This window comes from Spermophilus citellus, assembly GCF_964194105.1.
Source record: "Spermophilus citellus genome assembly, chromosome: 8".
Lineage (NCBI taxonomy): Eukaryota > Metazoa > Chordata > Mammalia > Rodentia > Sciuridae > Spermophilus > Spermophilus citellus.
In genome coordinates, this window is record NC_138189.1 from 54,620,600 (window position 1) to 54,692,688 (window position 72,089).

Genomic DNA, 72,089 nt, shown 5'->3' on the forward strand with positions numbered 1-72,089 from the left:
TATGTTTCTAGGTGTTCACTGTAAAACCCATGGTCTACGAAAAGTAGCTTTCTTCATGGATTATGACAAGCAATATTATAGTGATCCTCACTATCCTTTGAATTTTTCATATTATTATATATATATTGAAATATTATGAAAAAGGAAATTAGTTACTAATAATTTCCTTATTGTTCAAAATTTAAATTGATTTAATTATTTTTTAAAGGCTGGAGATATAGCTCAGTATCTCAACATTGCTTAATATGTAGGAGGACCTGGTACCATCCTAGATAACAAACACATATAAATATGAGTGTTTTTGTTCTGTTTTGTTTTCTATTCATACAACTAAGTGTATATATAAGGCACATATTTAGAGAACTCTAATCCTATTATATACACTTTTTCATCCTCCTAGAAAATAATAATCTTACTTACCATTTGCCCTCATTTTTCAAATATATTTTCATAATGGCTGACAGTGGAGTTGAGTATTCTTTGATAAAATGATTGTAATAACATGAAAGAAGTATAAGCTTTAACATCACTCTTCCATATTATGTATGTAATTAACTTTCAGTGTTTGTCTTATCAATAACTACTCTAAATATTATGTACACCTTAGTTATTTGTCTCTATATAATTTATCAACTTTATTGTAAAGTAAATGGCACAATGCACTTTTATTTTTTCTCCTTTACTACAATTTGTAAAATTTTGATTTTCTCATAACAGTTATATAATTTGAGGAGATTAGTGTGATAGTACAATACATATATATATATATATATATATATGTGTGTGTGTGTGTGTGTGTGTGTGTGTGTGTGTGTGTGTGAGATAGTACAATACATAGATATAATATGTAATGATAATGCCTGTGTCACCTCAGGCATTTATGAATTCTTCATATTGGGAACTTTCCAAAATCTTACATCTAGCTATTTTAAAATATACCATAAATAAGATAATGTGTATTTTTCAGATTTTTGATATATTTTCCAAATATCTGATCCCTGTAAATTATAGAAATTTCTGGGAATATAATAGCAAATGGTAAGGAAGCTCTTTGGAGCAATTAGAATTCACATAGATCTGACAGTCACCAATGTGGATGTGAAACTTGTTCCCAAAACTCTTCACTACCATAATAGACTTTCTTATTGGTCATGATTAGTCTGCTAATCATCCTTTTTCTTTTCTTCTTTTACCTGTTCTCTTAACTTTTCTATTGACACTGTCATTATCCCTTATATTGAATGGAGAAATCATTTAGCCAAGGGTTGGACTTTGCAGAATATTCATTTCTCTGCTTGTGGAATGGAGAATTAGTATATTTGGTTCTAAACTTTGAATAAAATCAGATTTTCTGTCTACTAAGAAGAAAGTAACCAAAAGCATCCTTTGAATGATCAAGTAATGATGTAGTAGAAAATGCTTGCTTTCAAATTATGTCATGAAGATATGATATTCATTAAATATACATTAATTCTTTGATTCTTTTAAAGAATATGCTTTTAGATCTGTTTATAATTATAAATCAGGACACCCTACTAATACAAGAGGTACAAATTAATAGGTACTCATTAAAAACACACAATTTGTATTCCTTGATACACGTGCAACATACATTTTTTACTGTTCTGTCAGGCAGCTGTGCTATGGAGACTCATGTCCTCTCTGGAAGTTTTCCTGAGAACACCAGTACCATTGGGTAGACAGGAAACACTTCCAGTTTTTCCTTCTTATAAGAATTTTCACAAAATTTCTCTTTCTTGCTCAGTCTAACTTTCAATGCAGAATGAAAGGGTGTTTGGGGCAGAGACTGTGCTACATTGTTTTTCTGCATATTTAGCACTTTCCTGTGGTACATGTTAGTCCCTTCTCAATATTCTTTCAGAGAATGACTGGTATTTTCTTATGTTTTATGTAAAGAAAATCTTCATTTAATTGACCCTAGCCTCAAAAGTCCCATCAAAAGTCCCTATTCTTCTATAACAAAAATGAAATTCACTTACTTGTTGTGGTATAGACATGCAAGAATTCCAATTTATAGGTATCTTTGCTCCATTTCAGGTAATTCTGTCACTGCTAGTGAGTCATTTTGAGCAAGAAAGAGAGAATCATACCTGATGAAGATGTAAGAAAGATAGAAACAACTAAATGGGAACAGGTTTACTTTGGGCAGAGGTTTGGCTGGTCTGCAGTGGAGTCCTCCAACAAAATGAACATATGGTAGGGTTGGGAAAGAAAACTCTGAATCCAATAGGTGTGAATGACCCGGATATCTGCTTTGGCCACTGTCTCTGATGATGTAGTGGAAAGGAAATGGAAGTTTAAAGCTGTAGTCCTACAACTATTGGAAGTTGTCATGTAAATACACATATGCCTGGTGTCTGAAAGGACTTTCAATAATGAAGGTGAAAATGTTTAAAAGTTCATGTAGTTTAATAAACCTACTATGTGTGCATGGAAAATATGTATATAAGTCTGTTTATTACATATATGTTGCTTATATTTACATATCTGTAAATTGTGTCATATAAAAATATATATGACACAATGTGAGCAAATGTGGGGAACAGACTATGTGTAATCATTTCTTTATTACAAATCTTAAATATCATCATAGTAATCCAGCTGGTATAGAGGTAACCATGTATTTGTTTATCCTCTAAATCTGGAATGATAATACACACAAATATAAACAAATATTTTGAGTTATATATTCATTCAATGTATGAGACTAATGGAAAGAACTTTCCAGCATTCTTCCACCTCTTTTGTACAATTCAGAGGAAGAACTCTGATCCTTGTTTCTGCAAGTGAACTGAAAGGAGTTTGAATATAATTTTTGCTCTTTATATCTTCTACTGCTTTGAGTTCATGTTAAGAGCTTGCAAATATTTATTATATAAAAATAATTTAAAGGAAGAGATGGAAGTAGTTAAGAATATATAATAGAAATCCTTTCACTCATTTTTTTTACTTTAAAATTTAAAACACAAGACTAATAATTTGCATTTCTATGCTTTAATATTATATGCCTTAAAGAGAATGAATTACACACCCTTAGTAAAGAAATATGGACATGCTAGAACCACAATTATAGGCCTCCTAATCTGGGACTAAAACATTTTCACCCAACTGAGAAGGAATCATTAGGCAAAATGACAAAATTGTTTCTAAATTAAGAATCTAATTGAACTAATGGGAAACAATTTTCTGGGTGCTACATAGACAGTTGTACTAGAGAAATATGTGCATAAGTCCTCAATCTTTGTGCTTATATTCATCAAGACATTTCCTGAAGTTTAAAATTAGTTTTCAAAAATAAAGAAAGTGAACATTGCAATAGTAAACTGTATTCAGTTGTCTAAGGAAGTCCTCAGAGTTCCGTGTGTTGGGTATATGCGTCCCTGATGTCTTGTACAAGTGATGGCCAAAGCTTTCTGACACTTCAATGTACATTTTTCTTCAGTACTTTGAATGTATTAAGTAATAGTTTTAAAAATAATTCTTCTCAGGAAACAGACATTTGGAAATGTTGGGAACACAAAGTGAAGAGAGTAATTCTCTAAAATGGGCTCACTGTGCTGACCCCCAACATGTTTTATTTTCTAAGAAGCAATTGACCTGCAGCCCTGCCTGGCCTAAGTGGACAGGATATGTCACATTCCTTAGCAAATTACCTGTTAACTGCAGGAAAATGCAGTCTCAAGATAATGTTAATGGGAGGAACCCAAGAGACACTTGTCTTAAGATCCTGAAACTCTGGAAGATAACAATAGTTCTTCCTAAATGTAAAATCTGTAAGAATGTGTGGTTAAGAATCCAATTAGAAGCTGGACACAATGCTGCACACCTATAATCCCAGGGATTATAATAATCCTCCTCTAATGGGAGCAACGGGAGGAGCCAGGCCTAGATAAAATTACTCTCTTTTTTTCTTCTTTCCAGTTTTAAAAAACATCTGGAAACAAAACAGACACCATTTAGTGATGATGAACATCCCAGTTGCCCCACAGGCCAGCAGGAACCCAATCACATCCAAAGAGTAGTACTGGAACCAGGAGAGGTCATGGGCAGCCACCCGGAGGTGTTTAGCTCCTTTGTGGCGCATGACAAACTCAATCCAGAAGACAGCTCGGTCCAGAGGCTTCACTGGCTGATCATGCTGAATTCTTGATAACTTCATAGCATTCTCTTTATATCTAAAGGTGAAACATACAAGGATCAACATTGAAATAAGTTAATCTGTCTATGCACATGAAGTCAATGAAAGTTTTTCACAAGTGCCATATGGATGATTTAAAATAATTATCAAAGACTTTCCCTGCATATGATTTGTTTTTTCTTTTATCACCATATAATGACTCATTTTAACTTATGTTCTGATGTATAAATATTTCAAAATGGAATTTCAAGAAAGTGAGTCAAATTCATTCCATCAGAGGAAATATTTATGAACCATTCTGAGTCCAATAAGTGAGAGAGAAAGCACATAATTTGTAAAAGATCAACTTGAAGCTTTTAAAGAGGAATCATATCATGGTGTGCAGTGCTTCCTAACTATTCTCTCTGTTTTTCCTCTTCTTTTTTACCCTCTACTGTATTTTCCACTCAGTAACCAGTTTGGGATTATTAAAATATACACATCTAATTATGAAGCTCTTCTCAAAATTTTCATGTGACTTTTCATCATAAGTAGAATAAAATTGAAGTCTATTCTTGTACTAGTAGATTCTGATGGGTTAGACACTGGCCATGATTTCTGATATCATTTTTTCTCACTCATTCTATCTAGGCATATGTGTCCTTTTAGTTTTATTTTTATTGACTTTTTTTAGTTATATGTAACATTAGAAATAGCCTGCATTTGCTTTAGTTACAGCAGTACAGACAAAACGGGTTCAGTAGTGTAACATTTCAGTGTAGCAGGGATCATCTGGTAAACAGGTTGTTTTTTGCTTAGCAGGAAAAGCAAGAAATATAATTTGCTCTAACTCAGCCTCTAGCACTCCTCTCTTCCCATACCCTCCCCTTGCTTCACTCTCTCTACTGATCTTTCTGAAATTTATTTATACTTTATTTAATTAGTGTTTTTTGTGTATACTTGATATTGGGATTCACTGTGATATATCCACAAATATACACATGAACTTTAGCCAGATTTTTTCCACTCTTCTTCCCTTTTCCTGTTCTTGCTTATTCCTCCTCAATATCCTTTGTTCACTCTATTGATCTTTCCTCTCTTTTGATAAAATTATCTCTTCTTTTTTCCCTTTCTCCCCAGATGCACCCCATTATTTTGGATTAACTTGCTCATATGAGAGAAAATTTTGACCTTTGGCTTTTTGAGCCAGGCTTGTTTCACTTGGCATGATAGTCTCCAGTTCTATGTATCTACTGGCAAGTACTATAATTTCATCTTTTAGGACCAATACTCCAATTATGTGTATACACTACAATTTCTTTATCCATTCATCTGTTGAAGGGCACCTACATTGGTTTCATAGCTTGGCTACAGTGAACTGTGCTACTATAAATATCAATGTAGTTGAATTCCTATAGTATACTAATTTTAGATCTTTTGAATATATACTGAGAAGTGGGATAAGTGATTCATATTGTGGGTCCATTCCTAGTTTTTAGTGTTTTAGGCACATGTGTGTTTTTCCTGTTCCCCAGTGTCAACAATGTGTTCTCCCTTGACACCTTCATACTTTATAATCTCATCTTGCTTTTCCTTGAGCATCCTTTCATACAATACCTCCAGTCTTGCTTCTTTCTCATGGCTAAGGTCTTGGCCATCATGTCACTCCTCAGAGGTACTTTTCTTGGCCATATTAGCATAGCAGCCCTAGGCATTTCTTCTATTATTTTATGTTGTTTTAAAAGTATTTCATAATAACATAAAATATATTACATTTTCTAAAATAAGCCCCCAAGAGTACAAGAAAACACAGCATATCCTAAGTGATCACCTGGAAGTATCACAATTAACTTGCAGGGATGGTGAAGTAAGGACACCTATCTACCCACTATTGGAACAAATTATAGGATTTGTATGTCATATGTAATGCCACTTAGAAGATCCTTAAGAATCAACTAGAAGACTTAAATCTGATAATGAAATACAAACTCAGAAAAGTAACAGTAGACAAATCACCACACAAAACACAATAGCTTTTTTAATATACAAATAAAAAACTCAGTGAGAAAGAAATCAGAAAAACATTTTTCAACAATACCTTCAAAGAAAAGTCAGTAGGAATAAATGTAATCAAGAAGTGTAAGTTTTGTACAATACAATTTATAGAATACTGAAGAAAGAAGATACTAGGAGATGGAAAGTCATGAATCAGCAGAAAGGATACTCTGGAAATAGCCATCTGGCTGAAACCAATCTACAGATTTAATAAAATCCCTGTCAAAATACCAATGGAATTCTTCACAGAACTAAAATAAAAATCATAAAATTTATATGGAAGCCCCAAAGACCCCATGTATCCAAAGCAATTCTGAACAAAAGGAGAAATGCTGTAATTATCACAATTCTGATTTTAAAATAGACTCTAGAGCCATAGTAACAAAAATAACATAGTGTGGGATAAAAAGAGTCACAGATCAATGAAATATAATAAAAGCCCAAGAAATAAACCCATACAGCTATAGCCATCTGATTCTTGAGAAAGGTGCCCAAAATATGCATTGGAGAAAAGAAAGTCTTTTCTAAAAATGGTGCTGATAAAACTGGAGAGCCATATGTAGAAGATTGCGGCTTAATCCTTAACTCTGACCCTGTACAAGAATGAACACAAAATGGATACATGATCTGAGTATAAGACCTGAAACTTTGAACCAACAAGAAGAAACACTTCAAGATATAGGCACAGGCAATGACTTCCTGAATAGGACTCCTATATTTCTGAAACTTATAGAAGTATCAAAAAATGTGACTCACCAAATTAAAATGCTTCTGCATAGTAAAGAAAACAACCACCACAGTGAAGAGGCAGCCTATAGAATAGGATAAAAACTTTGCCCTCTCCTCTTCTGACAGGATTAATATTCAAACTACATAAGGAATTCTAAAGGCTTAATACCAAAATATTCTCCAAATAAACCAATCAATAAATTGGCCAATGAACTGAACAGACATATTATGGTTTGAATATAAGATATCCCCCCCATAGCTCATATGATAGTGCAGAAATGTTCAGAGGTGAAATAATTAATTCATTTGAATGGAAGTGAATGCATTCCTGGTGGTAACTATTCCTAGGGTGTTTCTGGAAGAAGGAGATTACTGGGAGTGTAAATTTGGGCATTATATTTGTCCCTGGATCCTTCTCTCTCTCTCTCTCTCTCTCTCTCTCTCTCTCATTCCTGGTTCCCATGAGCTGAGTAGCTTTCCTCTGCCGTGATGTTCTGCTGTGACTTTCTACCTCATCTTAGGCCCAGAGCAATGGAATTGGCTGATTGGGAACTGAACCTCTAAAATTATGATCTAAAAAGAATTTTCCTTCTGTAATTTAAATTCTTCCTGTCAGGTATTTTGGCCACAGGGGGAAAAAATCTGACTATAACCAAATATATTTTAAAATGTTCAACATTTCAACATTTTAGCCAACAAGAAAATGCAATTAAAACTAGGCTGAGATTCCATCTCAGCCCAGTCAGAATGACTATCATCAGGAATCCAAATAAAATAATTGTTGGCAAAGATGCAGGGAAAAGGGAATACATACATACTGTTGGTGGAAATTGGAAGTAGTGCAGCTAACAGAAATTAGGGTGAAATTCCCGCAAAGAAATTAAACATAGAACTAACAAATAATGAAGATATACCACTGCTGGATATATACTAAAAGGAATTAAAGTTATTGTACTATAGAGATACCTGCATATTTCACTCTTTGTGGTACAATCTACAGTGGCCAAATTATAGAACCAGCCCAGGTTTCCATCAACAGATGAATGGATAAAGAAAATGTGATATCACACACACACACACACACACACACACACACACAGGAGAGAGAGAGAGAGAGAGAGAGAGAGAGAGAGAGAGAGAGAGAGAGAGAATTTTTGAACCATAAAGAAGGAAGTATGTCATTTGTAGGAAAATAGATGGAAGTATAGATTTCAGTAGTAAGTGAAGTAAGTAAAAAATCAGAAATACAAATATTTCATATTTCCCCACACATGTGGAATCTGGCAGGGTAGGTGATATAAAAGTAACAGGAAGACTATTACACAAGAGGAAAGGGATCAAGGGAGAAGGAGGAGAGATTGTTAGGGAAATGAAAAGTCTTTTAGGACATAATATAAAACTGATATATTCATATTTAAGTCTGATGTTTTAATCTGTATTTTCTTTTTCCCTTATATATTGTTTTATGTCTCTTTTCCCATTCTTTCTTAATTTCCCTCAGAGTATTTTTTTATTCATTGTGTTACTATTTTTTTCTTGGAAATGTAGTTTTGAACTTCTCCATTAAGTGACACCTTCCTTAAACAATAATACTATCATTAGGAGAAATGAGAGTTGAGTTGAAGACAGTCATTCTACCTTGAAACTATATACTCCATATAATTTCCTTTTGCAGCATGGAAAAGGTTAATTATTGAAGTTTTGTTTTATCAAATATCATGAAAAACATTTTATTGTGCTTCTAATAGTACCACAAAGTTAAAAAATCAACCATATGGAATGTAAGGAAAATATTTGCAAATCATATACATGATGAGACTTATATCCATAAAAGATGCAGAAATATTAAAATCAATAATTAAAATATAAATAACCTGATTAAAAATGAGCAAGAGGTTGGAACTAACATATCTCCCATGAAGATAAGTGAATGACCAAAAAGCACATAAAATGATGATCTTAGCTATCATGTAATGCAAGTCAAGAGCACAGTGAGCTACAATCCTTTTTACTAGGATAGTTATGATAAAAGAAACAGGTGATAATAAATGGTAAAAAATGATATGGGGAAATTAGAACTCTCTTATATTGCTTTTATGCTGCAAAAATTTTTGCAACTACTTTGGAAAATAGTTTGGCAGATCTTAATACATATAAATTATCATATGATCTAACAGTTCTATAACTAGAAATTACCAGAAGACATGAATACTTATGTTCATACAAATTATACACATTGTTCATAATAATCAAAATTGGAAACACAAACCTTTATTAACTGATGAATTGATAAATTACTTTGAATATTTCCAACCACACAATGTTATTCAACAATAAAAAACAATAAAGGCTGACCCTTGGCAAAGTATGATAAAACTAACAACACTAGTGAAAGAAACCATTGAAAAAGACCATAATTTTTATTATCTTTTTATGTGGAATATTTAGAATAGGATGATGTATAGTGACAAAAAATAAATGGAGTTTGCCTAGTCTAGGAGGCAATAAGAAATGACTTCAATGCATTGTCACATTTCTTTGTTGTGATAAAATTTCCAAAAATTATAGTATTTAACAGTTTTATAGCTATGGAAACATCAAATGTATTTGAATTTTAATTCACACTTTTTAATTCAGATATAAATGGTATATTGTGTGCTATACATCATTAAAATCTGTGAAATATTGATGAAATAATTTTTGAGTAAAATAAATTTATGGTTGCAGAAATTTTAAGTATGGATTTAAGATACTGTCATATCTCTTCTATAAGTTTATCATTCTTTTCTTGTTAAGATCCTGTAATATTTAAAAATTAAATCCTCATTGCAAATGCCTCAATATGGGAAACATTTTGTGTATGTGTAGAAATGGTGCAGTAATCATTTACCTATGTAATTTATAAGATCTATGCAACTTTGAAATACTTAAAATACTTACGACATTTGAAGTTGTATATAACTGTGAAATAGTAATGGTTAAACTGTTTGAAAATAGATTTAATATGGGTTGAATCTTTATTTTTTTTTCACAGTTATATGTTCTAAAATTTATTTTACTAATTAGACAGCAGCCTCCCTTCCAAAATATCACTCAGAACTGGGCATTTCCCAAGTCTTTTAAATACATCTCATTTGTAAAACCTCTGTTTCACATTTCTGAAATAAAGTTACTTGTCGTATGCTGATTGTTTTAATTAATTTCCAGTCTTCTAGTTCACCAGTTCTTGTAGACGTTGTGAACTGTAAGTCAGACATAAAAACCTCTTAACCTATTGAGGTAATATGCGCATTGGAACTGGCAGTTCAATGCTTCAATATCCTCATGGGTAAGCCAGTACTTCCCTAGATCTCCACTCTCTGAAATTCTATCACCTATCATTTTCGTATATATCAGAGCATCTGTGGAAAGGAGTTAGTTTCATCATCTGAACCATGAATCATAAAATAAAGATTAAGAGGAAAGGGCCATGGGTTATCAATCAAAACCATTCAAGTGTTACAATTGTAATAGAATAAATTTCATAGTTACTTAAAAGAGAAGAGTTGTTTTCTTTTACATGTGAAAAGACAAGGAGAATATGGATGAAATAAGATTTCAGTGGATATTTATGGTTCATAATTAAAAGGGACTAAGTCCTACTAAGACCCCTTATAACTTCTAAACCTGCAATGTGAGGACAACATACATCATTTTCAACAGGATGAAAAGTAAACAGTATGAGAGGGGAAGAGGGGGGCATGGGGTTATTCACATGGTGGAATGTGATGATAATTATTAACCAAAGTACAGGGATGAAGACATGAATTGGTAGGAATACACTATGTATACAACCAGAGATATAAAAAGTTGTGCTCTGTATGTGTAATAAGAATTGTAATGAATTCCACTGTCATATATAAAAAATTAATTAATTGAAAAAATTACCCTCCTCAAAATGGGCTAAAATTTATACTCATTGATGAAAAGACAATCCTTCTATGAATACTACCCAATGTCAAAGTTGTTGTACTCACATAGGGTCATTAATGACCATCCTCAAGGCCTTGAGAAGATCTGCACTTGTCAGTGTTCTGTATTCCAACCTAATAGCTGCTCCCTTGGCCTTCACATGAGCAATGTTGTCAGCTTGATCCGCAAACAAAGGAATGCCCACCATGGGGATCCCATGGTAAATCCCCTCATAGACACCATTGGCTCCACCATGAGTTATAAAAGCTTTGGTTTTTGGATGACCTAGAATTGATTTAATGTCAGAAAAATTATTAATTTAAATCTTAGAAAGAACATGAGAAGTGTGTATTATAAGACATTAAAGGGATTAGTGTGTATTTTATATGACAAATTATTATAAACATGACCCTGCATTAATTATTTTTTTCATATCTCAGAGTCCACTAGAGTCCACTAGATTGCTAACCGAAAACTACATGAAAGGGAGAGTACATGACTTGAGACTTGAATATTGAATACAACATTAATAGGTATAAAAAATAGAATATTTTTTTAAAGTAACATCATTTTTTTTAAATTTTATTTTTTTATTGGTTGTTCACAACATTACAAAGCTCTTGACATATCATATTTCATACATTAGATTGAAGTGGGTTATGAACTCCCAATTTTACCCCAAATGCAGATTGCAGAATCACGTCGGTTACACATCCACCATTTTACATAATGCCCTATTAGTAATTGTTGTATTCTGCTACCTTTCCTATCCCCTACTATCCCCCCTCCCCTACCCTCCCATCTTCTCTCTCTACCCCATCTACTGTAATTCATTTCTCTCCTTGTTTATTTTCCCATTCCCCTCACAACTTCTTATATGTAATTTTGTATAGCAATGAGGGTCTCCCTTCATTTCCATGCAATTTCCCTTTTCTCTCCCTTTCCCTCCCATCTCATGTCTCTGTGTAATATTAATCTTTTCTTCCTGCTCTTCCTCCCTGCTCTGTTCATAGTTGCTCTCATTATATCAAAGAAGACATTTGGTATTTGACCCTGCTATTGCCCTTCTGGGACTAGTCCCTGAAGACCTTAAAAGAGCATGCTACAAGGATACTACCATATCGATGTTCATAGCAGCACAATTCACAATAGCTAGACTGTGGAACCAACCCAGATGCCCTTCAATAGATGAATGGATAAAAAAAATGTGGCATCTATACACAATGGAGTACTATGCAGCAATAAAAATGACAAAATCATAGAATTTGCAGGGAAATGGATGGCACTAGAGCAGATTATGCTTAGTGAAGCTAGCCAATCCATAAAAAATAGAATATTTTTAGTAAAAGAATCAATATGCACTTATGAAAAATAAGGTCATGAAGGACATGTTAGCATATTATCTCATTAAAAAACTGAAGTCGCTAAGTTTGCTATGTAGCTTGTCCAAAGCAGAGGGGAATAGGATGGTGATGGTACTGAATTCAGAGAAAAGAGAGCCTACACTTCATTACAAAATATGCTTGCACTTCATAATGAAGATTGTGCATTAATTTCTAGAGAAAATAAAGTGTCACTGTCCATAAAAAAATCCTGGCTGCCATTTTGAAAGAAATTTGAAATACACCTGCAGGAGAGGAAAGAATAAGTGAAAGACATACAAAAACACAGAGAGACAATCCAGGAACTGAGTGACAAACAGAGGTAATTGCACCAGAAATAAAGATAACTTGGATTCTGTGTATAATGATGGTGTATATTAAAATTGCAGATTTTTGCTTTGTTTTTTCAAATCATCCCTGGGCCTGAAAATAATTAAAAAGAAGTTGAACATTGTGTTTGATTTTTTTAAGTAACAAGTATTGAATAAAATGTTTCCTGTCCAATTTTTAGCATCCAGATTGATGGCACTCATGCTTTTAGGACTTATCTCAGAGTCTTACCAAGAAGGTCATTCTGGGGTATCCAGTTGTATATTAGAGTGTTGGGTCCTAATTTATCTGGCTTCTTGCCTTGATATCTCCAGATGACCTGTTTGGTAAAGAATATTCCTTATTCTATGATTTAAAGTTTAATGTTATAGCATGTTTGCATTCTAAAACTTTAAGAGATCATCTAGTTCAACATTTAACACATAAGGAAATAAGTACAATTTTAAGTAATAAGAATTATGAAAATACAAACTAAAACTTCATAATTACTTTGTTTTATGCAATTTTATCCTAGATTTCATTTTCCAAATTAATATCATTATGTTTATTTCCTGTGAGTGACACAGATTAGACAGGACATGTGTTGTTTAAGATGCTTATTTCAGTTGTCATTGATTTTTATACATAAAAGCAAGTCAATGCAGTCAGCTACTGTTAGAAATAAATGAATGCTAACTAAGAATTACATATAACTTGTATTTGACTTCAATTTATTAAACCATACCTATAAGAAACCTTTTACTTGTACTTATGGACATTGACCCACACTTCTATCAATATTGGTGAATTTGGGAATTCTTAAGTTTTAAATGGAAGAACCCATTTGCAACTTAAAAATAATTACATGGATATTGAAATAAAGTTCAAAATTGTGAGGTTGCTAAATATTTTAAAAACTGTGTGTTATCATTTCATGATGCAGTACAAATCTTGCTAGTAGTCTTATATATATCCAAGATATTTTTATGTCTAGGAGATGACTCTGGAAATTAAAAGCAATCTTCATGAACTGGAGTATAATTTCTAAGTGCTTATCCTCTATATGCAATGGGAGCAGCAAAGTAAATTTAGGTCTACAGAAGGAAAAATAATTGGGCAATTAGGAGAAGCCTATATCAGATAGGAAACTACGAAGCAGATGGAAAACACTCAAAGACCACAAGAGCAGTTATGTTAGAAATTTTGGTATTAAAGCATTTTGTGGAGGTGGGAACTTTTGAATTTCACCACATGCCAGGCTTGCTTCTGCTTGATTCTTCCTTATACTCTCTTCTTCCTTCTTAAAAGGTGTTAGTCTGATGTTTTAGAAGCAAAGTCCTTAGGGGTACATTTCATAATGCACAGGGTCCATTTCAAAGGCAGAACTAATCTCTCCACTTTCTCTAATTGTCAGACATTGTCAGGATCCCGTCCACTAGTGCAAACTGTTTTTACTTTTTCTACAAATACATGTGACTGAGTGGGAATTTGGCCCCATGGTTTGGGTAGCCTTTCTCCTCAAAACTCCAGGAACAGTTTCTTAAATAAATTTATACTTTTTTTAATGGGGAGGGGATATATTTTGGGCTTACCATTTCAGAAGTTCAGTACATATTGGCAGACTCCATTGTTCTGGGCCAAAGATAAAGTAGAATATCATGGCAAGAATACCATTCTTAAATGAGGGTAAGCAAGGAATAAGGGATTGCCTGGGATATCTAAAATCATGATAAAATTCAGCCTTCTTTAATAAACACTTAGCTTAGCATTATTGTGGTGGTTATGAGTTAACTTTTTATAGCTTTCTGATAATATTAGCCATGTATATAGTGCCCTTGGGGATCTTGAAAGGAAAAGGAAAAAAGTACCCAGAGAGAATGTGGTATCTGTGTAAATAAATGCCTGTGATACTCTTACAATTAAATTTCACAATGGACCTGTGAAATATATTCTTTATGATCACAATGTTAATATTAACATGAATTAAACACTCTCTACTGTTTAGAATTACCACACATATTTTTGTTTAAAACATGATATTTGAGATCAATTAGAGATATCACTATAGGTTATGCTTCATAAAGGATGCTTCATTAAGCAAACCCTTTATAAAGTTTAAGAGACTTTTTACATATTTGGCCACTAAGAGGGCACTTTTGCTTACCTTTTGTGGAATCTGTGCAAGGGCAAATGCAATTATATTGGCTTTCTCTTCTGGCATGTTAGAAACCATCGACCCCAGAGAAAATACCACAATACCATTTTCTCCAGAACTCTGTACAAATTCTTCCATTTCCTGTGAATAAAACATTTGCTCCATCAAAAAAGATGAAGAGGGAGGGGATACAAGATGTCAGATTAGAGGAAGGCTGCCTTCCTAGTTGCTCCAAGGATCCAAATACAAGCACTGAGAATACTGCTTCTTAGTGAGGTGGGTGAAAGAAGGATTTCACTAAAATTCAATACTGGACAGTGCGAGTGTCTCAGAAACTCAGAAGTTTGGGTTCATTAAACGAAGAAGACTACATTGATACCAAAAGTGTGGAAGCAGCTACAAGCAGTAGTAATGGTGCTGTCTACCACAGAGAAAGGAAAAATGCAGGGAGAAACACAGTGGACATATTTGGTATGAAAAAAACCTGAGATCAGAGAAGCAACATGAACTTAGCTGATCCAGAGGCTCCACTGAGCACTTGTGATTGAAAAGTGCTCTTTATTTACTGCCTGGGGAGAGATGAGGTGGATTCATCTTGAGGTGGCCTTGCTCCAGTGTCTGTTACCAGAAAGAAGAGATCTGAGCAAACACTGTTAGAATGCTTATTGTGTGGCCTAGAGTGTACCTAGCTAAATGGTAGTGAAACAGGCATAGATAAGATTTTACCCCAGGGGATTCAAGTCAGAAAAGCAAAGGGGGAGCACAACTTGCTTTTCCTTTGAGCTGGTGGCTCTTGTGACCAGCTGAAGTGGGTGAGAATCTGAACAAGGAACTTGTCGAAATGTTCAGGGACTGAGCCTAGGAAAGATGTGCAGGTGAACACAGAATGTCTGGAAGATCAGCCCCCCTGTGAAATGAGTATAATTCTCAGGAGGCTTCTGAGATTCAGACTCCCTACAGAGACAAGCAACTGCCAGGGCCTTAGTGTGTGTCCATCCAATTTCTTCAGAGTATGTACCAAACAAAACCCCTGAGGTCTGATTAGACCTAAGTTTCCTCCATCAGAACTCATAGAACACTGCACCAATCCCCCCTCAGATCTGTGCATAGATTTGGTCTGTGCACAGAAATCTCCAACTGACACTTATTCCCATTCCAACAGATGTCATACTGGTAAGCAGGGAAGCTGAGAATTATTTCAAACACCTTCAGACTTAGGCTATTCCCAGTGGTACCTTGGAGAGAAACACAAAAAGAGGAAGGTGATAACAAAATCCAATCTTTGCTTTTACTCTCAGTACATAGATAAAAAAGAAATGGAATGATAAATAGTTTAGTATAGTCAGTAACCATCCATTGTGAAAATTTTGGCCACCTCAGTGGAAATGATTCCTTCATTTATCATTAAGAATACTTTTACCTTTTCTTATTCTTTCTGTGTGTTTGTGTATTCTTCCATTACTAATTGGTTTATGGACATATATACATTTTTTTTCAGCATTATTTAAATGTAGCTATTTTTCCTTCATTGTCTTTTGAGAGTTAGGGATTTTTGATCTCTCTCTCTTTATATATATATTTGTGGGGTTTTTTTGTAGTTTTTAATTGTTTGTTTCTGTATCTCTCTTTTATTCTCCTGGTTATAGCAAAAATCTATCCTCTATTTTTCTCTCCATTTACTCATTTCTCTTATTTTCTCCTCCATCCTTATAACTCTCACCTGCTCTCTCTTGTGCATTCTCTCTCTTCACTGTTGAAAATTTCAAACTTTTTTCCCTATCTTCCTCTCACATTATTTCCTCTTACTGACTCTAATTTGCCATCTTTAAACTAATTGGTTTATATAACTCTGGATCCCACGGTTAATGTTGTTGCAATTATTACTTCTGTGGATGACATAGTTGACAGCTGTTTCTTGTCTTAATGTCAGATTTAGTTTATATTTTTGCACTGATTCATTGTTGGCAATTGCTGACCCACTTTTTCTGTTTTTTGTAGCAATTAACATTTTAGAAGTCATAATAGAATCCAGGTATTTATTTCAATGCTGTATATTATTTGTATCGAATGTTGTTATTGTTTATTTCCCCTTATTCTTTGAGTAGCTGGATATCTACAGTGACACTGCAGGTTTACAGGGTAGAGAAGTGCATTGCTGAAATAAATCCAACCAAAATACAGTTCATCTTGCTCCACATGAAAATTAACTATAGTTTAATACAGAGAATAATAGAGTTAAAAACTCAAACTAATGATCAGACCTCAAATAGAAACAGCTGGGGGTGGGTTCATGGTTTCCACTTATGGAAATCCACTGCACAGGAAAAATAGAGAGAATTAATTCAAAGGTTGTGAACACCATACTTATAAAGGAGTCTTAATCCAGATCAGTCCACAACACTTTGGAATTTTTTTTTTTAAATCAGGCAAATATTATGCCTTAAAATTGGAAAAGGCCTGGGGTGTGACTCAGTTGTAGAGTGCTTGCCTAGCACACATGAGGCACTAGGTTTGATCCCTAGTACCACATAGAAAAACTAAATAAAATAAAAGTATTGTGTACATCTGTAACTAATTTTTTTAAAAAAATATGGAAGACAAATCCCTTCTAACATATGCATAAAATCCAACACAAGACTATAAGAATTATGTAAAAATAAGGTAACATGAAATCACTTAAAAGTTCCTAATTTAGCAACAACTGATGCCAAAGATATTGAAACTTTTAAAACATCAGGTATACAATTAAAAATGTAAATTATTATAAACTATAATCAATGAAATTATCATATTTTAAAATGATCAATGAATTATAAAAATGATCAATGAATTCCAAGAGAACACAGAAAAACAATTGAATGAATTAAAAAAAATCATCACAGAATATAAATGAAAAATTCAACAAGATAGAAATATTGAAAAAGAACCAAACATAAATCTTGAAAGTCAAAGATAAAATAAATCAAATAAAAGGTCAGTTGAAAATCTTTATACTTCAGTAGACAATAGTGAAAACAGAACAGCAGATATAAAAGAAAAAGTGGCCAGCTTTGAATATTCAGACAGTTCTAAAGTAAAGAAAATAAGCAACCATGATGATAATAATTATTTAATGAAAGAGTCCATATAGAAGAAATAAAAAACAAACCCTGAAGTTCACAAATGAACGAATCTGATGGAAAGAGTAGCTAAGCAAATCAGAAATAGGACCACATTAAAGATAAATGAATCAAAATGACAGGAATTAATAAACATCTCTTTGTAATGACATGGAATATAAATCATCTCAATTCTTAAATTAAAATATATAGTCTGGAAGAATGAATTATAAAACCAAACCCAATGATATATTGTTCATAAACCACACACCTTACAGGTAAAGACAGCCATAGGCTGAAAGTAACAAGATAAAAATTGATACATAATGCAAATGGAATCAGAAAATAAGCAGGATTATCTACTCTTATCTGACAAACAGACTTCAAGCCAAAATTAATCAGAAGAGACAAAGCTGGTCACTTCATACTGGTAAAGTAAATAATCCAACAAGAAGATATAACAATTATAAATATTTAAGTCATAAACATGGATCCAACTAATTACATAAGAGACACTAGTCAAATTGAAGCCTCGGTTAGACCTGAATAAAATAATTCTTGGTAATTTCAACACAATTCTCTCATCTTTTGATAGGTCATCCAGACATAGAACCAATAAGACATCTTTGGACCTGAAAAATATTATAAGTCAAATGAACTTATGGATATCTATAGAACATTTCATTCAACAGCATCTGAATATACTTTATTCTCAGAAGCTCAAGAAAAACTCTTCCAAAACAGACAATATTTTAGACAACAAAGCAACTCTCATCAAATACAAAACAAGTGGTATTACTTATTATATTCTACCAGATCATAATTGGATGAAATTAAAAATCAACATGACAGAACCATACAAAAACTATATGAACATATGGAGATTGGACAATCTCTATTGTATAAAAATGGATTATAGAAGAAATTAAGGGAGAAATTGAAAAATTCTCAAACTCAACTGAGAATAGTAATGTAACCTCTGGCACAGAATGAAGGAATTTCTAAAAGAAAAGTTTATAGCTATGAGTTCCTGTATAATAAGATCATGAAGATCCCACATAAAACCTATTTTTTTCATTTCAAGGCCCTTGAAAATGAAGAACATATCAATTCCAAAACCAGTAAAATAGCAACAAGGAAAGATAAATAAATAAGAGAGAGAAAACAGGAAAGAAAGAAGTCAAATTATTAATTTGTAGATGATATGATCCTATATCTAGAAGAGCCAAATGACTCCAACAAAAGACTGATATTACTAATAAATGAATTTGACAAAGTAGCTGAGTACAAAACCAACATACAAAAAAATCAATAGCTTTCTTATATAACAACAATGAATCTGCAGAGAAAAAAAATCAAGAGAATTATTTCATTCACAATAGCCTCAAAACAAAATAACAACAACAACAACAACAAAAACAAATACCTAGGAATAAAACTAACAAAAGTGTTAAAAGACCTCAAAAAATTGAAGATTGAAATTAAAGAAGACATAAAATAACATGAAAAGACCTCCCATGTTCATGGATAGGTAGAATTGATATTATTAAAATCACCAACTATACAAAGCAATATACATTATATATATATATATATATATATATATATATATATATATATTTATATGTAATCATCATGAAATATCAATGACCTTCTTCACAGAATTAGAAAAGATAATCCTAATATTCATCTGGAAGAATAAAAGACCCATAATAGTCAAAGCAATTATAACCCTAAAAGCAATGCTGGAGGCATCACAATGTCTGATGTCAAATTATACTACAGAGCTATAGTAACAAAAACTACGTGGTACTCACATGAATAAGACATATTGACCAGTAATATAGAATAGAAAACACAGAGAAAACCACACACATGCCAAAAACTTACGTTGGAGAAAAGATTGCCTTTTAAATAAATGATGCTGGGAATATTGCAGAAAAATGAAACTATACTCTTTTCTCTTACCCTGCACAAAAAATCAACTCAAAATCGATCAAAAATCTAGAAATTAGAACCAATACTATACAACTTCTAGGAGAAAATGTAGGGTCAATACTCCAGCACATAAGCACAGGCAATGGCTTTCTCAAATAGAATACCTAAAGGTCAGGAAATAATTCCAAGAGTAGATAAATTGGAAGGCATCAAATTAAAAAGCTTCTGAACAGCAAAGGAAACAATTAGAATTGTGAAGAGATAACTTATAAAATGGAAGAAAATCTTTGCATAACACCTTCTGACAAATGATTAATATTTAGAATATATAAAGAAAACTTTACACCAAAAGAAAAATCAAACAACCCAAATAACCAAAGAGAAAATGAACTAAAAAGATGCTTCTCAGAAGAATAAATATAAATAGGCAACAAAAATATAGAAACAAAAAATGATCAACATCATTAGAAACAAGGGAAATGAAAACTACACTGAGATTTTATCTTTCACCAGTCAGAATACTAGTCATTGAGAATAAAAAGAAAAATAAATGCTGGAGGGGATATGCAGAAAAAATTTTTACACTATTGGAGGAATTGTAAATGAGTACAACCACTATGGAAATCAGTATGGATAGTTTTCAAAGAGTAAGCATGTAAATATCATATCACCCAGCATACCATTTCTCAGTATTTACCCTAAAGAATTGAAGTCATCTTATAACAGTGATACATGCATACTCATTGTATAGCAAAACAACTCATAATACACATGGAAAAAGCCTAGGTATCTGCCAATATATGACTGAATAAAGAAAATGTAATATATATACACAATGGAGTTTTATTCAGCCAAAATAACAAATAAAATTATGTCATTTTACATAAAAAATATGAATGGAATTAGAGTCTTTTACATGAAATAAGTCAAACTCAGAAAGTCATGGGTTGTATATTTTCTCTCATATTTGCAAGCTAGAGAGGAAAAATGGAAAAAATGAGGGTTGATCGCATGGAAATCAAAGGGAGATCAGTGGAGAAAGGGACCAATGGGAGGGAGGTGGGAAGGGAAGCGAAATTCCTGGGATTTTATTGGCCAAATTATTATGTTATATTGTGTACATATATGATTCTGTAACATCAGATCTCATCATTATGTACACTCAAATGAACCAATAAAAATATAGGAAAAGCAGAGAAATTATTGGTATGTAAACTAAGAAGAGAAAAGCATGTCTTATGAGAATTTGGAAGTTATGGATATTTTTAAATTGACCCAGTCACTCACTTTTTTTGGAAAGAGATGTGTGTAATGACATAGAAGGCTCCATTAGGCTTACTTGTAGAAATAAGTGTGTGTGTGTGTGTAAGAAATGACATAGAGCCATTAAATAGTAATTCAAGAGATGATGTTAGAAATTATTATATGTAGACTCTTAATTTATAATTTTATTCATTACTAATGTTAATTTTTTTGTGTTAAAGGCTATAGCTAGCACTTGGTTATAATTCTTATTGTTATAGTACTTCACTTGATTTTATTCCAGGATTTTAATCTGGATGATTTTTTAGTTTGGAATTAATAGTACTTATTTCGGTCCTTGTGAGCCCAGAAGTAAAGTTACCTGTGCATAGGATTTTTGTACATTTTTATGTTTCCTCTCTCTATAGTATTTCATTGCTTACTTTATAATTTGTGAGAGTTTCCCAAGTTTTCCTCTATAATAGCTCATAAAAACTGGAGATGCACAAACACTAGCATTCAGAAGATTAATATTATGGTTTGCATTTTCTTTTACATAATTCTAAGGATCCTAACAATCCTGTACATGTCCAGATCTATACTGATTCATAATCAGCATTTTCACTGCATTGGAATGATACATATACTTGAGTAATCATATCTTTGGATTATTTATATGTCTCATCTTTTTTCCCTGAAATTTTTTAATGATAATGAAGTTCTATGAGAATGAAGTGTGTATCAGTGGCTGTAAAGAACCCTTATTTTTCACCTCATTATGAACCATGGGAGCTCTTGCACCACAGTGAGACTTCCTCTGGCTCTTTTATAGAACAGGTCAACTTGTTGAGTAGCTCATTCACATATAGTGGACCTTGCACTACTCCTAGGAACGTGTGACACGTCCAGTTATTTTGTGATTCCAGTAACCCAGAGCAACATATACAGTAATATATTCAATATATTTCCTCCCTGCACAAAATGTTCTTAATTTTGTATTGTACAAAGATTTTCTTACTACTACTGTCTTATAAATATACTCTTTTTTTAAAACCAATTAATCCCTGACATAGACAGGTCCCAGTCTTTCTGCAATTATTTTTAAAGGAAAAATAATTTAATCATTTGAAAATTTGGAAGAGCATGAAGAAAGTAGGTAATGTCTAAGAAGATTCGCCAAAATGATCTTTGGTTCATTTAGAGATACTGTTGGTTCAAAATTTGAATTTTTTTCATTGTGGTCTTTTTTTCTGTTCATGTAAGTATATGAATAGATACATGCACATATATAGTGTAAATGGAAGATTAAAATTCTTTTGTATATATAAAATTCTTTCTTCTCACAAAGAATGATATTATTATAATCAGTATTTTGCCTTTTAATCTCCAACTAAACTTGTGTTATGATTTAATGTAGTTAAGCATTTATTTGTAAAGTAATTGTACTGGGCAAGGTGGTACATGCCTGTAATCCCAGCAGCTCAGGAGATTAAGACAGGAGGATCTCAAATTCAAAGCCAGCCTCAGCAATGGCAAAGCATTAATCAACTCAGTGAGACCCTGTCTCTCAAAAAAATCTAAAAGAGGGCTGGGAATATGTCTCAGTAGTTGAGTGCACATGAGTTGAATCCATAGTATCAAAAGAGAGATAAAAATAAGGATATAAGTAAATAAAATGATTGTGATGATGTGATATGTACCAGAATAACTCTTAAGATCATTACTTAATGTATAACATCACTTAATGTGTTAATTAATTAATGTAAGACTTTTTTTCCAATATGTATTCTATAAGTAACTTCCATGAACACAGATTACATTCATTTGATTTTTTTTTTTTGTATAATTACAATTGGTATACTGTGAAACCCAGGGTATTTGCATTGTTAAGAGTATTGATACATTTGGATCTTTGACATTTTGACAAATTTCTATATTTAAACAATAGAGAAATTGTCTGAGAATCTAATTATTAATGGAAAGGCAAGTAATTTGGGGGAGCATTACTTTATATAATAAAGATCAAGAAGACAGTGTTTCTAATATTGTCCTGTATTCTAATCTTGTTTATTCTATTAAATAACACCTGCTACTATTATTCCTTATCATGATCACACTGCTATCTACCTTCTCATCCTCCTCCTCCTCTCTCTGCTGTCTTTCCCTTTTATTGACCTGGTCACTTTCTCCTACTGTGAATGGGGAAATCTCTCAAGATCAGAGGTTAATGGTTAAACACTTACAATAACTCTGTCTCAGTTTTTAGTCAGAACTTTCACTAACTTTGGTTTTCTGTTTGTATTGTATGGAACTTATCACAAAAAAAATAATTCTATTGAATATGAGGCTTGAGTAAGATCTCAATATGTTGGTGCCTTAAAGAGGTAGAAAAAAAGAAATGCTTAAGAGATCACATAACAGTATGGCAAGTAATGTTTTCTTCTAAGCATGGTATTTATTTAAAATGTTTTAGACTCTTCTGTTTCCTCCTATGAAATATTATCCTATTTGTTGACCGAATGATTTTGTAATTGTAAACTAAAGGGCTGGGCTCAAAAATAAATGATAAGAAATCTTATATCATCATTATGTTTGCGATTTTCTATGACCATTCTGTTGGGAAACTGTGATGTTGAGGCCTAAGTTTTCCAAGGGAGTTTTCATGAGGTGTCCTCTAAGGTTGGCATATGGCAGAAAGCTCTCTCAAGGTCACATCCCTATCATAGTCTACGATGTAGTAGTCTGAGTTCTCAGGTGAGTTTGTTCAAATGCTGGAGTGAAGACAAGTAAAGGCCACACATTCATATAACTGAGAAAAGGAATTACTTTAAAGCTAAAAGGTTGTGAAAAGCTTGAACACTTCCAATATAATTTCAGCAATTCCACTTACTCATTTGATTGCCAAAACTGACACATTTACCTTTAAGCAAATTGATGGAATATCTGTTCTCTAGGTCTTTGGGTGAAAATACAGTATTTATTTTTCAGAAATCTAGTTTCTGTTATATATGAAATTGTATCCACTGTGCCTGGCACATATTACCTAATTAATATTATTGGTAATAGAGCTATCATACTGTACCTGGGCAGCCTACATTTACAAGGGAACATCTATGGTAGTTTGTTTCAGCCATATTGTGAGTTTCTATCTCTCAATTTGAATATAATCCAAATTCATGTACACTGCAGTGTTTAGGGTGTGCTAAAATGAATTAAATGTAAAAATACCCAAATACTACTATTTCTAAGTGTTAATCCTACCTTTTTGGTATAGTTGGGGTCTTTAAAAGTAGATAACAAAGTTCAGCTTTTCAAAAGGAAAAATAGTTTCATAGAAACAAAAAAGGAATAATTACAATAGCGAGTATTGCTATGTATACTACATTTGTACCAAGGACATTGTGCATCAGTATTATCTACTTTTTCCAGGTAACACAATATGAAGTTTGACTATTAATAGATAAATAAGCACAGTCACATGTAAGAGAAACCTCATCCATGTTTACATCATTTGTTATCTGCATCTTGCAACAACTTTCTGAGTGGTTCCTCTGCATTGTCTTTCCCTCTAAAATCCTGCTTGGTGACTGCATTTTGAAATTTTTCAAATTGGAAACTTTATTCACATTTCTCTTATGCTTAACTCTTTCCATTTACTACCCAATTCACTTTACAGATATTTTAAATAACTACTAAGTATCTGGCTTTCACTTACCTCTCTAGCATCATCTGCACTTTGCTGAGCCTTCTACTGCTGAACTACTCTTGAAGTTCTTGGGAGTTTCCCTTACTATTGTATATGCTTTTCCTTTTGTGTCTTCCTCTCTTCCTCAACCCCTTTTCCTATCCTATGGATTATTTAAAATTCACCTTAGTTATTCAGGCTTTTAGGATTTTTTTAATGATCTTTGCGGGAGGTTTCATTAGTATTGGATGATTTCCTTATGCTAATACACACGAATTTATTACTTATTACAGTCTCTGTACCCAGAAGGAATATAAGGTCTGGTTGATGCAGAAAATGTGTCAACTTTATAACTCTCTATATCCAGCACTTATCTCTGGTATATGACAGTCACTTAATAAATATTCTTTGCATTTATTAGAATAAATTATTGATTCTTTATTATGTATTACATAATGAAGGCCTCAATTTTCCTGATTATTCTCAAGGAATATCCCGATATCCTATTTTCTTCTGTGACAATAATGAAATACCATTATATGTGATGGCATAGAAATGCCTGGGTCTCTAATTGGCAGAACTCTTTATCTTGCTTTTCATATCTCTGAGTTAAACACTCTGAATTAAGAATGCAGAGTCATTTCTACCAAAAATCTTATTCAAACCAAACAAAACAAACAGGTGAAGATTTACCTTAGGGAGGGGTTTGGCAGGTTTACAGTGGAGTCCTCCAACAAAGTCAAAATTTGGTAAAAGTGGACGAGGAAAATCTAAATCCCAATAGGTTCGAATTAGCCAAAAATCAGCTTTCCCCATTGTCTCATATATTGTCGTGGGTCTCCCTGAAAGGAGAAAAGAGAAGAAAAGAAAATGAGAGACATGTACCTTGAATGCTTCATATATTTGCCTTGAAATGAGTTGGATTTGTGTAGGCAAGATGTTCAAATGCATGTGTGTATGTGTTTTTTAGAGCACACTTTTGCATACTATATTTGATGTTTTACATATGTTAATATGTACATAAACTAGTTCTGTATGTACTTTCTAGTGTTCCATTAGTATATTTACAATCACAAATAATTAATTTATTAACCTACGCCTCCATAGAAGTAAACACACATTTTATTTTCTCTCTAAAAGTGCAAAAGTAACCTAAATTTTTAGAATCTTTGTGATATCCATTGACAATCAGTGCTCCCATAACTGTAGAGATATCTTTGCTAGGAGTAGTCAGTCTAATTCTTACAATTCAGCAAACCATTCCCTTGATCCTTGATTCTTCAAGTGAACTGTAATGATTTAGTGAGTATGCCTGAATTCCTAGTGACCTCTACTGCATTTGCCTAATATTAAAAGATTAATAGTATTAACTTGGTAAAAAATATACATTTTTGAAAGTAACAGCCAGAAAGATTACACAAATATTAAAATAGAGATTGGTTCTGATGCTTAATTTAGTTCATATTGTCTTAAATGGTAAATGCAGTTTAAGAAATATAGACTTATAAGGTGTGGTTCCACTCTACACAAAGGTTTTAGGCCTTAACACATGATTAGTTTGTTTTTATCAAAGGAATATGAAATATAAGTTATCATAATTTATAACTTTCTGGGCCTGAGATAGAGACACTTTTAACTGTGAAGAATCTTCACAGCAATGCAAATAAATATTGTTTTAATTTCTAACTGAGTAAAAAATTCTATTCAAAAGTAAACAATTTCCTCCATGGTCATATATATGGTTGTGCTAGTAATACATGTGTATGTTATTAATGTACATATCTATCATCATTAAAACATTTAGTGAGATTAATAATAACTGTCCTTAAAGATGAAAAGAATACTAAAATGGATACGTAATTGCTCAGAGAAATCTTCAGTGATTCAATTTGCAGGTTATTATTTCCTGAAGCATTTGAATAAGTAATTGCCACTGGTTTCTAACTGGCCCTATAATATAAGGGCCCTTTTATATTGGTGAGACTACTTGTTCATCTTATATTTTCATTCCATCCTTTTACTTACCGAAAAGAAAGTTCTTCTGATTATATATTCATGCAAGCTCAGCTTCAAATTCACAGGAAATTTAGGTTTCACAGTACTAATTAAAGAACCAGCTTACCTAGAACTTCACTGTAAAACTGATTCCATTTCTTCACATCAAATGTTTGGAACCAAAAATCAAAGTAAAGCATATACATTATGTTTTTAATCCGATCCATGAATGTCATTTGATCACTTAATTCAGACATAATAATCGGCACGTAGGAAGGAGGTAATGTAAGTCCCCCACTATACTTTTCATATGTATAGCCAGGAGTAAAGCGGACAGTGTATACAAATGGTACTTTAAGTAGCTCAGCAAGCAGCTCAGCACAGGGACCAAAAGTATCTGAAAGAATAACATCAAATTTTGATTCATGTAGTTTCATCATAAGTTTCTTGTTTAAAACTACATTTCTGCAGAGTTGTTCAATTGTATCAGAATATTGCTTGATATTTTTTTGCACTAATGAAAAATATTGCCAGAAATCATCTTTTGGAGTATCATAAATCCATTCATGGATCCATTTGGAGAAATGTTCTTCCATTTGTTGTTTACTGGAAGGTGCAGGGTAAATCTCAAAATTAATAGCAGATGTTGTATTGGGATTAATAAGAATGGAAGCTGTTGATGTCAGAACAGTCACCTCATGACCTCTCTGGAGAAGTTCATCCAGGATTGTCTTTATGTTGATCCAATGGCTGTATTCTGTGGGCCACACCAGCACTTTTCCACAGCTTCCAGAGCTAAAGTAACACATCAATTGTATCAGTAGAAGGACTGAGTTCCTTTTCACAGACATCTTCGTGCAATGTAATGCTTCTTTTATATTAGCAGCTCTTCTTTTCTTCAGTTTCTCAGGCTTATATGTCTCAGTATAAATCAATCCAAAGTTAAAGTATAACTCCTGCACTTCAAAGTACAATTGTACAGGCTGATCATGTGGATGATAGAAGGACAAACACAAGGTAGAGTACATCAGGTTTATAAAAGTTTGTATGCCCTAGAAGGGTTCATCTGTCCTGTGGTGCCCCTCTCTCTTTGTTTCTCTCTCTCCCTCTCTCCTTCCAGATGCTGACATGAGCTGAGTGGCTTTTCTTTGCTGGGACTTCCCTCAGGATGTGCTACTTCACCTTAGGCCCAGAGCAATGTAGTTAGCCATCAATGGACTGAGACCTCTGAAACCTTAAGCCCCTAATAAACTTTTTCTCCTCTAAGTTGCTCTTAGGTATTTTGCTCACAGTGATTAAAAAGTTGACAAAGTAATCACACCTCTCAATATTTTACAACCAAACCTCAACAGAAATGTGGGTGGTGACAAGCTATGTTCAAACCAGAAGACTCCCTTACTAAAAAATATGATTTCAGTGATGAAGGTACTTGAATAAAGTCTACCTTACTATTTTTAAGAGTTATTGTTAATGTTTTTTAACAGTAGTGTAAAACATTCTAATCTAATCTAATGTTACTGGTTTTTTTTAATATATTCTTAGAAGCAAACAATACATAGAAACTGGGGCTGGATTGTGGCTCATTTGTAGAACACTTCCCTGACATGTGTGAGGCACTGAGTTTAATCTTCAGCACCACATAAAAATAAATAAATAAAATAAACATGTCCATATACAACTAAAAAAATTAAAAAAAATAAAATACTTAGGAATTTAACTCACCTGTAGATATTTATAATTATTGTTTTACTAAGAAATGTGTTGCACTCAAGTTATCTGAAGAAACATTTTAGTTTAGTTATTATGTTTTTCAATTTAAGAATACTAAAAGGAAGTTACAGATGAAATTATTTTATTTCACTTTCTCTCTGACCTGTATTCCTGTATAGCTTATCTTAAAGTTTGGTGAACTTTCCAATCACCACCCCTTAAATCACTCCTTCAATAAGGTTAAGATTTTTATGATTATGGTGGTATGGTTTAGAATTTCAATGAAACATTTCCAAGAGTCCTGTTTAGACTCTAGGAGTATACATGTATAGCTACATGTTTAAATTATCATATTTCTTAGGTTATTGTTTCTATAGGGCGACTTTTGCCTGGTATCCAGTTGATACTATGGTAGAATGTGCTATTAAGTAACTGGGTATGAGTAGTCTTTCTTTTCACTTTTCTGTGTCCCACAGGGAGTACTTATACCACAATCAAAGAGGTTCAGCCAGCATTTCTCCAGTGTAGATCTGTACAAACTTTTGATCAAATCACCTCACCTTTTAGAAAGCTCCTGATAAAGACATGTTTGCTTGGGATTCTTTGAAAATTATTTTTATTTCAGATCATCAATACATACCAACTGCTAAATTATTATCTAAAATAACAGCAATCCCATATCATTCAATTTAAACACTGTTGTGAGTTAGTCAAATTTGCATTGTTACACTAATAAAATTCCTAAGATAATGAACTGATAAGTAAGTATTATTTTGGCTCACAGTTTGGGACATTTCACAATCTGTTGGCACCACTGCTTTGGGCTGATTTTTAGGGGGTACATCACAGTAGGAGAGTATATCAGAGAAAATGGCTAGGAATTAAAAAAGAGACATAGAGAGAGTAAGAGAAGGGGCTTAGATCCCAACATTACTTTCAAAGGCATATGCCAAATGACCTAACTTTCTTCCACTGGGCCTGACAATCTACAAATTCTACCACCTCCCAGTGTTGCCTTGAGCCAGGGACCAATCCTTTGGGACACATTCAAGATTCAAAGTATAAACCCTTTTCCCCACAAAAGGAAGAAAAATGTGGAGGAGACAAAAGTTTAACTACTTATGTTTTCTAAACCAAAACGATATTCTTTCTTTTCTTTTCTTCATTGCATTTTATATGCATGATTTGTTCTTTTTTCACTGTATACTAATGAGCAACTTTTTTAATTTTATTTTTTATTGGTTGTTCACAACATTACAAAGCTCTTGACATATCATATTTCATACATTAGATTGAAGTGGGTTATGAACCCTCAATTTTACCCCAAATGCAGATTGCAGAATCACGTCGGTTACACATCCACAATTTTACATAATGCCCTATTAGTAATTGTTGTATTCTGCTACCTTTCCTATCCCCTACTATTCCCCCTCCCCTTTCCTCACGTATTCTCTCTCTACCCCATCTACTGTAATTCATTTCTCTCCTTGTTTATTTTCCCATTCCCCTCACAACCTCTTATATGTAATTTTGTATAGCAATGAGGGTCTCCCTTCATTTCCATGCAATTTCCCTTTTCTCTCCCTTTCCCTCCCATCTCATGTCTCTGTTTAATGTTAATCTTTTCTTCCTGCTCTTCCTCCCTGCTCTGTTCATAGTTGCTCTCATTATATCAAAGAAGACATTTTGTATTTGTTTTTTAGGGATTGGCTAGCTTCACTAAGCATAATCTGCTCTAGTGCCATCCATTTCCCTGCAAATTCTATGATTTTGTCATTTTTTATTGCTGCATAGTACTCCATTGTGTATAGATGCCACATTTTTTTATCCATTCATCTATTGAAGGGCATCTGGGTTGGTTCCACAGTCTAGCTATTGTGAATTGTGCTGCTATGAACATCTATGTGGCAGTATCCCTGTAGCATGCTCTTTTAAGGTCTTCAGGGAATAGTCCGAGAAGGGCAATAGCAGGGTCAAATGGTGGTTCCATTCCCAGCTTTCCCAGGAATCTCCAAACTGCTTTCCAAATTGGCCGCACCAATTTGCAGTCCCACCAGCAATGTCCAAGTGTACCCTTTTCCCCACATCCTCGCCAGCACTTGTTGTTGTTTGACTTCATAGTGGCTGCCAATCTTACTGGAGTGAGATGGTATCTTAGGGTGGTTTTGATTTGCATTTCTCTGACTGCTAGAGATGGTGAGCATTTTTTCATGTACTTGTTGATTGATTGTATATCCTCCTCTGAGAAGTGTCTGTTCAGGTCCTTGGCCCATTTGTTGATTGGGTTATTTGTTATCTTATTGTCAATAAAGACTGCTACAAGAAAGATATCCTTGATTTACCAGGAAACTATGTAAAATCAAGATTATTATAGATCTCTCAAGCCATCTTGAGTAGTGACTATCTATCTTACAACAGCCCTCTTCCTATTTCAGATCATGGGATAGACTTCATCCTTACCCATAACTGCTACACACCATGCTTGTTTTTCCTCTTCCCATAGAAAATCCAACTCCTACATCCTACAATACCCAGCCCTTTTTATTTTTATTTTTTATTTTTTTTTATAAAGAGAGAGTGAGAGAGGGAGAGAGAGAAAGAGAGAGAGAGAATTTTAATATTTATTTTTTAGTTATTGGCGGACACAACATCTTTGTTTGTATGTGTTGCTGAGAATCAAACCCGGGCTGCACGCATGCCAAGCGAGCGCGCGCTACCGTTTGAGCCACATCCCCAGCCCCCCCAGCCCTTTTTATTTGTCCACTTTTTAAAATTTTGAGACATGCTCTTACTAGGTTGCTGAAGATCTCACTAAATTGCCAAGACTGGCCTCAAACTTGCCATCCTCCTGCCTCAGCCTCTTGGGTTGGCTGGGATTAAACATTTATACCACTGTGCCAGGCAACCCAAGTCCTTTGAAAACCATACTAGACTACACATAATTTCTGCATAACGGATTCATCTACATTCCTTAAAGGCCTTGAAATCCTTACTTTTTCTTCAGAAGAATCCTTGTTGCAATTCTTGTTTATTTTTATTTTAAATCTACATAGAGGGGAGGGGGGATAGTAGGGGATAGGAAAGGTAGCAGAATACAACAATTACTAATAGGGCATTATCTAAAATTGTGGATGTGTCACCAACGTGATTCTGCAATCTGCATTTGGGGTAAAATTGGGAGTTCATAACCCACTTCAATCTAATGTATGAAATATGATATGTCAAGAGCTTTGTAATGTTGTGAACAACCAATAAAAAATAATAAAATTTAAAAAAATAATGAGCAACTTTTGAACACAAAATGTATATTTTCTAATATAGAGAGCTTATATTTAAAAAAATTTTTAGAGAAGAGATAAACAAGCTAAAACTTTTCTAAATATTGACCATGCAGACTGTACATTGTCCAGAGCATTCTTCAAAAGTATAATTATTTTCTTGTAGGGAGACCATTGTATTATTTCTGTGACTTACATGGGGCATCAAGGTACTCTGTGTGATTCCAGTAAACTATAGCAGCATTAACTTATGTTCAATCTTTGTCTCACAGGTTTGTGGTCCAAAGCTACTCATTCAGTAGATGATATCACACAAAAAGGTAGAGTAATACAACCTCAGTTGGTGAACTAATTACAAACATGGATTTGTTCTCTTTCTGTGATATCCTTATGAAAATAGTACAAGCTCATTTTGAGAAAATTGTGGAAAAGTATAAAAAATGAAATAAGATTGACTTTCTACTTTTTCAACTAATCTATTATATTTCTTCCTTGTCCTCAGTTTCCAGCTAAACTCATAATGAGGCTGACTTAGGAAAACTATACCTTCTTTTTTTTTTAAAGAGAGAGTGATAGAGAGAGAGAGAGAGAGAGAATTTTTTTTAATATTTATTTTTTAGTTTTTGGCAGGACACAACATCTTTGTTTGTATGTGGTGCTGAGGATCGAACCCGGGCCGCACGCATGCCAGGCGAGCGCGTTACCGCTTGAGCCATATCCCCAGCCCCAAACTATACCTTCTTGAATAAAATATTTTGTAATGATGCATTATGCAGATAAAGGTTTTAAGTAATTCAGCAAGGTAAGATAATCACATTATATCCAGTGTTCATTTTATAGATAACTGCTAAAGATAGTATTCTGTACACCTTGATCATTTTTTCCACTATATTATTTTATGAATATCTTATTAAACCAATGACTATATTAATTTTTAAGATTCTTGATGAATTTTGACAGATGTCTCTTCTTTAATATATTCTGAAGCTTTCTATGAATCTAACTGGAAAACAAGATATGTGGGGGAATAATTTCTTTTTACAAAATTTAGAAGAAATGTTCACTACTATTGATGCCAATTCAAATGTTTCTATGAATTAATAACAATAGCTGGTAATACTAATTATTGATGTTGCATTATTCTTGATCTTATTCCTTATCTTCATTTTCTTCCTACTCTCAACCCGCACCCCCCTCCATACACAAACTGCCACTGCCACTTTCTCTTAAAGTGAACAACAAAATCCCTCAACAATAGAACTAGAAGCCTGGCTCATTGGCCCATGCCTGGAGGGTCTCAAGTTCAAAGCCAGCCTTGGTACTGGTGAGCCTAAGCAACTTAGTGAGAACTTGTCTCTAAATAAAATACAAAAAAATAGGCCTGGGGATGTGGCTCAGTGTTTTTGTGCTACTGATTTCAATCCCTGGTACCTCTGCCCCACCACAAAAAAAAAAAAAATGATAATAATAATAGAATTAGATTATACAAAACTTCCACAAGTCTTAGTTCAGGTCTTGTACCTAGTGAAAGGTGACAATTGTTTAAATTAGTTCCATTCCAGATAACATTGGGTTTATTCTTTAAACAATTTCTCATTATTTATGTTGCTTTTTATCAAGAATGGAGACAAAGATAATCTTCTGAAGATTAAATAATAATACACATAGAACACTTGTTTTCTACATATGTCTTAAAGTGTGATATTGAATTAAAATACATTATGATCTATGTTCTTTTTTAAGGAATATATTTCATTATATTGACAGAATTACTTCTTAATTATAATCTAAGAGTAATTTTTCAGGTACAGGTGGTAGGAATTATTAGATATTTATTATACATGCAATGTATATTTTCTGAGAATTCATTTTGTTTGTGAGATTCATGTTCTTCAAGGAAGCTTTACAGAAATGGGCTAGAGACTTGGTGGAAGGCACTAAACAAATTCATTTTGATAAGATAAATAATACTTTTATGCTCAGAGACATAAAAGCCTGGAATCTGAAGTGAAAATAGTTAAAATGCAGAAATGAAAAGAAAATAAATGTTGAGTTTGGCTGCAATATCATGGGGGAAAAGATATTTAGTTAAATAACTGAAAAACATCTTCTATATAAGCTAGGATATTGGTGAAAACCCTTAATACTTACGACAGTATTTTAACATTTCTATTTGTCCATTTGACTATGAACACATTTCTTTTTAATCCAATCTATAAAGTATCTGTTCCCTACCACTGTGTTAAAGAATACAGGGTTGATCTATTGGAAAACCATTTCCTATTATGTGAGGAGTTATATCTAATGTGGCTAGTGTAAATTAGGCGCTTAGTAGTATTAATGATAACAAAAGTAGCCATAATGACAATGCATAGTGTTACTTCTGGACAGCTAAGTACCAGATATATTATATCAGCATTGTGTTCCTTCTTTATTATAAGCTTTTTGACACTCATTTTATTACTTATTTACATGCTATCTTTCCAAGTATTATGTAAGGTATATGGGGGAAGAAAATGTCTGATTTGTTTGTTCCTCTGCATATCCAGAACTGACCTGGGCTGTATACTCTTCACTTCATAAATATTTTTTTGATTGAATAATTGATACTTATGTATTGAATAAGAAAGAACTTAATTTAACTGACATTATTCTCAAAGTATCTCATGTATTTCTCTTTATTCTACAATAATAATGAAATGCAGTCATTTGTGATAGTGTAGAAACACATGGTTTTCTAATAGAAAGATCCTTTATCTTACTGTGCATATTTCTCCATCTATGAGTCAAAACTCTAGATGAATGGTGAAAATTTATCCCTACTGAAATTTCAAATCAAATAGAACAAAACACAGGAATGTGTTGACCTTAGACAAGGGTTTAACTGGTTTCCATTGGAGTCTTAAAACTAAATCAAAAAGTGGTGGTAGGGGAGGGAGTTTGAGGAAAATACCAAATTGTGATAGATTTGAATGAAATACATTTTGGATTTCCTCATTTCTCAAATAAAGCTGTGAATCTTCCTTTAAGGAAAACAAGAAAAAAAAGCTACAGGGAATTAGAAAATTTTCATGTGACTATATTAGATAATGTTTGGAAAAAAATGTTGGAATCATATAATCATAGATGTATAAACTGTGGTTTTATAAAACCAATATAGTTATATATTTGAGAACTGAAATACAAGCATTTCAATACTTACATATTTGAATACTTACACATCCATATATATGCATACATATTTTAATTAATATGTATATTATATACATAGTGTATGGACAAAGCAAAGTTATCTTGAGAAAAAATCTTTTATGAGACTTCAGTATATTCAATTTTTTTTAAAAAAATCATTAAAACACTGTAGAATGAACTCCTTTTCTTTTCTGTGTAAAGGTCTAAAAGTAAGAGGTATAAATGTGAGCAACCATTGTAGCTCCAAAATTTATTGATCTTGATATATCCATGAATACTTTCCCACAATTAGTCTAGTTTGTAATAAGGTAGCTTGTTAAAATTTCCAAGGAAAACATGAGGAAATTCTTTAGGTAATATGCCAAATATTTTAATTTCTGAGGAGGACACAGCAATGTGAGAGAAAACTATTTCTCATTTGTATACAAAAAGTGGTGCTAGAACTGTTCATAACTCCACACCTATATAACTATGTAAAGACATTTAGTGAGGTTTATAATTGTTATTTTGGAAATGAAATTAAAAATAGCATTAAATAAATGTATAATTTCTAGAGAAATTCTAAGGTCTTCAATTGGTAGGATTAGGATATTCTGGAATGCCTAATGAGAGATGGCCACAGAGCTCTAAATAACCCTGCAAATAAGCCTTAAATCTTTGTGAGATTTATCACTGATTTCATATTTCCCTTTTATAATATCACCTGTACAAATTTCTCTGATTTCAAATATTCCTTCACACTCACCTTCAAATGAGGAAAGTTATGACTTCATGCTACCAACTGAAATTATAATTCATTTAGTATTTCACAAGCAAAAGTGATTCTACTTCTTCCTAAATGTGTAGACCCAAACACAAAATAATGTACATGCATCATATTCTTTCCTTCTCCATGAATACCATTTTGCCACTTAATTTTTAGATAAAAGCAGCTATGTCCAAAGGAAGAGATAGAATACCTCTGTTCTACTACTTCAGTTTACAACCAGGAAAGAAGCTGACATTTGTTTGTTTGAAAATGTCTTTTTTTCTTTCTTATTTTGGAAAAAAAATAGTTTAATGGTGTTGGAATAACTTTCAGTTTACAGCTAGCAGCTAGCAGCTATGAGCAGCTCAGAGTGCTTGAAGAATCTACACTCATTCAGACCTGATAGGAATGCCTTCAGGATGGGATGCTCTAGCAAGCCATTAGTAAAGCCACATCCTTAGCATTTGTGGTTTGCCTTGCCAAGCTGCCAGGCCAGGAAACTGATAGACAGGAGCTTCAGACATGGAAATCCTAACTTAGAAACCCCTTCCCCTAGGGACAAAGACCCTTCCTGATGATAGCAACATTTAGAGCATCCTCGTAGTGTGGTTACATTAGGCGTAAGATGATTGGCCTATGGATACTATCTTGCTTATGTATGATTGAGGGCCTGCCCCACTCTAACCCTATAACAGTTGTATGCATTCCAAAAATAAACTGAGCTACTGGATGATGACTTGAAGTGGGTCTCCAGCCAGTTCTCTCACCAGCTCCCAGAGTCTGTGTGTTGATTCCATGTCTCTACCCACCACGACTGAGGTAGCCAAGCGACTAACTAACCACATCATCATGGTACATAGGATTTATCTTCAACAGAATTTTATCATTGTTTTGAATATGACATATTAGCCCCATGTGGGTCTCACAGTTTATGATATGATAAGAAGTCAATAGTTACTATTTGTGGAGTGCCTCAAGTGTCATGAATTGTTTTTCTCTTGTTCCTTCAAAATTTTCTCTCTTTAGTCATTACCTTTCACTTTGATGTGTCTGTGATTGGACCTCTGTGTGTATCTCACTTGGAATTCATTGCACTTCTGGATTTCATAAATCAATGTCTTTCATCATATATTAAAAGTTTTCAGGTATTTTTAAAGGTTTTTTTTCTGCTCATTCTCTTTTCTTTTGTACCCCCACTTTACACATGTTGGTGTGCTTAAATGTGTTCCATAATTCTGTAGGGCTCACTCAATTTTCTTCATTTTTTAAATCTCTCTGTTTTGGGGTCATATAATCACTGTTTACCAACCTGCTATGTTGACTGGCTTATCAGCTGCTGCTTCAGATCTATATTTGGGTCCCCTATGATGAACTTTTTAATTTCAATACAGTAATTTTCAATTCCAATATTTTCTTTTGATTCTTTTTAAAGAATATAATTACTATCACTACTTGTGTCTACAATATTAGATATTAGATTATAATTACAACTTCTTTTATTCTTCAACATTGTTTTCTTTAGGTCTCTGAACACATTTAGAGTGGCTATTGTGAAGAGCAGTGACTTGAACCATGGTTTCTGATTGCTTATGGCTGTATTTTCACCTGGAACTACCTGTAGAAAGGTACAGGTCAAGATGGCCCAGTTGTTATGCTGACACTAGTGCAAGGAGGCTATATACAAAGGCACTGAGCTGTATTAATTGGGACCTTGAGTTCAGGCACCAACCCACAGAGATGGAAAATTCTGAGCATAACAAGATGACCCTAATATCTCACCAGTCCTGCATTCTTCATATGACCTGCTTTGCTGAAACTTTACCAAAAATAATCTTTTGAAGAAACCTATATAATAAATGTGCTGTACTAATTCTGGGCCATTCATCCTCTTTCAGAGGGTGATATTCCATTTGGCCCCACCTTTTTCTCCTTGTGCTTCTGTCTTTTCTCAATCCCCCTTTGTCCCTCCTCCTGCTTTTTTTTTTTTGTGTGTGTGTGTGTGTTTGTTTTTTACTCCTCTGAATTAACAGCCATGGATGAGAGATGGGACCACAGCAGGCTATCTTAAAGGTTTTGCCTGTTAAATACAACTCATCCCTCTATTAGCAGATTCTACTGCCTGTTTGTTTCAGATGTAAAGATCACACTTTCCTGATTATTGGCATGTCATTTCAATTTCTGTTAAAACCTTTTTTTTGCAATGCTGCAGATCAAAACAAAGGCCTCACACATGCTGGGCAACCCCCAAATTTTTGGTAATAGAATATAGAAATTCTGGATATTAGATCTCCTTCTGTAGATTATAATTGGTTTTTGTTTTAAGATGAACTATTTTAATGAAATCTTTATCCTACTACAGTGGTGAGACTTTGAATTTTCTCTCACGTGTGTAGATTTTTCATGCTCATAGATCTTGTGATGGCAGAGCTGGTAGCAGAACACTCTTTGACAGCCACTTTTAATGGTTCAGTATTCTGTTAGCCTTCAGAAAACTAAGATTTACTGAAGGCCTGAAACCACCAACTATTCCTATACTTTCCCTAACATTGATGTTTTATTTTAAAAACAAATCATGCCTGAGGGTGGAGAATTTTTTTTTGTCTTAGATACTGGTGTTTTTGCCCATAAAGATTAATAGGTTTTACTAAACCTGGATCACTTTGATTTTAAAGTGGTGTGAAGTATTCAGGAAGGCCTTGAGAATCTCCTTGATTTTATTTGCCAAGTTTTCATAAAATATTTTAGAGTTTCTTCCTTCCTTCCTTCCTTCCTTCTTTCTTTCTTTCTTTCTTTCTTTCTTTCTTTCTTTCTTTCTTTCTTTTTTTCTTTCTTTCCTTCCTTCCTTCCTTCCTTCCTTCCTTCCTTACTTACTTCCTTCCTTCCGTCCTTCCTTCTTTCTTTTTCTTTGCATTGTTTCTGATTATGGTAAGACAGAATATGTCCAGGTTCAAAATGAAATGGCCATTATCTTACTTTAACTCATGCAAATTATTTAATGTTTTTGTATTGGGTTTATGAAAAGATGCAGCAAGAGTCTCCTGAGAAAAAAGAAGGAATAAGAAGAGGAGGAATATTCACTAAAGAATGGCCATATAGAATTACTGGCATTTTTTAAACACTCCTCTCCAAACACATTTAACATCACAGAATATCTGTAAGGTAGCTACATGGCACTGTGTCTTCTTCTGAAAGAAATGAATATATATATTTACTTTACACTGGGAGAGAATGAAAATTGACTATGTCCTGTTAGAGTACAGGTTTTATGTTATCACAACCTTCAAGTCAGACCTTACCTTATATCTACTGTCTATTTTTAAAAATGAGAATGAAATCATCCATGTAAATTTTTACAAAGTCCCACAGTGAAAAAATTAAAAAAAAAAAAACTACTTAGTGGAACCAAGACTTTCCCAGACAGCTCAAAGGTATAGGAAGTTGACTGAGGTGATAGTATTTCTAATTCCATGTGCATTGCCACTGAGAAATGAAGTGAGATGGTAATTTTTCCATGTCCTTTAGAAGAAAAATGTAGAACAGTACTTGGATGCATGCTAAAGTCAAGCAACATAATTTGTCTTCCAAAGTTGAAGAGAACATTGTGAGAATACATATATTATTTTCAAGTGCAAATGAAACATAAAGGAAATTTCAGGCATGGTCATAGATGAAATCTCGGCAAATTTAAATTTTTAAAATGAGATAAATCTGACTACAGTGAAATAAAACTAAAAAATCACTGGGAGAAAAAGGGAATGTACCCCATCTACTGTCAAATACATACATTTGGAGTTCCATTTATTGCAGCAGACTGAAGTGTTCATAAATGACTCAACACTTTCCCACTCTTTCTACTCCCAATATAAACACATCCTAAAGAAGGAGCTGTGCACAACAGCAATCCCATCCAGATATGTGTCTGAGAAAGATATTAACTAATGATTAGTGCGTTCTTGGAATCCAAATGAAACATAGGCCTTAACTGTAGGGAAAAAAAATTTATAGAGTGCAGTGACTTTCTGCTTAAAAAATAAGCACAAATTTTGGAACTGAAGATCTCTGTAGGCTACAGCAAAAGCAATCAACTGTTATGAAGGGTTGTTCTCTAAAATAGAGCATGCATTCATATACTTGAAACAAAATTGAACATATGAAATAAAATGGAACAGAATGGATGAACAAAAGAATGAGTAAGATCAGCAGTGGAGAGAATTAGTGAGTTTTCTGGGTTTTGGCATTAAACTTACCTATTAGAGCCCCCAATAGGAATCACATGTGTACTTTAAAAATTGCCAGTTAACTGATTGAAAGTGTGGGGTTTTTTTTCTTTTGTTTAAACACCTTATATTAGGTCCCATTGCATTCCAGGATTTCTTTGCCCTAGCTATCTATCTTATACATCATTGAAGTACTTATGAACTCATTAAATATGTTCTTCTCTATTTTGATTTTTTTCTAGGTTAACTCTTGCATCATGCAGGTACTCATTATACTTGATTAGATGTTTCCAAATCTCACCTTATCTGACCTATAATTTCTGGTTAATTTTTTTCCCAGCTTCTAAAATCTATATTGATCTCAAATTCAGCCACAAACATGACCCTTGTCATCATGATTCAGGATTTCAACAGTTTTACGAGTTTCACTTTCTTACTTTCCTATATTAAAGGAGAGGTTTGGAATCTACAAGATTCAATATTGAAGAAACAAACATGTGGATAACATTTAAATTTGGGGCATTTAATATAAAAAGGGATTTATGTGACTCTGTTAAGTCTGACTTCATGTTTGCATATTTCTCTAATGTGTAAATATTGCTCTATGTGAAAAAACTTTGAACTTAAAACAAGTGAAAAAATTTTGATGAATGCATATGAGTAGTAAAGGACTTATGTATCTGGCTTTATTATTTAAGAATTGAAAAGACTGATTTTGACAAAGTCATTAGAGATTTTGCAGAATTTCTTCATTATGAAATAAAAAATACTTTGATATATGTAGAACTTATAGAGCCTCATTTGCCTCATAATAATATATACACAAAATTTTCCAATTTTTAAAATACATTAATGTAATATAATAATATATTAATATAATGCATTACTTTTCCCCTTTTTATTTTTTTTCTTTATTTTCATTCTTTACTTGATTATAAACTTACAATAGATCTTTTTTTTTATTGGTTGTTCACAACTTTACAAAGCTCTTGACATATTTCATACATTAGATTGAAGTGGGTTATGAACCCCCAACCCTTTTTATTTTTAAATTAATTAATTAATCTTTTTTTACACAAATGAAATACAACTTTTCATTTCTGTGGTTGTACATGATGCATAGTCAGAACAGTCATGCAACCGTACATGTACATAGGATAAAAATATATCTCTCATTCCACCATCTTTTCTACCCCCACACCCTCCTTTTTCCCCCCACTCAACTCCACTCATTCCAAAATTCATACATTCTTCGCTTGCCCCCCCCCATATGGATCAGATTCCACTTATCAATGAAGACATTTGGCCTTTGTTTTTTTGGTATTGGCTTACTTTGCTTAGCATGATATTCTCCAGCTCCATCCATTTATCAGCAATGTCATAATTTCATTCTTTAAGGCTGAGTAATATTTCATTATGTATATATACCATAGTTTCTTTCTACATTAATCTACTGGGGGGTATTTAGGTTGATTCCACAGTATAGTTACTGTGAATTGAGCTGCTATAAACATTGATGTGACTGCATCACTACAGTATGCTGATTTTAAGTCCTGTGGGTATAAATTGAGGAGTGGGATAGCTGGGTCAAAAGGTGGTTCCATTTCAAGTGCTTTCCAGTGTGGTTCTTTAATTTGCAATCCCACCAGCAATAAATGAGTGAAACTTTTTCCTACATCCTCCCAACACTTATACACTTATTGTTGCTTGTATTCTGGATAATTGCTAATCTGACTGGAGTGAAATGAAATCTTAGAATAGTTTTGATTTGCATTCCTCTTACTGCTAGAGATGGTGAACACTTTTTCAAATATACGTTGATCAATTTATTGATTTTGTTGATTTTTTTATTTTATTGATTATTTTTTGTACATTATCATTTATTTGAATTTTGCTTTTTATTGATATGATGCTGTTGCATTACACAATTAAACCAGTCAGGGTCACTCTAAGGGAATTTTGGGGAATAAATAAAGACATAGACACAGAAAGTACCTTTTCTTTGGGTTCAGTGACCACTTCTCAACTGCAGCTCCCACAAGAGGGGCAAGGCAGGCAAGAAAGAGAGTGAGGAGCACATGCTGAATGCTTTTATTGGGGAGAAGCTATCCAAATGAGGCAAGGGGTCAGGTTTCAGAGGGTTGAGTCTAGTTTCATGATGTCTTGCTGTCAGCAGGTTGACTGACATCTAGAAAGGCCACACCCATCTCATGTGCTGTGTGGGGATCATAGACAGAGTGTGAAAAAGAGGCTGACATTGCCTGCTCAAACAGAGGGGCAACATTGGTTCAGTCCACCCTGTGCACTCAATGCTCATAGTCCATTCACACACAGCCCATGGCTGGCTTGCCATATCTCCATATTCTCATCATTCAAGGCTAAGGGGCACTCCGTTCCAATGTGGCAGCTCCTGACATGATGGTACATTCAAAGTTTAATAAAAGAAGCTAGTACTTATCTACTTTTCTGGATATTATTATAATAATTAGCTTCAATAACAATTATTCTTATTTTTGCACAAAAATAGTGCTGTAAAAATCTTTTGTATGTGTCAAAAATGAAAATTATGTCTCTCTTCCATCCAACTAATTAAACATTTCTCTTGTCAGCCAAAAGAACTGTTCTTCATTTAATTTCTTTCCTCTCAGAATTTAAAAATGATATTTGCGCATATTAAACAGCAAGTTGTGGAGTCCAGCACAGGCTTTGAAAATTGCTGCACACACTATTTGTTTTTATTGAATTTTTATTTTATTCAAATTTCAATTTAACTTGGTTCTCTATTTAATTTTCTAATTATTTTTCTATGCACTGTGGGAGAAAAATAAATTAAAAGAAAAATACAAATTTCTGGTTTTCATATCCTAACTAGTTCAGGTATTAAAGTAACTAGAAGAATCTAACTAGAGAGGTAAGGCAAAAGATGGGAGATGCTATTGTAGAAGGAGGGAAACATAATAGTATAATCTGGTGGGACTGAACCAAACTCGCAAATCTCCAACTGCCATTCCTAACTAAAGGGAATAGTCCCTCCTCTTATTTTTTCTCTTATGACTAAATTGTATAGGATCATTAACAAAGTAAAAAAAAAAAAAAAAAGCAATTCAAGAATATTTAAGTCCTCATGTGGAAATGATCTTTTGTCTTGCTAACCAAAAATTTTACCAAGTTGCACAGTTTTGGGTAAGAAGCTACTTAGGATCATCCACAATTTTTGAAACAAAGAAAAATTCCACACTGAAATATTTTGTATTTCATGAGGATGTATACTGTAAATGCTCATGTAGCACAGAGGATTTTCTTTAAAAATTTGTGAAGAGATTTGAGGAGACTTAGCCTGGCTTCCATCTGCCATAATTCATGGATTATTTCCCATGAGGTGATCTCATCATCCATGATAACTCTGTGCTCATGAAAATCAAATTCTCTCAAGGAACAAAGTACACATTGCTAAATCCCCCTGCTAGGCCATTTTCAGTAATTTTCTACCTCTTCCTCTGCAATTTTCCATTTACACATAGCTCAATAATCCTCTTTTTGTGTCCACATTTACTGGTCCCTCTCCAGATTTCCTTCTTATTCCTATGAAAACGTCACTGGTCTTCATTTTAGTATGAGTTGAGCTGAATTTATGCTGTAGTCTCTTTCCCCTATGTCAAAGGTCTGAATAAGTTAGGTTCATCCACCTTTAACAAAGATGTGGTTCTGGTATGCTTTGAAAAGCACACATGGTTCATTTGATTGCAATTTATACCAACAGATGATGTTTCAGAAAATTCACAATAAAAAATAATTAGGTTCCCTGCTATTCTGAAATCAATAGCTAAGGTTTCAGTGGTCTCATTTTTTTTCAGTTATGACAATATACAAGATAGTACTAAAATAAAATTATTTGAGGAGTTTTGAAACTATATAGAAGTACATATACCATTATATAGAAGCATATACCCATTAATGTTTAACAAGAAATAAAAAATAATTCAGGAAGACAAAAACCTTATAGAACATGGAGCCTAATCTTGCTACACTTTGATTCAGAGTGGTTGAATTAAATGAGAGAGTCTGCCTATCATGCATACTGACCATATGTATCAAAGAATTCTACTCTTTTTCTTCTTTCCTATCTGTTCATAAACTTTTTTGGGGAAAAATGGGTACCAGAGATTGAACTCAGGGACCCTTGACCACTGAACTATATCCCCAGCCCTATGTTTTGTATTTTATTTAGAGACAGATCTCACTGGATTGCTTAGTACCTCACTTTTTGCTGAAGCTGCCTTCAAACTCTCAATCCTCCTGTCTCAGCCTCCCAAGCCACTGGGATTACAGGTGTGCACAACTGCACCAGGCTTCGCAAACTTTTGATAATAGACATTTTATGATAGGAAAACTCACAGTTGCCATACAAGCCATTAGGGCCCAATCACATCCAGAGAGAAGTACTGGAACCAGGTTAGGTTGTAAGAAGCTGGCCACAGGTATTTGACTCTTTTGTGGATTATGACAAACTTGATCAGTCCAGGTGTCTCAGAGACTGGTCATTGTGAATGGCTGATAACCATATAGCCTTCTCTTTAGAGCTAAAGGAAAATCAATTAGAAATAGATTGCATTAACTACAAAACATAGAGATGAAATGGTTTGTGTATATGGGAAAATGAGTGCACAAAATGTGGAAAGGAAATACATTATTTTCTTCAGTGATCATTACACAGATCTTAGTTCACAGACCAGAACTTGAATCCATAGGATTTAAACAAATGAAGAGAAAAGATGGGAGAACAGGGCTCAAGTTTAGAGCTCAAACTCCTACCTAGAGTTTGTATTTATTAAATGTCAAAGGAAAAATCAACCAGAACAACAAATCTATCATTTGAGAGTGCAATGCTTGAATTATCTAGTAAACAAATATTAATGGATTATGAGTACAAGTTCTCAAAGAAAAATCACAATTTAGTGATAGAAACCAAGTCCATGGCTTCTTTCAGATACCAGTTTGAAACATGATAAAGACTTCCTATTGATCTGAAGATGTATTGAAATTTTATGGATGGATTAATGATTAAAACAATAAAAGCAGATTAAATCCTGGCTCTGACTCTTACACTTGTCCCTTTTATAAAATTCTATGTTTCTAGGTGTTCACTGTAAAACCCATGGTCTACGAAAAGTAGCTTTCTTCATGGATTATGACAAGCAATATTATAGTGATCCTCACTATCCTTTGAATTTTTCATATTAGTATATATATTGAAATATTATGAAAAAGGAAATTAGTTACTAATAACTTCCTTATTGTTCAAAATTTAAATTGATTTAATTATTTTTTTAAAGGCTGGAGATATAGCTCAGTATCTCAACATTTGCTTAATATGCAGGAGGACCTGGTACCATCCTAGATAACAAACACATATAAATATGAGTGTTTTTGTTCTGTTTTGTTTTCTATTCATACAACTAAGTGTATATATAAGGCACATATTTAGAGAACTCTAATCCTATTATATACAGTTTTTCATCCTCCTAGAAAATAATAATCTTACTTACCATTTGCCCTCATTTTTCAAATATATTTTTATAATGGCTGACAGTGGAGTTGAGTATTCTTTGATAAAATGATTGTAATAACATGAAAGAAGTATAAGCTTTAACATCACTCTTCCATATTATGTATGTAATTAACTTTCAGTGTTTGTCTTATCAATAACTACTCTAAATATTATGTACACCTTAGTTATTTGTCTCTATATAATTTATCAACTTTATTGTAAAGTACATGGCACAATGCACCCTTATTTTTTCTCCTTTACTACAATTTGTAAAATTTTGATTTTCTCATAACAGTTATATAATTTGAGATGATTAGTGTGATAGTACAATACATTATATATATATATGTGTGTGTGTGTGTGTGTGTGTGTGTGTGTGCATGTGTGTGTGTGTGTGTGTGTGTGTGATAGTAGAATAGATAGATATAATATGTAATGATAATGCCTGTATCACCTCAGGCATTTATGAATTCTTCATATTGGGAACTTTCCAAAACCTTACATCTAGCTATTTTAAAATATACCATATATAAGATAATGTGTATTTTTCAGATTTTTGATATATTTTCCAAATATCTGATCCCTGTAAATTACAGAAATTTCTGGAAATCTAATAGCAAATGGTAAGGAAGCTCTTTGGAGCAATTAGAATTCACATAGATCTGAAAGTCACCAATGTGGATGTGAAATTTGTTCCCAAAATTCTTCACTACCATAATAGACTTTCTTATTGGTCATGATTAGTCTGCTAATCATCCTTTTTCTTTTCTTCTTTTACCTGTTCTCTTAATTTTTCTATTGACACTGTCATTATCCCTTATATTGAATGGAGAAATCATTTAGTCAAGGGTTAGACTTTGCAGAATATTCATTTCTCTGCTTGTGGAATGGAGGATTAGTATATTTGGTTCTAAACTTTGAATCAAATCAGATTTTCTGTCTACTAAGAAGAAAGTAACCAAAAGCATCCTTTGAAAGATCAAGTAATGATGTAGTAGAAAATGCTTGCTTTCAAATTATGTCATGAAGATATGATATTCAATAAATATACATTAATTCTTTGATTCTTTTAAAGAATATGCTTTTAGAACTGTTTATAATTATAAATCAGGACACCCTACTAATACAAGAGGTATAAATTAATAGGTGCTCATTAAAAACGCACAATTTGTATTCCTTGATACACGTGCAACATACATTTTTTACTGTTCTGTCAGGCAGCTGTGCTATGGAGACTCATGTCCTCTCTGGAAGTTTTCCTGAGAACACCAGTACCATTGGGTAGACAGGAAACACTTCCGGTTTTTCCTTCTTATAAGAATTTTCACACAAATTCTCTTTCTTGCTCACAGTCTAACTTTCAATGCAGAATGAAAGGGTGTTTGGGGCAGAGACTGTGCTACATTGTTTTTCTGCATATTCAGCACTTTCCTGTGGTACATGTTAGTCCCTTCTCAATATTCTTTCAGAAATGACTGGTATTTTCTTATGTTTTAAGTAAAGAAAATCTTCATTTAATTGACCCTATCCTCAAAAGTCCCATCAAAAGTCCCTATTCTTCTGTAACAAAAATGAAATTCACTTACTTCTTGTGGTATAGACATGCAAGAATTCCAATTTATAGGTATCTTTGCTCCATTTCAGATAATTCTGTCACTGCTAGTGAGTCATTTTGAGCAAGAAAGAGAGAATCATACCTGATGAAGATGTAAGAAAGATAGAAACAACTAAATGGGAACAGGTTTACTTTGGGCAGAGGTTTGGCTGGTCTGCAGTGGAGTCCTCCAACAAAATGAACATATGGTAGGGTTGGGAAAGAAAACTCTGAATCCAATAGGTGTGAATGACCCGGATATCTGCTTTGGCCACTGTCTCTGATGATGTAGTGGAAAGGAAATGGAAGTTTAAAGCTGTAGTCCTACAACTATTGGAAGTTGTCATGTAAATACACATATGCCTGGTGTCTGAAAGGACTTTCAATAATGAAGATGAAAATGTTTAAAAGTTCATGTAGTTTAATAAACCTACTATGTGTGCATGGAAAATATGTATATAAGTCTGTTTATTACATATATGTTGCTTATATTTACATATCTGTAAATTGTGTCATATAAAAATATATATGACACAATGTGAGCAAATGTGGGGAACAGACTATGTGTAATCATTTCTCTATTACAAATCTTAAATATCATCATAGTAATCCAGCTGGTATAGAGGTAACCATGTATTTGTTTATCCTCTAAATCTGGAATGATAATACACACAAATATAAACAAATATTTTGAGTTATATATTCATTCAATGTATGAGACTAATGGAAAGAACTTTCCAGCATTCTTCCACCTCTTTTGTACAATTCAGAGGAAGAACTCTGATCCTTGTTTCTGCAAGTGAACTGAAAGGAGTTTGAATATAATTTTTGCTCTTTATATCTTCTACTGCTTTGAGTTCATGTTAAGAGCTTGCAAATATTTATTATATAAAAATAATTTAAAGGAAGAGATGGAAGTAGTTAAGAATATATAATAGAAATCCTTTCACTCATTTTTTTTACTTTACAATTTAAAACACAAGACTAATAATTTGCATTTTTATGCTTTAACATTATATGCCTTAAAGAGAATGAATTACACACCCTTAGTAAAGAAATATGGACATGCTAGAACCACAATTATAGGCCTCCTAATCTGGGACTAAAACATTTTCACCCAACTGAGAAGGAATTCATTGGGCAAAATGACAAAATTGTTTCTAAATTAAGAATCTAATTGAACTAATGGGAAACAATTTTCTGGGTGCTACATAGACAGTTGTACTAGAGAAATATGTGCATAAGTCCTCAATCTTTGTGCTTATATTCATCAAGACATTTCCTGAAGTTTAAAATTAGTTTTCAAAAATAAAGAAAGTGAACATTGCAATAGTAAACTGTATTCAGTTGTCTAAGGAAGTCCTCAGAGTTCCATGTGTTGGGTATATGCGTCCCTGATGTGTCTTGTACAAGTGATGGCCAAAGCTTTCTGACACTTCAATGTACATTTTTCTTCAGTACTTTGAGTGTATTAAGTAATAGTTTTAAAAATAATTCTTCTCAGGAAACAGACATTTGGAAATGATGGGAACACAAAGTGAAGAGAATAATCCTCTAAAATGGGCTCACTGTGCTGACCTCCAACAAGTTTTATTTTCCAAGAAGCAATTGACTGCAGCCCTGCCTGGCCTAAGTGGACAGGATATGTCACATTCCTCAGCAAATTACCTGTTAACTGCAGGAAAATGCAGACTCAAGATAATGTTAATGGGAGGAACCCAAGACACACTTGTCTTAAGATCCTGAAACTCTGGAAGATAACAATAGTTCTTCCTAAATGTAAAATCTGTAAGAATGTGTGGTTAAGAATCCAATTAGAAGCTGGGCACAATGCTGCACACCTATAAATAACCCTCCTCTAATGGGAGCAACAGGAGGAGCCAGGCCTAGATAAAATTACTCTCTTTTTTTCTTCTTTCCAGTTTTAAAAAACATCTGGAAACAAAACAGACAGCATTTAGTGATGATGAACATCCCAGTTGCCCCACAGGCCAGCAGGAACCCAATCACATCCAAAGAGTAGTACTGGAACCAGGAGAGGTCATGGGCAGCCACCCGGAGGTGTTTAGCTCCTTTGTGGCGCATGACAAACTCAATCCAGAAGACAGCTCGGTCCAGAGGCTTCACTGGCTGATCATGCTGAATTCTTGATAACTTCATAGCATTCTCTTTATATCTAAAGGTGAAACATACAAGGATCAACATTGAAATAAGTTAATCTGTCTATGCACATGAAGTCAATGAAAGTTTTTCACAAGTGCCATATGGATGATTTAAAATAATTATCAAAGACTTTCCCTGCATATGATTTGTTTTTTCTTTTATCACCATATAATGACTCATTTTAACTTATGTTCTGATGTATAAATATTTCAAAATGGAATTTCAAGAAAGTGAGTCAAATTCATTCCATCAGAGGAAATATTTATGAACCATTCTGAGTCCAATAAGTGAGAGAGAAAGCACATAATTTTTAAAAGATCACCTTGAAGCTTTTAAAGAGGAATCATCATGGTGTGCAGTGCTTCCTAACTATTCTCTCTGTTTTTCCTCTTCTTTTTTACCCTCTACTGTATTTTCCACTCAGTAACCAGTTTGGGATTATTAAAATATACACATCTAATTATGAAGCTCTTCTCAAAATTTTCATGTGATTTCTCATCATAAGTAGAATAAAATTGAAGTCTATTCTTGTACTAGTAGATTCTGATGGGTTAGACACTGGCCATGATTTCTGATATCATTTTTTCTCACTCATTCTATCTAGGCTTATGTGTCCTTTTAGTTTTATTTTTATTGACTTTTTTTAGTTATATGTAACATTAGAAATAGCCTGCATTTGCTTTAGTTATAGCAGTACAGACAAAATGAGTTCAGTAGTGTAACATTTCAGTGTAGCAGGGATCATCTGCTAAACAGGTTGTTTTATGCTTAGCAGGAAAAGCAAGAAATATAATTTGCTCTAACTCAGCCTCTAGCACTCCTCTCTTCCCATACCCTCCCCTTGCTTCACTCTCTCTACTGATCTTTCTGAAATTTATTTATACTTTATTTAATTAGTGTTTTTTGTGTATACTTGATATTGGGATTCACTGTGATATATCCACAAATATACACATGAACTTTAGCCAGATTTTTTCCACTCTTCTTCCCTTTTCCTGTTCTTGCTTATTCCTCCTCAATATCCTTTGTTCACTCTATTGATCTTTCCTCTCTTTTGATAAAATTATCTCTTCTTTTTTCCCTTTCTCCCCAGATGCACCCCATTATTTTGGATTAACTTGCTCATATGAGAGAAAATTTTGACCTTTGGCTTTTTGAGCCAGGCTTGTTTCACTTGGCATGATAGTCTCCAGTTCTATGTATCTACTGGCAAGTACTATAATTTCATCTTTTAGGACCAATACTCCAATTATGTGTATACACTACAATTTCTTTATCCATTCATCTGTTGAAGGGCACCTACATTGGTTTCATAGCTTGGCTACAGTGAACTGTGCTACTATAAATATCAATGTAGTTGAATTCCTATAGTATACTAATTTTAGATCTTTTGAATATATACTGAGAAGTGGGATAAGTGAATCATATTGTGGGTCCATTCCTAGTTTTTAGTGTTTTAGGCACATGTGTGTTTTTCCTGTTCCCCAGTGTCAACAATGTGTTCTCCCTTGACACGTCCATACTTTATAATCTCATCTTGCTTTTCCTTGAGCATCCTTTCATACAATACCCCCAGGCTTGCTTCTTTCTCATGGCTAAGGTCTTGGCCATCATGTCACTCCTCAGAGGTACTTTTCTTGGCCATATTAGCATAGCAGCCCTAGGCATTTCTTCTATTATTTTATGTTGTTTTAAAAGTATTTCGTAATAACATAAAATATATTACATTTTCTAAAATAAGGCCTCAAGAGTACATGAAAACACAGCATATCCTAAGTGATCACCTGGAAGTATCACAATTAACTTGCAGGGATGGTGAAGTAAGGACACCTATCTACCCACTATTGGATCAAATTATAGGATTTGTATGTCATATGTAATGCCACTTAGAAGATCCTTAAGAATCAACTAGAAGACTTAAATCTGATAATGAAATACAAACTCAGAAAAGTAACAGTAGACAAATCACCACACAAAACACAATAGCTTTTTTAATATACAAATAAAAAACTCAGTGAGAAAGAAATCAGAAAAACATTTTTCAACAATACCTTCAAAGAAAAATCAGTAGGAATAAATGTAATCAAGAAGTGTAAGTTTTGTACAATACAATTTATAGAATACTGAAGAAAGAAGATACTAGGAGATGGAAAGTCATGAATCAGCAGAAAGAATACTCTGGAAATAGCCATCTGGCTGAAACCAATCTACAGATTTAATAAAATCCCTGTCAAAATACCAATGGAATTCTTCACAGAACTAAAATAAAAATCATAAAATTTATATGGAAGCCCCAAAGACCCCATGTATCCAAAGCAATTCTGAACAAAAGGAGAAATGCTGTAATTATCACAATTCTGATTTTAAAATAGACTCTAGAGCCATAGTAACAAAAATAACATAGTGTGGGATAAAAAGAGTCACAGATCAATGAAATATAATAAAAGCCCAAGAAATAAACCCATACAGCTATAGCCATCTGATTCTTGAGAAAGGTGCCCAAAATATGCATTGGAGAAAAGAAAGTCTTTTCTAAAAATGGTGCTGATAAAACTGGAGAGCCATATGTAGAAGATTGCGGCTTAATCCTTAACTCTGACCCTGTACAAGAATGAACACAAAATGGATACATGATCTGAGTATAAGACCTGAAACTTTGAACCAACAAGAAGAAACACTTCAAGATATAGGCACAGGCAATGACTTCCTGAATAGGACTCCTATATTTCTGAAACTTATAGAAGTATCAAAAAATGTGACTCACCAAATTAAAATGCTTCTGCATAGTAAAGAAAACAACCACCACAGTGAAGAGGCAGCCTATAGAATAGGATAAAAACTTTGCCCTCTCCTCTTCTGACAGGATTAATATTCAAACTACATAAGGAATTCTAAAGGCTTAATACCAAAATATTCTCCAAATAAACCAATCAATAAATTGGCCAATGAACTGAACAGACATATTATGGTTTGAATATAAGATATCCCCCCCATAGCTCATATGATAGTGCAGAAATGTTCAGAGGTGAAATAATTAGATGATAAGATTCACAGCCTCATCAGCAGATTAATTCATTTGAATGGAAGTGAATGCATTCCTGGTGGTAACTATTCCTAGGGTGTTTCTGGAAGAAGGAGATTACTAGGGGTGTAAATTTGGGCATTATATTTGTCCCTGGATCCTTCTCTCTCTCTCTCTCTCTCTCTCTCTCTCTCTCTCTCTCTCTCTCTCTCTCTCTCTCTCTCATTCCTGGTTCCCATGAGCTGAGTAGCTTTCCTCTGCCATGATGTTCTGCTGTGACTTTCTACCTCATCTTAGGCCCAGAGCAATGGAATTGGCTGATTGGGAACTGAACCTCTAAAATTATGATCTAAAAAGAATTTTCCTTCTGTAATTTAAATTCTTCCTGTCAGGTATTTTGGCCACAGGGGGAAAAAATCTGACTATAACCAAATATATTTTAAAATGTTCAACATTTCAACATTTTAGCCAACAAGAAAATGCAATTAAAACTAGGCTGAGATTCCATCTCAGCCCAGTCAGAATGACTATCATCAGGAATCCAAATAAAATAATTGTTGGCAAAGATGCAGGGAAAAGGGAATACATACATACTGTTGGTGGAAATTGGAAGTAGTGCAGCTAACAGAAATTAGGGTGAAATTCCCGCAAAGAAATTAAACATAGAACTAACAAATAATGAAGATATACCACTGCTGGATATATACTAAAAGGAATTAAAGTTATTGTACTATAGAGATACCTGCATATTTCACTCTTCGTGGTACAATCTACAGTGGCCAAATTATAGAACCAGCCCAGGTTTCCATCAACAGATGAATGGATAAAGAAAATGTGATATCACACACACACACACACACACACACACACACACACACACACACACAGGAGAGAGAGAGAGAGAGAGAGAGAGAGAGAGAGAGAATTTTTGAACCATAAAGAAGGAAGTATGTCATTTGTAGGAAAATAGATGGAAGTATAGATTTCAGTAGTAAGTGAAGTAAGTAAAAAATCAGAAATACAAATATTTCATATTTCCCCACACATGTGGAATCTGGCAGGGTAGGTGATATAAAAGTAACAGGAAGACTATTATACAAGAGGAAAGGGATCAAGGGAGAAGGAGGAGAGATTGTTAGGGAAATGAAAAGTCTTTTAGGACATAATATAAAACTGATATATTCATATTTAAGTCTGATGTTTTAATCTGTATTTTCTTTTTCCCTTATATATTGTTTTATGTCTCTTTCCCCATTCTTTCTTAATTTCTCTCAGAGTATTTTTTTATTCATTGTGTTACTATTTTTTTCTTGGAAATGTAGTTTTGAACTTCTCCATTAAGTGATACCTTCCTTAAACAATAATACTATCATTAGGAGAAATGAGAGTTGAGTTGAAGACAGTCATTCTACCTTGAAACTATATACTCCATATAATTCCCTTTTGCAGCATGGAAAAGGTTAATTATTGAAGTTTTGTTTTATCAAATATCATGAAGAAAATTTTATTGTGCTTCTAAGATTATCACAAAGTTAAATAAAATCAACCATATGGAATGTAAGGAAAATGTTTGCAAATCATACACCTGATGAGACTTATATCCATAAAAGATGCAGAAATATTAAAATCAATAATTAAAATATAAATAACCTGATTAAAAATGAGCAAGAGGTTGGAACTAACATATCTCCCATGAAGATAAGTGAATGACCAAAAAGCACATAAAATGATGATCTTAGCTATCACGTAATGCAAGTCAAGAGCACAGTGAGCTACAATCCTTTTTACTAGGATAGTTACGATAAAAGAAACAGGTGATAATAAATGGTAAAAAATGATATGGGGAAATTAGAACTCTCTTATATTGCTTTTATGCTGCAAAAATTTTTGCAACTACTTTGGAAAATAGTTTGGCAGATCTTAATACATATAAATTATCATATGATCTAACAGTTCTATAACTAGAAATTACCAGAAGACATGAATACTTATGTTCATACAAATTATACACATTGTTCATAATAATCAAAATTGGAAACACAAACCTTTATTAACTGATGAATTGATAAATTACTTTGAATATTTCCAAACACTCAATGTTATTCAACAATAAAAAACAATAAAGGCTGACCCTTGGCAAAGTATGATAAAACTAACAACACTAGTGAAAGAAACCATTGAAAAAGACCATAATGTTTATTATCTTTTTATGTGAAATATTTAGAATAGGATGATGTATAGTGACAAAAAATAAATGGAGTTTGCCTAGTCTAGGAGGCAATAAGAAATGACTTCAATGCATTGTCACATTTCTTTGTTGTGATAAAATTTCCAAAAATTATAGTATTTAACAGTTTTATAGCTATGGAAACATCAAATGTATTTGAATTTTAATTCACACTTTTTAATTCAGATACAAATGGTATATTGTGTGTTATACATCATTAAAATCTGTGAAAATATTAATATTGATGAAATAATTTTTGAGTAAAATAATTTATGGTTGCAGAAATTTTAAGTATGGATTTAAGATACTGTCATATCTCTTCTATAAGTTTATCATTCTTTTCTTGTTAAGATCCTGTAATATTTAAAAATTAAATCCTCATTGCAAATGCCTCAATATGGGAAACATTTTGTGTATGTGTAGAAATGGTGCAGTAATCATTTACCTATGTAATTTATAAGATCTATGCAACTTTGAAATACTTAAAATACTTACGACATTTGAAGTTGTATATAACTGTGAAATAGTAATGGTTAAACTGTTTGAAAATAGATTTAATATGGGTTGAATCTTTATTTTTTTTTCACAGTTATATGTTCTAAAATTTATTTTACTAATTAGACAGCAGCCTCCCTTCCAAAATATCACTCAGAACTGGGCATTTCCCAAGTCTTTTAAATACATCTCATTTGTAAAACCTCTGTTTCACATTTCTGAAATAAAGTTACTTGTCGTATGCTGATTGTTTTAATTAATTTCCAGTCTTCTAGTTCACCAGTTCTTGTAGACTTTGTGAACTGTAAGTCAAACATAAAAACCTCTTAACCTATTGAGGTAATATGCGCATTGGAACTGGCAGTTCAATGCTTCAATATCCTCATGGGTAAGCCAGTACTTCCCTAGATCTCCACTCTCTGAAATTCTTTCACCTATAATTTTCGTATATATCAGAGCATCTGTGGAAAGGAGTTAGTTTCATCATCTGAACCATGAATCATAAAATAAAGATTAAGAGGAAAGGGCCATGGGTTATCAATCAAAACCATTCAAGTGTTACAATTGTAATAGAATAAATTTCATAGTTACTTAAAAGAGAAGAGTTGTTTTCTTTTACATTTGAAAAGACAAGGAGAATATGGAGGAAATAAGATTTCAGTGGATATTTATGGTTCATAATTAAAAGGGACTAAGTCCTACTAAGACCCCTTATAACTTCTAAACCTGCAATGTGAGGACAACATACATCATTTTCAACAGGATGAAAAGTAAACAGTATGAGAGGGGAAGAGAGGGGCATGGGGTTATTCACATGGTGGAATGTGATGATAATTATTAACCAAAGTACAGGGATGAAGACATGAATTGGTAGGAATACACTATGTATACAACCAGAGATATAAAAAGTTGTGCTCTGTATGTGTAATAAGAATTGTAATGAATTCCACTGTCATATATAAAAAATTAATTAATTGAAAAAATTACCCTCCTCAAAATGGGCTAAAATTTATACTCATTGATGAAAAGACAATCCTTCTATGAATACTACCCAATGTCAAAGTTGTTGTACTCACATAGGGTCATTAATGACCATCCTCAAGGCCTTGAGAAGATCTGCACTTGTCAGTGTTCTGTATTCCAACCTAATAGCTGCTCCCTTGGCCTTCACATGAGCAATGTTGTCAGCTTGATCCGCAAACAAAGGAATGCCCACCATGGGGATCCCATGGTAAATCCCCTCATAGACACCATTGGCTCCACCATGAGTTATAAAAGCTTTGGTTTTTGGATGACCTAGAATTGATTTAATGTCAGAAAAATTATTAATTTAAATCTTAGAAAGAACATGAGAAGTGTGTATTATAAGACATTAAAGGGATTAGTGTGTATTTTATATGACAAATTATTATAAACATGACCCTGCATTAATTATTTTTTTCATATCTCAGAGTCCACTAGAGTCCACTAGATTGCTAACCGAAAACTACATGAAAGGGAGAGTACATGACTTGAGACTTGAATATTGAATACAACATTAATAGGTATAAAAAATAGAATATTTTTTTAAAGTAACATCATTTTTTTTAAATTTTATTTTTTTATTGGTTGTTCACAACATTACAAAGCTCTTGACATATCATATTTCATACATTAGATTGAAGTGGGTTATGAACTCCCAATTTTACCCCAAATGCAGATTGCAGAATCACGTCGGTTACACATCCACCATTTTACATAATGCCCTATTAGTAATTGTTGTATTCTGCTACCTTTCCTATCCCCTACTATCCCCCCTCCCCTACCCTCCCATCTTCTCTCTCTACCCCATCTACTGTAATTCATTTCTCTCCTTGTTTATTTTCCCATTCCCCTCACAACTTCTTATATGTAATTTTGTATAGCAATGAGGGTCTCCCTTCATTTCCATGCAATTTCCCTTTTCTCTCCCTTTCCCTCCCATCTCATGTCTCTGTGTAATATTAATCTTTTCTTCCTGCTCTTCCTCCCTGCTCTGTTCATAGTTGCTCTCATTATATCAAAGAAGACATTTGGTATTTGACCCTGCTATTGCCCTTCTGGGACTAGTCCCTGAAGACCTTAAAAGAGCATGCTACAAGGATACTACCATATCGATGTTCATAGCAGCACAATTCACAATAGCTAGACTGTGGAACCAACCCAGATGCCCTTCAATAGATGAATGGATAAAAAAAATGTGGCATCTATACACAATGGAGTACTATGCAGCAATAAAAATGACAAAATCATAGAATTTGCAGGGAAATGGATGGCACTAGAGCAGATTATGCTTAGTGAAGCTAGCCAATCCATAAAAAATAGAATATTTTTAGTAAAAGAATCAATATGCACTTATGAAAAATAAGGTCATGAAGGACATGTTAGCATATTATCTCATTAAAAAACTGAAGTCGCTAAGTTTGCTATGTAGCTTGTCCAAAGCAGAGGGGAATAGGATGGTGATGGTACTGAATTCAGAGAAAAGAGAGCCTACACTTCATTACAAAATATGCTTGCACTTCATAATGAAGATTGTGCATTAATTTCTAGAGAAAATAAAGTGTCACTGTCCATAAAAAAATCCTGGCTGCCATTTTGAAAGAAATTTGAAATACACCTGCAGGAGAGGAAAGAATAAGTGAAAGACATACAAAAACACAGAGAGACAATCCAGGAACTGAGTGACAAACAGAGGTAATTGCACCAGAAATAAAGATAACTTGGATTCTGTGTATAATGATGGTGTATATTAAAATTGCAGATTTTTGCTTTGTTTTTTCAAACCATCCCTGGGCCTGGAAAATAATTAAAAAGAAGTTGAACATTGTGTTTGATTTTTTTAAGTAACAAGTATTGAATAAAATGTTTCCTGTCCAATTTTTAGCATCCAGATTGATGGTACTCATGCTTTTAGGACTTATCTCAGAGTCTTACCAAGAAGGTCATTCTGGGGGATCCAGTTGTATATTAGAGTGTTGGGTCCTAATTTATCTGGCTTCTTGCCTTGATATCTCCAGATGACCTGTTTGGTAAAGAATATGCCTTATTCTATGATTTAAAGTTTAATGTTATAGCATGTTTGCATTCTAAAACTTTAAGAGATCATCTAGTTCAACATTTAACACATAAGGAAATAAGTACAATTTTAAGTAACAAGAATTATGAAAATACAAACTAAAACTTCATAATTATTTTGTTTTATGCAATTTTATCCTAGATTTCATTTTCCAAATTAATATCATTATGTTTATTTCTTGTGAGTGACATACATTAGACAGGACATGTGTTGTTTAAGATGCTTATTTCAGTTGTCATTGCTTTTTATACATAAAAGCAAGCCAATGCAGTCAGCTACTGTTAGAAATAAATGAATGCTAACTAGGAATTACATGTAACTTGTATTTGACTTCAATTTATTAAACCCTACCTATAAGAAATCTTTTACTTGTACTTATGGACGTTGACCCACACCTCTATCAATATTGGTGAATTTGGGAATTCTTAAGTTTTAAATGGAAGAACCCATTTGCAACTTAAAAATAATTACATGGATATTGAAATAAAGTTCAAAATTGTGAGGTTGCTAAATGTTTTAAAAACTGTGTGTTATCATTTCATGATGCAGTACAAATCTTGCTAGTAGTCTTATATATATCCAAGATATTTTTATGTCTAGGAGCTGACTCTGGAAATTAAAAACAATCTTCATGAACTGGAGTATAATTTCTAAGTGCTTATCCTCTATATGCAATGGGAGCAGCAAAGTAAATTAGGGTCTACAGAAGGAAAAATAATTGGGCAATTAGGAGAAGCCTATATCAGATAGGAAACTACAAAGCAGATGGAAAACACTCAAAGACCACAAGAGCAGTTATGTTAGAAATTTTGGTATTAAAGCATTTTGTGGAGGTGGGAACTTTTGAATTTCACCACATGCCAGGCTTGCTTCTGCTTGATTCTTCCTTATACTCTCTTCTTCCTTCTTAAAATGTATTAGTCTGATGTTTTAGAAGCAAAGTCTTTTGGGGTACATTTCATAATGCACAGGGTCCATTTCAAAGGCAGAACTAATCTCTCCACTTTCTCTAATTGTCAGACATTGTCAGGATCCCGTCCACTAGTGCAAACTGTTTTTTCTTTTTCTACAAATACATGTGACTGAGTGGGAATTTGGCCCCATGGTTTGGGTAGCCTTTCTCCTCAAAACTGCAGGAACAGTTTCTTAAATAAATTTATACTTTTTTTAATGGGGAGGGGATATATTTTGGGCTTACCATTTCAGAAGTTCAGTACATATTGGCAGACTCCATTGTTCTGGGCCAAAGATAAAGTAGAATATCATGGCAAGAATACTATTCTTAAATGAAGGTAAGCAAGGAATAAGGGATTGCCTGGGATATCTAAAATCATGATAAAATTCAGCCTTCTTTAATAAACACTTAGCTTAGCATTATTGTGGTGGTTATGAGTTAACTTTTTATAGCTTTCTGATAATATTAGCCATGTATATAGTGCCCTTAGGGATCCTGAAAGGAAAAGGAAAAAAGTACCCAGAAAGAATGTGGTATCTGTGTAAATAAATGCCTGTGATACTCTTACAATTAAATTTCACAATGGACCTGTGAAATATATTCTTTATGATCACAATGTTAATATTAACATGAATTAAACACTCTCTACTGTTTAGAATTACCACACATATTTTTGTTTAAAACATGATATTTGAGATCAATTAGAGATATCACTATAGGTTATGCTTCATAAAGGATGCTTCATTAAGCAAACCCTTTATAAAGTTTAACAGACTTTTTACATATTTGGCCACTAAGAGGGCACTTTTGCTTACCTTTTGTGGAATCTGTGCAAGGGCAAATGCAATTATATTGGCTTTCTCTTCTGGCATGTTAGAAACCATCGACCCCAGAGAAAATACCACAATACCATTTTCTCCAGAACTCTGTACAAATTCTTCCATTTCCTGTGAATAAAACATTTGCTCCATCAAAAAAGATGAAGAGGGAGGGGATACAATGTCAGATTAGAGGAAGGCAGCCTTCCTAGTTGCTCCAAGGATCCAAATACAAGCACTGAGAATACTGCTTCTTAGTGAGGTGGGTGAAAGAAGGATTTCACTAAAATTCAATACTGGACAGAGTGTCTCAGAAACTCAGAAGTTTGGGTTCATTAAACAAAGAAGACTACATTGATACCAAAAGTGTGGAAGCAGCTACAAGCAGTAGTAATGGTGCTGTCTACCACAGAGAAAGGAAAAATGCAGGGAGAAACACAGTGGATATATTTGGTATGAAAAAAACCTGAGATCGGAGAAGCAACATGAACTTAGCTGATCCAGAGGCTCCACTGAGCACTTGTGATTGAAAAGTGCTCTTTATTTACTGCCTGGGGAGACATGAGGTGGATTCATCTTGAGGTGGCCTTGCTCCAGTGTCTGTTACCAGAAAGAAGAGATCTGAGCAAACACTGTTAGAATGCTTATTGTATGGCCTAGAGTGTACCTAGCTAAATGGGAGTGAAACAGGCATAGATAAGATTTTACCCCAGGGGATTCAAGTCAGAAAAGCAAAGGGGCAGCACAACTTGCTTTTCCTTTGAGCTGGTGGCTCTTGTGACCAGCTGAAGTGGGTGAGAATCTGAACAAGGAACTTGTGGAAATGTTCAGGGACTGAGCCTAGGAAAGATGTGCAGGTGAACACAGAATGTCTGGAAGATCAGCCCCCCTGTGAAATGAGTATAATTCTCAGGAGGCTTCTGAGATTCAGACTCCCTACAGAGATAAGCAACTGCCAGGGCCTAGGTGTGTGTCCATCCAATTTCTTCAGAGTATGTACCAAACAAAACCCCTGAGGTCTGATTAGACCTAAGTTTCCTCCATCAGAACTCATAGAACACTGCACCAATCCCCCCTCAGATCTGTGCATAGATCTGGTCTGTGCACAGAAATCTCCAACTGACACTTATTCCCATTCCAACAGATGTCATACTGGTAAGCAGGGAAGCTGAGAATTATTTCAAACACCTTCAGACTTAGGCTATTCCCAGTGGTACCTTGGAGAGAAACACAAAAAGAGGAAGGTGATAACAAAATCCAATCTTTGCTTTTACTCTCAGTACATAGATAAAAAAGAAATGGAATGATAAATAGTTGAGTATAGTCAGTAACCATCCATTGTGAAAATTTTGGCCACCTCAGTGGAAATGATTCCTTCATTTATCATTAAGAATACTTTTACCTTTTCTTATTCTTTCTGTGTGTTTGTGTATTCTTCCATTACTGATTGGTTTATGGACATATATACATTTCTTTTTTTTTCAGCATTATTTAAATGTAGCTATTTTTCCTTCATTGTCTTTTGAGAGTTAGGGTTTTTTGATCTCTCTCTATATATATATATTTGTGGGGTTTTTTTTGTAGTTTTTAATTGTTTGTTTCTGTATCTCTCTTTTATTCTCCTGGTTATAGCAAAAATCTATCCTCTATTTTTCTCTCCATTTACTCATTTCTCTTATTTTCTCCTCCATCCTTATAACTCTCACCTGCTCTCTCTTGTGCATTCTCTCTCTTCACTGTTGAAAATTTCAAACTTTTTTCCCTATCTTCCTCTCACATTATTTCCTCTTACTGACTCTAATTTGCCATCTTTAAACTAATTGGTTTATATAACTCTGGATCCCACGGTTAATGTTGTTGCAATTATTACTTCTGTGGATGACATAGTTGACACCTGTTTCTTGTCTTAATGTCAGATTTACTTTATATTTTTGCACTGATTCATTGTTGGCAATTGCTGACCCACTTTTTCTGTTTTTTGTAGCAATTAACATTTTAGAAGTCATAATAGAATCCAGGTATTTATTTCAATGCTGTATATTATTTGTATCCAATGTTGTTATTGTTTATTTCCCCTTATTCTTTGAGTAGCTGGATATCTACAGTGACACTGCAGGTTTACAGGGTAGAGAAGTGCATTGCTGAAATAAATCCAACCAAAATACAGTTCATCTTGCTCCACATGAAAATTAACTATAGTTTAATACAGAGAATAATAGAGTTAAAAACTCAAACTAATGATCAGACCTCAAATAGAAACAGCTGGGGGTGGGTTCATGGTTTCCACTTATGGAAATCCACTGCACAGGAAAAATAGAGAGAATTAATTCAAAGGTTGTGAACACCATACTTATAAAGGAGTCTTAATCCAGATCAGTCCACAACACTTTGGAATTTTTTTTTAATCAGGCAAATATTATGCCTTAAAATTGGAAAAGGCCTGGGTGTGACTCAGTTGTAGAGTGCTTGCCTAGCACACATGAGGCACTGGGTTTGATCCCTAGTACCACATAGAAAAACTAAATAAAATAAAAGTATTGTGTACATCTGTAACTAATTTTTTTAAAAAATATGGAAGACAAATCCCTTCTAACATATGCATAAAATCCAACACAAGACTATAAGAATTATGTAAAAATAAGGTAACATGAAATCACTTAAAAGTTCCTAATTTAGCAACAACTGATGCCAAAGATATTGAAATTTTTAAAACATCAGGTATACAATTAAAAAAGTAAATTATTATAAACTATAATCAATGAAATTATCATATTTTAAAATGATCAATGAATTATAAAAATGATCAATGAATTCCAAGAGAACACAGAAAAACAATTGAATGAATTAAAAAAAAATCATCACAGAATATAAATGAAAAATTCAACAAGATAGAAATATTGAAAAAGAACCAAACATAAATCTTGAAAGTCAAAGGTAAAATAAATCAAATAAAAGGTCAGTTGAAAATCTTTATACTTCAGTAGACAATAGTGAAAACAGAACAGCAGATATAAAAGAAAAAGTGGCCAGCTTTGAATATTCAGACAGTTCTAAAGTAAAGAAAATAAGCAACCATGATGATAATAATTATTTAATGAAAGAGTCCATATAGAAGAAATAAAAAACAAACCCTGAAGTTCACAAATGAACGAATCTGATGGAAAGAGTAGCTAAGCAAATCAGAAATAGGACCACATTAAAGATAAATGAATCAAAATGACAGGAATTAATAAACATCTCTTTGTAATGACATGGAATATAAATCATCTCAATTCTTAAATTAAAATATATAGTCTGGAAGAATGAATTATAAAACCAAACCCAATGATATATTGTTCATAAACCACACACCTTACAGGTAAAGACAGCCATAGGCTGAAAGTAACAAGATAAAAATTGATACATAATGCAAATGGAATCAGAAAATAAGCAGGATTATCTACTCTTATCTGACAAACAGACTTCAAGCCAAAATTAATCAGAAGAGACAAAGCTGGTCACTTCATACTGGTAAAGTAAATAATCCAACAAGAAGATATAACAATTATAAATATTTAAGTCATAAACATGGATCCAACTAATTACATAAGAGACACTAGTCAAATTGAAGCCTCGGTTAGACCTGAATAAAATAATTCTTGGTAATTTCAACACAATTCTCTCATCTTTTGATAGGTCATCCAGACATAGAATCAATAAGACATCTTTGGACCTGAAAAATATTATAAGTCAAATGAACTTATGGATATCTATAGAACATTTCATTCAACAGCATCTGAATATACTTTATTCTCAGAAGCTCAAGAAAAACTCTTCCAAAACAGACAATATTTTAGACAACAAAGCAACTCTCATCAAATACAAAACAAGTGGTATTACTTATTATATTCTACCAGATCATAATTGGATGAAATTAAAAATCAACATGACAGAACCATACAAAAACTATATGAACATATGGAGATTGGACAATCTCTATTGTATAAAAATGGATTATAGAAGAAATTAAGGGAGAAATTGAAAAATTCTCAAACTCAACTGAGAATAGTAATATAACCTCTGGCACAGAATGAAGGAATTTCTAAAAGAAAAGTTTATAGCTATGAGTTCCTGTATAATAAGATCATGAAGATCCCACGTAAAACCTATTTTTTTCATTTCAAGGCCCTTGAAAAAGAAGAACATATCAATTCCAAAACCAGTAAAATAGCAACAAGGAAAGATAAATAAATAAGAGAGAGAAAACAGGAAAGAAAGAAGTCAAATTATTAATTTGTAGATGATATGCTCCTATATCTAGAAGAGCCAAATGACTCCAACAAAAGACTGATATTGCTAATAAATGAATTTGACAAAGTAGCTGAGTACAAAACCAACATACAAAAAAATCAATAGCTTTCTTATATAACAACAATGAATCTGCAGAGAAAAAAAATCAAGAGAATTATTTCATTCACAATAGCCTCAAAACAAAATAACAACAACAACAACAACAAAAACAAATACCTAGGAATAAAACTAACAAAAGTGTTAAAAGACCTCAAAAAATTGAAGATTGAAATTAAAGAAGACATAAAATAAGATGAAAAGACCTCCCATGTTCATGGATAGGTAGAATTGATATTATTAAAATCACCAACTATACAAAGCAATATACATAATATATATATATATATATGTGTATATATATATATATACGTATATATATACATATATATATATATTTATATGTAATCATCATGAAATATCAATGACCTTCTTCACAGAATTAGAAAAGATAATCCTAATATTCATCTGGAAGAATAAAAGACCCATAATTGTCAAAGCAATTATAACCCTAAAAGCAATGCTGGAGGCATCACAATGTCTGATGTCAAATTATACTACAGAGCTATAGTAACAAAAACTACGTGGTACTCACATGAATAAGACATATTGACCAGTAATATAGAATAGAAAACACAGAGAAAACCACACACATGCCAAAAACATACGTTGGAGAAAAGATTGCCTTTTAAATAAATGATGCTGGGAATATTGCAGAAAAATGAAACTATACTCTTTTCTCTTACCTGCACAAAAAATCAACTCAAAATCGATCAAAAATCTAGAAATTAGAACCAATACTATACAACTTCTAGGAGAAAATGTAGGGTCAACACTCCAGGATATAGGCACAGGCAATGGCTTTCTCAAATAGAATACCTAAAGGTCAGGAAATAATTCCAAGAGTAGATAAATTGGAAGGCATCAAATTAAAAAGCTTCTGAACAGCAAAGGAAACAATTAGAATTGTGAAGAGATAACTTATGAAATGGAAGAAAATCTTTGCATAACACCTTCTGACAAATGATTAATATTTAGAATATATAAAGAAAACTTTACACCAAAAGAAAAATCAAACAACCCAAATAACCAAAGAGAAAATGAACTAAAAAGATGCTTCTCAGAAGAATAAATATAAATAGGCAACAAAAATATAGAAACAAAAAATGATCAACATCATTAGAAACAAGGGAAATGAAAACTACACTGAGATTTTATCTTTCACCAGTCAGAATACTAGTCATTGAGAATAAAAAGAAAAATAAATGCTGGAGGGGATATGCAGAAAAAATTTTTACACTATTGGAGGAATTGTAAATGAGTACAACCACTATGGTAATCAGTATGCATAGTTCTCAAAGAGTAAGCATGTAAATATCATATCACCCAGTATACCATTTCTCAGTATTTACCCTAAAGAATTGAAGTCATCTTATAACAGTGATACATGCATACTCATTGTATAGCAAAACAACTCATAATACACATGGAAAAAGCCTAGGTATCTGCCAATATATGACTGAATAAAGAAAATGTAATATATATACAATGGAGTTTTATTCAGCCAAAATAACAAATAAAATTATGTCATTTTACATAAAAAAATATGAATGGAATTAGAGTCTTTTACATGAAATAAGTCAAACTCAGAAAGTCATGGGTTGTATATTTTCTCTCATATTTGCAAGCTAGAGAGGAAAAATGGAAAAAATGAGGGTTGATCGCATGGAAATCAAAGGGAGATCAGTGGAGAAAGGGACCAATGGGAGGGAGGTGGGAAGGGAAGCGAAATTCCTGGGATTTTATTGGCCAAATTATTATGTTATATTGTGTACATATATGATTCTGTAACATCAGATCTCATCATTATGTACAATCAAATGAACCAATAAAAATATAGGAAAAGCAGAGAAATTATTGGTATGTAAACTAAGAAGAGAAAAGCATGTCTTATGAGAATTTGGAAGTTATGGATATTTTTAAATTGACCCAGTCACTCACTTTTTTTGGAAAGAGATGTGTGTAATGACATAGAAGGCTCCATTAGGCTTACTTGTAGAAATAAGTGTGTGTGTGTGTAAGAAATGACATAGAGCCATTAAATAGTAATTCAAGAGATGATGTTAGAAATTATTATATGTAGACTCTTAATTTATAATTTTATTCATTACTAATGTTAATTTTCTTGTGTTAAAGGCTATAGCTAGCACTTGGTTATAATTCTTATTGTTATAGTACTTCACTTGATTTTATTCCAGGATTTTAATCTGGATGATTTTTTAGTTTGGAATTAATAGTACTTATTTCGGTCCTTGTGAGCCCAGAAGTAAAGTTACCTGTGCATAGGATTTTTGTACATTTTTATGTTTCCTCTCTCTATAGTATTTCATTCCTTACTTTATAATTTGTGAGAGTTTCCCAAGTTTTCCTCTATAATAGCTCATAAAAACTGGAGATGCACAAACACTAGCATTCAGAAGATTAATATTATGGTTTGCATTTTCTTTTACATAATTCTAAGGATCCTAACAATCCTGTACATGTCCAGATCTATACTGATTCATAATCAGCATTTTCACTGCATTGGAATGATACATATACTTGAGTAATCATATCTTTGGATTATTTATATGTCTCATCTTTTTTCCCTGAAATTTTTTAATGATAATGAAGTTCTATGAGAATGAAGTGTGTATCAGTGGCTGTAAAGAACCCTTATTTTTCACCTCATTATGAACCATGGGAGCTCTTGCACCACAGTGGGACTTCCTCTGGCCCTTTTATAGAACAGGTCAACTTGTTGAGTAGCTCATTCACATATAGTGGACCTTGCACTACTCCTAGGAACTTGTGACACATCCAGTTATTTTGTGATTCCAGTAACCCAGAGCAACGTATACAGTAATATATTCAATATATTTTCTCCCTGCACAAAATGTTCTTAATTTTGTATTGTACAAATATTTTCTTACTACTACTGTCTTATAAATATACTCTTTTTTAAAACCAATTAACCCTGACATAGACAGGTCCCAGTCTTTCTGCAAAATTATTTTTAAAGGAAAAATAATTTAATCATATGAAAATTTGGAAGAGCATGAAGAAAGTAGGTAATGTCTAAGAAGATTCGCCAAAATGATCTTTGGTTCATTTAGAGATACTGTTTGTTCAAAATTTGAATTTTTTTCATTGTGATCTTTTTTTCTGTTCATGTAAGTACATGAATAGATACATGCACATATATAGTGTAAATGGAAGATTAAAATTCTTTTGTATATATAAAATTCTTTCTTCTCACAAAGAATGATATTATTATAATCAGTATTTTGCCTTTTAATCTCCAACTAAACTTGTGTTATGATTTAATGTAGTTAAGCATTTATTTGTAAAGTAATTGTACTGGGCAACGTGGTACATGCCTGTAATCCCAGCAGCTCAGGAGATTAAGACAGGAGGATCTCAAATTCAAAGCCAGCCTCAGCAATGGCAAAGCATTAATCAACTCAGTGAGACCCTGTCTCTCAAAAAAATCTAAAAGAGGGCTGGGAATATGTCTCAGTAGTTGAGTGCACATGAGTTGAATCCATAGTATCAAAAGAGAGATAAAAAATAAAGATATAAGTAAATAAAATGATTGTGATGATGTGGTATGTACCAGAATAACTCTTAAGATCATTACTTAATGTATAACATCACTTAATGTGTTAATTAATTAATGTAAGACTTTTTTTCCAATATGTATTCTATAAGTAACTTCCATGAACACAGATTACATTCATTTGATTTTTTTTTGTATAATTACAATTGGTATACTGTGAAACCCAGGGTATTTGCATTGTTAAGAGTATTGATACATTTGGATCTTTGACATTTTGACAAATTTCTATATTTAAACAATAGAGAAATTGTCTGAAAATCTAATTATTAATGGAAAGGCAATTAATTTGGGGGAGCATTACTTTATATAATAAAGATCAAGAAGACAGTGTTTCTAATATTGTCCTGTATTCTAATCTTGTTTATTCTATTAAATAACACCTGCTACTATTATTCCTTATCATGATCACACTGCTATCTACCTTCTCATCCTCCTCCTCCTCTCTCTGCTGTCTTTCCCTTTTATTGACCTGGTCACTTTCTCCTCCTGTGAATGGGGAAATCTCTCAAGATCAGAGGTTAATGGTTAAACACTTACAATAACTCTGTCTCAGTTTTTAGTCAGAACTTTCATCAACTTTGGTTTTCTGTTTGTATTGTATGGAACTTATCACAAAAAAAATAATTCTATTGAATATGAGGCTTGGGTAAGATCTCAATATGTTGGTGCCTTAAAGAGGTAGAAAAAAAGAAACTCTTAAGAGATCACATAACAGTATGGCAAGTAATGTTTTCTTCTAAGCATGGTATTTATTTAAAATGTTTTAGACTCTTCTGTTTCCTCCTATGAAATAGTATCCTGTTTGCTGACACAATGATTTTGTAATTGTAAACTAAAGGGCTGGGCTCAAAAATAAATGATAAGAAATCTTAGATCATCACTATGTTTGCGATTTTCTATGATCATTCTTTTGGGAAATTGTGATGTTGAGGACTAAGTTTCCAAGGGAGTTTTCCTGAGGTGTCCTCTAAGGTTGGCACATGGCAGAAAGCTCTCTCAAGGTAACATCCCTATCATGATCTAAGATGTAGTAGTCTGAGTTCTCAGGTGAGTTTGTTCAAATCTGGAGTGAAGACAAGTAAAGGCCACACATTCATATCACTGAGAAAAGCAATTACTTTAAAGCTAAAAGGTTGTGAAGAGCTTGAACACTTACAATATAATTTCAGCAATTCCACGTACTCATTTGATTGCCAAAACTGACGCATTTACCTTTAAGCAAATTGATGGAGTATCTGTTCTCTAGGTCTTTGGCTGAAAATACAGTATTTATTTTTCAGAAATCTAGTTTCTGTTATATATGAAATTGTATCCACTGTGCCTGGCACATATTACCTAATTAATATTATTGGTAATAGAGCTATCATACTGTACCTGGGCGGCCTACATTTACAAGGGAACATCTATGGTATTTTGTTTCAGCCATATTGTGAGTTTCTATCTCTCAATTTGAATATAATCAAAATTCATGTATACTGCAGTGTTTAGGGTATGCTAAAATGAATTAAATGTAAAAATACCCAAATACTACTATTTCTAAGTGTTAATCCTACCGTTTTGATATAGTTGGGGTCTTTAAAATTAGATAACAAATTTCAGCTTTTCAGAAGGAAAAATAGTTTTATAGAAACAAAAAAGGAATGATTACAATAGCGAATATTGCTATGGATCCTACATTTGTACCAAGGACATTGTGCATCAGTATTATCTACTTTTTCCAGGTAACACAATATGAAGTTTGACTATTAATAGATAAATAAGCATAGTCACATGTAAGAACAACATCATCCGTGTTTACATCATTTGTTATCTGCAGTCTTGCAACAACTTTCTGAGTGGTTCCTCTGCATTGTCTTTCGCTCTAATATCCTGCTTGGTGACTGCATTTTGAAATTTTTCAAATTGAAAACTTTATTCACATTTCTCTTATGCTTAACTCTTTTCATTTACTACCCAATTCACTTTACAGATATTTTAAATAACTACTAAGTATCTGGCTTTCACTTACCTCTCTAGCATCATCTGCACTTTGCTGAGCCTTCTACTGCTGAACTACTCTTGAAGTTCTTGGGAGTTTCCCTTACTATTGTATATGCTTTTCCTTTTGTGTCTTCCTCTCTTCCTCAACCCCTTTTCCTATCCTGTAGATTATTTAAAATTCACCTTAGTTATTCAGGCTTTTAGGATTTTTTTAATGATCTTTGCTGGAGGTTTCATTAGTATTGTATGACTTCCTTATGATAACACACACCAATTTATTACTTATTACAGTCTCTGTACCCAGAAGGAATATAAGGTCTGGTTGATGCAGAAAATGTGTCAACTTTATAACTCTCTATATCCAGCGCTTATCTCTGGTATATGACAGTCACTTAATAAATATTCTTTGCATTTATTAGAATAAATTATTGATTCTTTATTATGTATTACATAATGAAGGCCTCAATTTTCCTGATTATTCTCAAGGAATATCCCGATATCCTATTTTCTTCTGTGACAATAATGAAATACCATTATATGTGATGGCATAGAAATGCCTGGGTCTATAATTGGCAGAACTCTTTATCTTGCTTTTCATATCTCTGAGTTAAACACTCTGAATTAAGAATGCAGAGTCATTTCTACCAAAAATCTTATTCAAACCAAACAAAACAAACAGGTGAAGATTTACCTTAGGGAGGGGTTTGGCAGGTTTACAGTGGAGTCCTCCAACAAAGTCAAAATTTGGTAAAACTGGTCGAGGAAATTCTAAATCCCAATAGGTTCGAATTAGCCAAAAATCAGCTTTCCCCATTGTCTCATATATTGTAGTGGGTCTCCCTGAAAGGAGAAAAGAGAAGAAAAGAAAATGAGAGGCATGTACCTTGAATGCTTCATATATTTGCCTTGAAATGAGTTGGATTTGTGTAGGCAAGATATTCAAATGCATGTGTGTATGTGTTTTTTAGAGCACACTTTTGCATACTATATTTGATGTTTTGCATATGTTAATATGTACATAAACTAGTTTTGTATGTACTTTCTAGTGTTCCATTAGTATATTTACAATCACAAATAATTAATTTATTAACCTATGCCTCCATAGAAGTAAACACACATTTTATTTTCTCTCTAAAAGTGCAAAAGTAACCTAAATTTTTAGAATCTTTGTGATATCCATTGACAATCAGTGCTCCCATAACTGTAGAGATATCTTTGCTAGGAGTAGTCAGTCTAATTCTTACAATTGAGCAAACCATTCCCTTGATCCTTGATTCTTCAAGTGAACTGTAATGATTTAGTGAGTATGCCTGAATTCCTAGTGACCTCTACTGCATTTGCCTCATATTAAAAGATTAATAGTATTAACTTGGTAAAAAATATACATTTTTGAAAGTAACAGCCAGAAAGTTTACACAAATATTAAAATAGAGATTGGTTCTGATGCTTAATTCAGTTCATATTGACTTAAATGGTAAATGCAGTTTAAGAAATATAGACTTATAAGGTGTGGTTCCACTCTACACCAAGGTTTTAGGCCTTAACACATGATTAGTTTGTTTTTATCAAAGTAATATGAAATATAAGTTATCATAATTTATAACTTTCTATGCCTGAGATAGAGACACTTTTAACTGTGAAGAATCTTCACAGCAATGCAAATAAATATTGTTTTAATTTCTAACTGAGTAAAAAGTTCTATTCAAAAGTAAACAATTTCCTCCATGGTCATATATATGGTTGTGCTAGTAATACATGTGTATGTTATTAATGTACATATCTATCATCATTAAAACATTAAGTGAGATTAATAATAACTGTCCTTAAAGATAAAAAGAATACTAAAATGGATATGAAATTGCTCAGAGAAATCTTCAGTGATTCAATTTACAGGTTATTATTTCCTGAAGCATTTGAATAAGTAATTGCCACTGGTTTCTAACTGGCCCTATAATATAAGGGCCCTTTTATATTGGTGAGACTACTTGTTCATCTTATATTTTCATTCCATCCTTTTACTTACAGAAAAGAAAGTTCTTCTGATTATATATTCATGCAAGCTCAGCTTCAAAGTCACAGGAAATTTAGGATTCACAGTACTAATTAAAGAACCAGCTTACCTAGAACTTCACTGTAAAACTGATTCCATTTCTTCACATCAAATGTTTGGAACCAAAAATCAAAGTAAAGCATATACATTATGTTTTTAATCCGATCCATAAATGTCATTTGATCACTTAATTCAGACATAACAATGGGCACATAGGAAGGAGGGAATGTAAGTCCCCCACTATACTTTTCATATGTATAGCCAGGAGTAAAGCGGACAGTGTATACAAATGGTACTTTAAGTAGCTCAGCAAGCAGCTCAGCACAGGGACCAA

At 33.1% G+C, this 72,089-nt stretch overlaps 2 protein-coding genes across 2 annotated transcripts in view; both read right to left on the bottom strand.

Moving 5' to 3' along the window:
• Positions 1 to 3,916: 3,916 nt before the first annotated feature.
• LOC308654100 (UDP-glucuronosyltransferase 2B31-like) lies at positions 3,917 to 27,528 on the bottom strand (the record flags this gene model as incomplete). The annotated part of the gene is made up of 6 exons (XM_081303072.1): positions 3,917 to 4,196; positions 10,939 to 11,158; positions 12,817 to 12,904; positions 14,729 to 14,860; positions 25,376 to 25,524; positions 26,805 to 27,528. The coding sequence occupies 6 exons, from the start codon at positions 27,526 to 27,528 to the stop codon at positions 3,917 to 3,919; spliced, it is 1,593 nt and encodes a 530-aa protein (XP_081159198.1).
• Positions 27,529 to 48,860: 21,332 nt separating this feature from the next.
• The window catches only part of LOC308654098 (UDP-glucuronosyltransferase 2B15-like), a gene marked incomplete at both ends in the record, with an annotated part of 23,689 nt that continues 460 nt past the window's right edge, over positions 48,861 to 72,089 (bottom strand). The window contains 6 exons of the mRNA XM_081303070.1: positions 48,861 to 49,140; positions 55,948 to 56,167; positions 57,827 to 57,914; positions 59,739 to 59,870; positions 70,397 to 70,545; positions 71,826 to 72,089. The exon at positions 71,826 to 72,089 is cut by the window's right edge and continues 460 nt beyond it. Coding sequence (XP_081159196.1) covers positions 48,861 to 49,140; positions 55,948 to 56,167; positions 57,827 to 57,914; positions 59,739 to 59,870; positions 70,397 to 70,545; positions 71,826 to 72,089 — 1,133 coding nt within the window. The remainder of the gene's footprint in view (positions 49,141 to 55,947; positions 56,168 to 57,826; positions 57,915 to 59,738; positions 59,871 to 70,396; positions 70,546 to 71,825) is intronic.